At 37.2% G+C, this 70,012-nt stretch overlaps 6 protein-coding genes across 7 annotated transcripts; 2 read left to right on the top strand and 4 right to left on the bottom strand.

Moving 5' to 3' along the window:
- Window positions 1-356: 356 nt before the first annotated feature.
- LOC110687911 (E3 ubiquitin-protein ligase RLIM-like) lies at window positions 357-9,576 on the bottom strand. Its single transcript, XM_021864553.1, has 10 exons — window positions 9,314-9,576; window positions 6,037-7,021; window positions 5,025-5,508; window positions 4,778-4,864; window positions 3,678-3,848; window positions 3,199-3,290; window positions 2,124-2,223; window positions 1,936-2,031; window positions 1,695-1,832; window positions 357-791 (listed from the first exon to the last, which is right to left on the bottom strand). Exons 1-9 carry the CDS (start codon window positions 9,345-9,347, stop codon window positions 1,773-1,775), a joined length of 2,109 nt encoding a protein of 702 aa, XP_021720245.1. The 5' UTR covers window positions 9,348-9,576; the 3' UTR covers window positions 357-791; window positions 1,695-1,772.
- Window positions 9,577-10,941: 1,365 nt separating this feature from the next.
- Window positions 10,942-18,086, bottom strand: LOC110687912 (3-ketoacyl-CoA thiolase 2, peroxisomal). The gene is made up of 14 exons (XM_021864554.1): window positions 17,863-18,086; window positions 16,319-16,395; window positions 16,143-16,227; window positions 15,651-15,777; window positions 15,205-15,303; window positions 14,779-14,846; window positions 14,528-14,635; window positions 14,365-14,442; window positions 14,137-14,269; window positions 13,951-14,047; window positions 12,435-12,558; window positions 12,213-12,321; window positions 11,547-11,630; window positions 10,942-11,436 (listed from the first exon to the last, which is right to left on the bottom strand). The coding sequence occupies exons 1-14, from the start codon at window positions 17,950-17,952 to the stop codon at window positions 11,327-11,329; spliced, it is 1,389 nt and encodes a 462-aa protein (XP_021720246.1). The 5' UTR covers window positions 17,953-18,086; the 3' UTR covers window positions 10,942-11,326.
- A 2,659-nt stretch (window positions 18,087-20,745) lies between these two features.
- LOC110687914 (ankyrin repeat domain-containing protein 13C-B-like) lies at window positions 20,746-27,592 on the bottom strand. The gene is made up of 2 exons (XM_021864555.1): window positions 25,110-27,592; window positions 20,746-21,527 (listed from the first exon to the last, which is right to left on the bottom strand). The coding sequence occupies exons 1-2, from the start codon at window positions 26,730-26,732 to the stop codon at window positions 21,168-21,170; spliced, it is 1,983 nt and encodes a 660-aa protein (XP_021720247.1). The 5' UTR covers window positions 26,733-27,592; the 3' UTR covers window positions 20,746-21,167.
- Window positions 27,593-30,234: 2,642 nt separating this feature from the next.
- LOC110687915 (ubiquinone biosynthesis monooxygenase COQ6, mitochondrial-like) lies at window positions 30,235-37,617 on the top strand. Of its 2 annotated transcripts, none has more exons than XM_021864556.1 (10): window positions 30,235-30,502; window positions 30,844-30,990; window positions 31,646-31,733; window positions 31,968-32,111; window positions 32,389-32,447; window positions 33,114-33,181; window positions 33,289-33,340; window positions 33,764-33,904; window positions 36,207-36,800; window positions 37,070-37,617. In XM_021864556.1, exons 2-10 carry the CDS (start codon window positions 30,868-30,870, stop codon window positions 37,289-37,291), a joined length of 1,491 nt encoding a protein of 496 aa, XP_021720248.1. In that variant the 5' UTR covers window positions 30,235-30,502; window positions 30,844-30,867; the 3' UTR covers window positions 37,292-37,617. The 2 variants fall into 2 exon arrangements, with proteins under 2 accessions (XP_021720248.1, XP_021720249.1); XM_021864557.1 differs by having other exon boundaries at window positions 30,235-30,437.
- Window positions 37,618-39,047: 1,430 nt separating this feature from the next.
- Window positions 39,048-53,839, top strand: LOC110687916 (histone acetyltransferase HAC1-like). The gene is made up of 17 exons (XM_021864558.1): window positions 39,048-39,654; window positions 40,588-40,895; window positions 42,987-43,098; window positions 43,358-43,682; window positions 43,764-44,222; window positions 44,314-46,070; window positions 46,843-47,139; window positions 47,260-47,538; window positions 49,003-49,131; window positions 49,284-49,484; window positions 49,572-49,714; window positions 49,804-50,116; window positions 50,453-50,592; window positions 51,029-51,107; window positions 51,559-51,951; window positions 52,818-53,035; window positions 53,157-53,839. The coding sequence occupies exons 2-17, from the start codon at window positions 40,702-40,704 to the stop codon at window positions 53,266-53,268; spliced, it is 5,151 nt and encodes a 1,716-aa protein (XP_021720250.1). The 5' UTR covers window positions 39,048-39,654; window positions 40,588-40,701; the 3' UTR covers window positions 53,269-53,839.
- A 2,044-nt stretch (window positions 53,840-55,883) lies between these two features.
- Window positions 55,884-59,197, bottom strand: LOC110687917 (CDT1-like protein a, chloroplastic). Its single transcript, XM_021864560.1, has 7 exons — window positions 58,768-59,197; window positions 57,896-58,015; window positions 57,519-57,753; window positions 56,761-57,414; window positions 56,461-56,662; window positions 56,279-56,369; window positions 55,884-56,166 (listed from the first exon to the last, which is right to left on the bottom strand). The coding sequence occupies exons 1-7, from the start codon at window positions 58,998-59,000 to the stop codon at window positions 56,109-56,111; spliced, it is 1,593 nt and encodes a 530-aa protein (XP_021720252.1). The 5' UTR covers window positions 59,001-59,197; the 3' UTR covers window positions 55,884-56,108.
- Between the last annotated feature and the right edge of the window lie 10,815 nt (window positions 59,198-70,012).

The following is a 70,012-nucleotide window of genomic DNA, read 5'->3' on the forward strand; positions in this document are numbered from 1 at the left end:
TAAGCTTCCTAAAAAAAATGTTAAAAAATAAGCGGTGTGAAAAATTGGATAGAGTAAGAGTTGTAAAAAAAAATGTAGATAGTGTGAAATAAGAGGAGTAAAATAGTTTTTTTTTTTTTATTTTTTTTTGGAGGAAGAGTAAAATGTATTAAAAAACACGAAGTATATTGAAATTCATTTTACTAATTCACTATATATCTCATGGTGTTACTGATTTATTAGCAAAAAAAATTCTGATAAAATCTTATCTGACACAATATTTTTTAAAGATAAGATACAGGGGAACTTATGAAACACTAGAACTTCTTATTGGCTACTCTAGAGCTTCTTATACCACAGATTTTGGCTATCAAATCTGAAAATTAATTGACCAATAGGTCCAACTTTTGAATAGATCTGAACAGGAAGAAGTGATGGCTGAACCGCGAAAAGCTTGAAATACCACTCTCGGCTTCTTAAAAGCTGTACAAAGAAGCTGTGGCAGTATAAAAAAAAATCCCAATAAATTACAGACCTCCAAAACTAATATAATTTGGACGAACTTTTCTAACATTTTGAAGCTCTTATCAGCTTTCATATCGATTAAGGAACTTTGCTACAAGCACAAAAACTAACAAAAAATTACAGCACAATACTATCTCTAAGCGATTCATGAGTAGAGCCTTACAGCAGCTTCAGCCTTTCTTTTCAGTGAACTTTGCTATACTCGATCACAAGAACTCGAAGAAGTAAAAGATGGGATCTTGTATCCGCCTCAAAGGCTCAAAACACCAAGCTTCTACAATTAAGACCTGTGAATATGAGTTTACAGTAAACAAAAGCAAAGATCAATCACCCATAGTTGTTGCAATTAAAGAAATACCAAGGAATTAGTGCAGGAAGCCTGTTTATAAAAGCCTTTTTATAAACATACTACTCCTAACACTAATAAGAGTAATAACCGTTCATTCACAGAAACAGACCAAATTAGGCCTTGATGAGATGCTATGCTAATCTTTCCATTTTTGTCATAGCAATACCATCAGTCTGGCAATAAAACCACAGCATAGCTGACCAACATAGGGCAGATCAGCTCAATTCATAGTGATTTTAAACCAAACCTCTTCTGTTAGGAAAATTGATACTAACAGTTCCCAACTATACCCCGTCTTTAAACAACCCCAATAATTGATTGACTAGCTATAGTCCCAACTTTAAGGAGTGTCTTCCAAACTTGGCCCTACGTGACTAGAGCTTATTAAAAAGGTAAATTGTTATTCTTTTCCTATTTTTTCATAACGTGATCTTCTCTCTTTTTTTGGCAACACCATTTACCTCTTCCCCTGCTGCCCCACCCAAGCACTGCCACCTCTATAAACAAACCCCATCGACCTTCTTCTATTCCCAACACTGGTCCATCACAAAACTCTCTCAATCTCCTATCGTCTTCCTATATTTCAAGCTTTATTTTTTTTTTTTCAAAAAAAAAAAAGCAATTTCAAGCTGAAATTGTCATCAAAGCTCAAGAATACAATTTACAGTTAGTCCACTTGGATTGCTCAAGTTCCCCAACCTTCTGCCTCCATCCCCTTTTCCAATCAATAATACCTAGTCAAGGACTCTATAATATATAGACAAAATATTCGGCACAAAATACTATGGACTTCTCCAGTTTTAACATAATAAAAACATGGAGACTTAGACATTCACTTTACCTTCATGGTCATGATGAGATTGCCTGCAGGATGGCGATGCAAAAAAGATGGACCAATCAAACAGAATTATAAGATAAATCATATATCTGACTTGCAAACTGGACATGATCTTCTTCTACTCAGCCATGGATCGATACACTGCCAAAGGACCAAGAAAACAATCAGGAATTCAAAATGACAGTCCGAATCAACCAACTTTATAAAATGAGATGCAAGTAGCCATCAATAGGGCAAATCTTACATCTTTGTGAAATTTGTGCAAGCAAGGCAGATGGCGCATGGCGTCGCCAATAACCGGGGTCTCGAGACAAATTGAACATACTTCGCAATCATCATTCTGTACATAAACAAGAACATTTAGTGCCTACAGTTGCAGGTAGATGTCTAAAGTTTCTTCATATTATTAAGTCCACCATCACATATACTCACATGTACAATGGACTCTGGAAGGTTCCCTATTTGAGCAACTGAAGCGCCAAGATGTGCATAATTGTTCTCATCAAGAGCCAATAACATTTCATAATCATTTCTGCACAGAATATGCAGGATCAAAACACTTGATGTATAACCACTTAGCCCCATTTCCCAGTACATGGGAAAAACAAGAGATAATACACTTAAATGCATAATACAAGACAGTTCTCTATTCTGTTTTTAGGTTATGCACATGTTTGACATGAAGGTACAAGGAACCCGTTCATCAAAATCATGCAGTAATTCGAAAGTAAAGAATATAATCTATGCTTTTAATTTTATAAGTGTATGATGGAAAGTCTTCATATATTTTAGAAATGTAAGATAACACTTACCTTTACCCACAAGAAAATGAAGAAAGCTTCAAAAAAAAAAAAAAAAAAAACTCCTGAAAATAAATGTAAATACATTAAAATTGCCAAAAAAAGAAAACATGACAACATGTGCCTTAGCATGACAAACTCTTTCTGAAGAACTTCAAAGGAGGAAGATGTATTTAAGCAAGAAAACATTGGGAGCCAGGCTGAACTCGGATTATTGCCCAGAAACTATACGAAGAAAGTTGAACAGTAAGCCCCAAACATGTCCTTCCTCCGTTCCATTTTAGTTGACACGATTTGACTTTCGCCACTATTCATATAGGTTACATTGAATTCATTTTGTGATTTAAATCAAACATAGTCTAGTGAGGTCTTGTTTGATTCGTCTTAACATCTATTCTCAAAAATACCAATTTTTTATAATTTTTAGTTGGACATATTTAAAGATATTATTGTTTAAAGTTAAGCATTGGCAAACATGCCTAATGAAACAACAGAGGAAGTATGAGAATATAAATGAAAAAGAAAAAAGAGAGAATATACGGTAGTAAAAATATAATTGAAAAAAGCATTCTACATATTGAAAAAGTTCAGCACACATGATGCATTGCCAACTTCAATACAAGTAAAGAAGTTTAAATTTATTTATTGAAAAAAAACTGCAAGACATATCTTCTTATAAACAGAAAAGTATGGGACGCGGGACTTACTCTCCAAATTCACGATCAGGATCAAGGAGTTGATTGACCATTCTGATATCATCATTGACCACAGCTTCCAATCTTTCTAGTAAATCAATTCTCTACATAGCATATAAAGGCTTTTGTTAAAAAATAATAATTTCTAAAAAAGGAGTTTATCAATATTAGAAATACAAGCATGCTTGACACCAACTCAGAATATGTACCAAGCTACTTAGGACTTTGTAGTTCTGCAGTATGATGGAGCACATTACCCCGCAACAGATTTACACAGAGTATTTAGAAGAAAAAAAAAAAAAAAAACAATATTGGAGGAGAGACCTCTATAGCAAGGATTGTAAGAAGCCACAGCCATTATTTTTAATCTTTCAGGAAATCCCTTCCAAAGAAAGAACACAAGCAAAGACTTGTTGCTTATTTTAGTCTAAAAGATACCAAAATAAATAGCAGACAACAAAGACACATTCTAAGTGAAATCAGTACAATACCATGTCGACATCCATATCTGAAGGGAATATTCTTCCCCTAGGATGGCGATACACATGACTCCTTAGCCTTGGTGGCCTGGGTACCCGTGCTTGAGCTCCTCGACGGAACAAACGATTGCGCAAAGACTGAGATTGAGAAGCTTGATGTCGAATTGATGGTGGAGCAGCTACCTACAAAAAAATACAGGTAAATCATTTAATCACAATGTAATGGACCACGCATCCGGACATAAAACACCATTGCAGGTCTTCACCCAGAAGAAGAGAGGAAAAGTGGCTCATGTCCAAGACGGGGGGAAACAAGCAGCAACAGGCAAGGGAGGCAGGGGACATCAAGGCACTAGTGGACAAGAATGATTATTGATCCACTAAGGAATGGAGCAACATGAATTATGCAGCCTTGTCACCTTGATACTCGGATTTAGTAGAGACAAACTTCATTAATGCTAGGTTACCTTTTGTATCATGTGGAATGCTTGAGTAAAATAGGAAGTAGTTATGCAGTAGGATGATAAGTGATTTGTGAGTTACATTTTGTTATTGAGAGTAGTAGCCTCAAGCTACCTTTGACAGAAATAGCCTAAAGCTATCTTCCTTGTAACCGTTTGCCATTGTTAATCGAAGACTCAAGCTCGTCCTTTACATTTCTTCTTGTTCGTTAAATATTTACATTAAGAATTTCTAGTACATTACACACAATTAAGTGCAATGTTTAACAGAAAAAGAACAGGCACACACACAGTGGATTTCCCATAGCCTAACAACTAAAAGACATGACAACCATGCATCTTTAGTAACAAAACCAACAAGCTCTAAAAATAATATGCTGTGAGCAACTACCTCTCACTAAAAGCTAATAGAATTCAGAAAGTTTTTACAGGAGAAAAAAAAGATTGTCAACTATTTTCAGAAAACAAAGAACAGAATGGATCTCAAGATAGATGTAGGAAAACACCACTAAGGGCATAGTTTAGATACACGTTTGGGGGGTGGTGGAAGTGAAGGGAGGATATATCTTATAAAATGATATCTCCAGAACAAAAGAAAATGGCACTAAAACAAGAAACATCAAGTCATAAATGATACGCAGTATAACTTACAGAAGCATGAGCACGACGACTTCCTCTTGAAGAAGCAGGCTGCACACGATCTTCTTGAGGCATTACCCAGCCTACTGATGAAAATCTCTGTAGCAAATATGTCCATAGCATAAATTCAAATTCCAAGAAAACAAACCCCATTCCCAGGCCAAAAACTAAATAAAATAAAAAGAATATTTACAGAGCTCAACCGGTACAGCAAAATGTACAGAAAGAGTAAAAGACTCATGGAGAAAAGGAGAGAAACCTCGTCACTAGTAGGTTCAGATATCTCATTATATAATTGTTCCTGTAGCTCACGAGCCAACATCTCATCTACTTGAAGTTGTACTGCCCTAGCTTCAGAGTCATTATCAGTTTGTGACACATTTTCTCTCACTTCTGGAGAAAGTCCATTAAAAGCTAACAGAGAACCTGATTTACTCTGAGGAAAACCACCATGATCCCTAACTGACTTTCTGGTTGATGATTCCCCACCTGAACTCAAACAAATTACCTCATCATTCTTTTCTGGTCTTCCTAAACTCAAGTCATGCTTCTTTTGTCTTTTAATTACTGAGCTTGGCGTGTGCAGCTGACCCTCACTAAGTACAGGCTTTTGCTCAGACGATTTTGAAGGACAAGATGAAGTGTTTTTGCCCAAAACCAATTTGTTTGGGTTGCCACTTGTGTGTTGAACAATAATGCAGTCCTTCTCAGAAAATTTCCTTTTGCACCATCCATCACTTCTCCTGTAAAAATAGTGACCATAATCAGTCCACTTATTACACGTATATAGCAGGGAAAAAAATGTATTTTCATACATTCTGTCTAGCTTTTTATGACCCATACATAATAATACAAACAATAAAGTGAATGCCCCTCACATATTCAATCTGAAGAGGGGATTGTGTGTTCTATTTGGATTGGCCATAACCTAGCCAATTGCCTTCACATTTCATGCAACCTTTGGAATATAAATGTCAATACTTCAGAAGATTTTAATGTGGAAGAAAGCAACTGGAATACAGTGTACTAACTGTAAAATACTAAGACTGTAGATCTCTAAAATATATTTCTCAAGGCTTTTTTTTTTTTTTTTTTTATACTTGCACAAACCCAAAATTATTCTCTGGGGAAAAAACAAACAAACATATAGAGGGTAATCATTGAAAAAAATTCCTTTCCAGGCGCAAACAGAATTCTCTAAATATTTTTTTCCCTTTCCCCCAGGGTAATATAGCCTTACACATGAACTAGTTACGCATGTAAAATAGTACCTGCCAGCATGGCCTTTTGGAGAAGAATCGAGAATCAACAGCCCTTTTCCTTTCGCTTGACTTGCAGCATTTTGTTTGGAAGGTACTTCATTAACATCAATTACAGGACGAGAACCACCAGGTTCTGCAGCACACTCAGCATTTTCAGATCCATTGCCAGAAGTTTCTGCTAACCTTTTGGTTTTTTCTATATTATGTGGAGATATATACCCATTACGTACAAACCTTTTCTGCCTGGTTGTACTAGGTACTCTGGAAGAGTGAGGTGGCACAGAGAGACCCTCCCCAGTATCATGATCTGAAGTAACAAGGCAAATAGTATTGTCCCCTTTCACTGACCAAGCATCGGTATGGATAGGGTTATCATGACCAACCTTCACCTTTCCCTTATTGTCACTTCTAGTAGACTTAGAAGAAGCTGCAGCAGTTTGTAAAGAAACATCGTTGTTGGGAAGCATATAGCTTCCGTTCATCTTTTGAGCTCCTAAATCATTTCTTGAGGACTTAGAGGAAAACTTTAGAATATCACCATGTTCGACCAAAATAGGGTCCTGACTTCTTTTGCAATGGTGAGATGATATTCCTTGAAGACTAGAATGTGAAACTCTGTCATCCTCCATGAGCTGATGGTTACAATTATGTCTGTCATTGTGCTTAGAAGTCTTGCTGGCAACTGTACTGGACAATGGAGCATTCCTGAGACTAGAAGAAGGAATAGAAGAGCCGTTTGCACCCTGACTTCGAGCAACATCACCAAAATTACCCCCAGAATGAGAATACTTTCCAGAAGCATGGTAAGTATCACCCAAACGTCGATTCCTTCTATCAATATTCCCCCTACTTGTCAATCCAGAATTTCTTGAGCTGGCCTCCATAGGTTTAAGAATCTTAGAAACATTTTTAGTTTGTTTAAACACCCTATCAGGAGTGTCAGGAACAACCAAGACCTGATCAATATCCTTAAGATCTGAATCTGAATGAGCCCCTGTAGACAAAGGCGATCACATAGATCAACACTAAGCATGTATAACAATCTAATATGCAAATAACTTATCTGCTAGAGCCTAAAGGCTTCAAAATCAAAATGAATTCAACTAAAAGGTAAAGGTAAACCATCCCACAAAAGGAAACAAAAAGGAAGCTCCAAACGGCCACACCTGCCTGGCTGCCTTAGCATCCCCAACCCCATAAATTAAAAAGTAAAAACATTCCAATTTGCACTTCTTCTAAATTAATCACATTCTTATACAAACAAGCTTTAGAATCAGAGAGTGGAAGACAAACAAGAGGAAAAAAAAATGTATGCTTTACTCAATATTAAAGCAAAAGGAAAGAGAAACTAGGAAACTTCTCCAGTAAAATAGATTATCATAGAGAGGACCACGTGAAATGGTGCAAGTGGACATGGAGATACGCAACCTTACAGAAGAATCACACCCAAGATTAAAAATGAAACAGCATGAACTATCTGAAAAAAGAAAAATCCTTCTAGCATCCAAATACCTTTACTGGCCATCAGCTAGTACTTTTACTTACATCAGTTCTAGTTTCTAACCTATGTTCCAAAAGCCCTCTAATTGATTGCAAATTATTAACTGGGGCCTAATACTGGTAATTAGAACAACTCAAAAACATTAAGACACTCACCAACATGTCAAGCAATCAATTTGCATCCCCTTGAAGTTTTCTATGTATAGTAATTACATACTCAACTCAAGAGAGCAAAACAAAGACATGTAATAAAAAAAACAAACCTTCTCTCAATCCAGTGGTCACTTCAGGAAACCCCTTCATTCACATAGTCGGACATTTGAGACGCAATGAGATATGAATCTTATGCATATCACAATTGCTCAATAGACAGAATAAAGAAAGATAACAATTCTCAGGCAATATCAGTAGTCATGGAAAAACTAATTTCAATCATCAGAAACTCAAACCATACAAATTATCAAGAGCTTGGAAGTCTCTTAAACTGTGCCACTCAAATTTCTAAGGTGAAAATCATCCAACTAACTCGAGAATAAATTACAGTAGCATATAGAAGCAAAGAAATTTCTACATATATTCCTCACGGGCAAAGAAAAAAATACAGATGGACTAAGTTTTATACAGCAGAAGCAAGTGACCAGACTAGTTTCAATGTATAGACTAGATGCATTCTACATATTATATTACCACTCGTGAAAAAAGCTTGTGAGACATTCTACATATTATAATCAATTCTGCTTGATTCTGCAACTGTTGCATCAACTGTGACCAGACTAGCTTCAATGTAAGGACTAGATGCATACAATATAAATTTTGTAAGCTTACAGAATGATCGGAAAGGTAAGACAATGCTCCTGTGAATTCAAAGTAGTTATAATTGGCAATATTTTATACAAGAAAGACCTAAAGAAGCCATCTAAGGAACAACTATCCTGAACAACAGGGATAGACATGGTTGTCAACAAAGCACTTCCACTAATACAAAATATAGGTCATCTAAATCAATTTCAAAGACACTAAGAATTCAGTTAAATTCATTTAGAATTGCATTAGTATTGCAAAGTAACATTCAACCTTGTTTCATAATTGTATGCCATAGAAATGACTAACAATTTAATATTGATATCATAAAGCAACATCTAGTGTAGCAATTAAAATTATAATGACTTAAATTATAATTATGAACTCAAATTCATGCATACATTCATTCATAATTCCATACTAAATCTAAATCAATCACATGACCCGTCACTCGAGAGTCGATATTAGCACCTAAGCAATTATTCTTCTTCCTGAACCCTAAAAAAGCCCAGCAGTTCAAAATCCAATAAGATTCTCCGTCAATCATAAACAATGTTCAAACCTTCAAAAAACCATCATCATATAAAATAAGAGCAAAAATAAATCATATAAACTTACCTTAGAACATTCAAAAACATAATCTTGGCAACATCTACATCAATAAAATGCAAGGAATAAAAAAAATTCAGAATCAACCCACTAAATTTCAAAGCTTAAGCTACATGCCTACATCAAATTGGGTAAAAACAATAATAACAAAAAAATCGCATGAAATTTCTGATAAAAGCATGAAAATTCCTAAATTCAGGATCAACCCAAAATCCCAGATCAAGAGAAAAAAAAAAACGCAACACGAAAATTGATTACATAATGTAAAACAACAATTAATCAACATTCAAATATTAAAAAAAAAAAAAAAAAAAAAAAAACCCAAATTTGAGTCATTGAGATATCGAAAATAAATTCAGGGAAGAAGTCGGTTTACCGGAACTCGAGGGTTGGTGGTGGTGGTCCGCCATAACAAGGCGATAGATGGAAGAGAGAGCGGTGAAAAAACAAGAAGATGAAATTGGAGATGGTTGTGTTTGTACAGTGATAGAGAATTTTGCTGTAGATGTGGTGCACTTTGTATACGTACATGTATTCTTGCGTTTCTGTTTGTTCAAAACTTCCACTGGTTCCCTCAAAAAAATAAAAATATATAAAACTACTTCCACTTCGGCTCTCGTCTAATGACTCTAATCTAGTTCGAGGTTAGTCTGGTTCGTTCGGTACGGTTTATTTTTCTTGTAAAGATTTCAAACATCTCACAATAAATGTGCGAGTTATGGGAAGTTATTTTGTTTTAATTCTAGATTGCAATTTATAAAGTAATTGATTATATGGAGTGTTGTAAACAAATGTGAATCTTTTATTTAGGTATAAGACTAAATTATACTTCGTACGTATTAGTTGGAAAAGAATTGCAAAGTTTATCCAATGTACTAAAATACGGTCCAAATCGGTCTGATTTTGGTCCAATTCTAGCATTATTAGTCCGACATACTAATCTTGAATTTCAAATTTTCTACCCTTAGTCCAGTCCAAGCTTGGAACAATAAATTGCCTCCTTTATGTGGGACTCAATTCAATAGCATAATATCTTTTACTGATTAAATTCATGTAAATTTATTTACAGTGATAATTCATGCTAATAACTTAATAAGTATACTTTTGTCTATAAAAATACAGAATACCAAATGCCAGAGCAAAAGTATACTTTTGTCTACTATGAAATTATAGGATAATAGTTATAGACTTCCTCGTAGCTCTAGCACATCAAATGCCAGAGCATATAGATTTCAATTGTCATTACCATGTAGCTTGGCCACTAACGAATTCATTCTCATTATTTAAGTGTGATACTGATACACAGATTACACCTTACGTCTTTACATAAACCATTTATAAAGTAAAGTTTTAGGCCCTCTCAAAATGTTAAAAGGGATATCTCATTCCTTAATTTCTCTTAACCGATATTAACACTTTGTTAATTTGTTTGGATAAAAGGAAATGGAAGGAAAAGAAGGGAAGAGAAAGGGAGGGGCACAAACTCTCTTGTTTGGGTAAAAGATTGAGGGAAGGAAGGGAAATGAGAGGGAGGGATCCATTTTCCTTCTCTCTTTAATAAGCATAATCCCTCGAAATTTGGAGAGAATTGGAGGGAAAATGGAGTTCACCTCCCCCTCCTTTCTTTCCCCTTCCCTTCCTCCTATTTCCCTCCCCTTCCTTTCCTTCCTCACTTACTATCCAAACAAAGCGTTAGGTCAAAAGTTGATGACTTGAAAAGTAATGTTAAAATTGTCCCTCTCTTGCAATTTCTATTGTACGAGATATGCCTAAAAGATGGTACAACTAACACGTGCATGAAACACATAACTTGTAAAATAAGTAGGACTGTTGAAGAAAACACACCCTAAAGTTAAAATTATTTTAGGATAATCGAAAATTAGGATTACTCAAAGAAATCGACCAAAGTTAGGATATTAAAACCAATTTTTTCAAATAATTATAGTGTAATTTCAACTTAATATGTGATAACTATATCTACACGAACGTAACATATGCCAGAGATTTCAAAATTAATAGCACTCTGTATACATTTACAGTCAGTACGAGAGTATGAACAGAAGCAGTAGAAATATAACACTACAGGGCTTTTGATGGGTGAGCTGCCTAGACATAAACAACGGATTTCAAAAGCCCTCGCACATACGAGTAAAATTTATTGCACATTTTATTGTTATGAAGATTATAATATTTGAAAGATTAATACTGGAGTTTCTGCAATACATTCAATACCAGAACAGAAAGTATCAGATACTAGGCTTTCTCTATTCTATGATATAGTAGTTGGTGACAAGAGTACGCCTAATGGTAGTTGTACACTTTGAAAATATTCATAATGTAAACTTTGTTCTCCAAACCCTTTTCACCACTTGCTTGCTGTTCTAAAAGATCATTTAGCATCCTTGGATAGGAAACCATGGCTTTCAACCTTACGAGCATTGCATAGCTCATCGACAGCATCTCCCCTCTCAAAAACAGCTGCAGCACCCATACCAGTTCCTGAAGTTGCCAAAAAAAGGGGGGGGGGGGTTAAATAATATACATACATCCACAAGTTTGTTCACAATCAGTATGATTTCAGCAAACATGGAAATAAGCAGAGCCCATACCTATGCACATTGATATAACTCCAAATCGGCAGTCTTTACCACGACGCTTCATCTCATGCAGCAAGGTGGCAACACAACGAGCACCTATAACAGACCAGAAGCCACAAGAAACCTGATTACAAAAGTACTACTACATCTAACACGTAACATATATATAACTCTCCAAATAGCTAGCACTCCCTCTCTGTCCCTAATACTAGACACTCGTGAAAGATATACATCTCTACTGACTATCTTATGTCATCTTTCTTTGGATTTTTAAGTTCAGCATATTATTAAAGGTAATATGGGGATGTTCAACTTTTAGCTTAGTAAATCCAGAATGTCAGGCCTATTATATCGAGAAGATAATATCATAATTTTGGCCAAGTATTTAACAATGTATGGAGTGCTATACATTGGCAATTTGGCATATTGATCATCCAACAAGAACACTCTTCTCAACCATCTACTATTCAAATTCTGAACCCACCACCATATTATGTCATGAAAATTTAACTAGGTTGTGAGATATAGACAAGATAGAACCAGGAACTCCCAAGATACATGTCAAGCTCAGAACAAATAGACTCGTATCTCGTTTAATTTAACATCATCAACTCATATTAAACTAGAAAGTAGGCACCAGAAAAAAGAAAAAAAAAATTACAAATAAAATCTCAGTACCTGTTGCACCCAAAGGATGCCCTATTGCCATAGCCCCTCCATTTACATTGATTTTCTCTGGATCAAGTTCCAACTTCTTACGGCAGTACACAAACTGAGAAGCGAATGCCTGTAAAATCAAGATGACATTGAAACAAGTTACATGTCAAGTAAAAGAAAAATATCGATGATATGATCCAAAGTCCATGTATTTGCTTCAGAAATTCCCAATTCAATTGTCACCTCATTTATTTCAAAGAGATCAATATCATCAAGTTCTAAGCCAGCAGCCTTCACAGCAGCTGGGATTGCGACAGCTGGGCCAATTCCCATGATAGCAGGGTCAACTCCAACAGCAGCAAAAGTCCTGCACAACAAGTTTCACATTATAAAATGCAAGTTCATAAAATGCCCCTTTTATTAGGAAAAATTAACAAAAATAATCCAAACTATTGGCTTCCTTCTCATTTTAATCTCAACTATGATTTAAAGCAGAATAATCCCAACTATGAGGGCTTCTCAAATTAGTTTCAGACTTTTTATTAACCTATTAATCAGGTAAAATGAGCAACATGTCAACATATTATTGGTTAGATTATTTACATTATTATTAAAATAAAAAAAATTAATAAAAAAAAACCCATCTACTTTCAACCCCAAACTCCCACCACCACCATCCTCTCACACTTACCCAGCAAACTCCATCCACTAAAACCACCTTTACATCCACCCTCAGCAACCAAAATAATCTTTCCAGCCAAGCCCATCCACCGAAACCACCCTTTTCTGCCACCCCAGCCATCAACCACCATCACCACCAACAACAATGAGTCAATGACCATCAACCTTAATTTTCGCCCCCACAAAAACCACACCGACCAATGACCGCGGAACGGGGATGCGAATGGGGATGTATGTGGGGTCAGGGGGTGGAGGAAATGTGTAGCAATGAAACATGCCCAATTAATAAGCGGATTGAGCCGATTGACGGAGGACTATTTTTCTTTTGTGGGGAATATTTCTAAAATTAGTAAAATGTCAAACCTGAACAAATTAATTTAATTAAAATTAGTGGGGGTACCACAATTTGGAGGGGAGAGGGGTGGGTTGATGACCGGTGGTGGTGTGGCAGTGAGGAAGGAGGTGGTGCCATGGTGGTGGTGTGGCGGTGAGGAGGTGGTGGGTCTATGGTGGTTTGAAGGAAGAGAGAGATAGGGGGTAATGGTGGTTGTGGCTATGGAAGTGGCTGAGGTTGTAGGTTAAATTAAATAAATAAAAAGTTAATAATGGGTGATAATAATTAAATTAAATAAATAAAAAGTTAATTGTCTCAAAAAAAAAAAAAAAAAAAAAAAAACTTCAACTGGTATCACAGGTAGTAGGTAAGAGGGACTAATTTGAGAAGGACCCCTAATAGTTAGGATTATTCTGATTTAAAACTTAGTTGGGATTAAAATGGGAAGGGAGACGATAGTTTGGATTATTCTTGTTAATTTTTCCCTTTTATTATTGTGGATGAATGGGTTTAATGATAGTGGCCAAAGGTTCCAACTCTTAACTGCCACCACATCTATTAAATACCTGAAATGACTCATCTTTAAATCATATCTAACATGTTTCTATCAGTCACAGAAAATAAAAGACAAAATAAGCAGTAATCTGCAACCAGCGCAACCAGTAATCAACAGACCCCACCAAACCAAAGGAGAAAGAAGACAAATGGATGGAGATGTGGAGGATAAAAGAAGAGATTATATACCTAAAGACACCAAGAATAGGTAGCCCTTTATGCATGGCAAGACTTCTCTTCATTAGCAGAACAGCTCCGGCACCATCAGTCACCTGGCTAGAATTTCCTACAAGAGAGGAAAAGAGGAAAAAAAGTAAGATAGGAAACTGCTACACAAGTACAAGAACTTAAAATCACTTCTGAAATGCCTTATACCGGCAGTAGTTGTCCCACTCTTCTTGAATACAGGCTTTAACTTGGCCAGATCTGCAACACTTGCATTCGGCCGGATACCATCATCGACATTGACAGTAATAGGCTTCTCATCTCCAGTTTTTGGATCAACAATCTAAAAAGGTGGAAGGGAAAAGCATGAGAAGTCACTAAGAGCATGAATTGACAAATGAGACACAAAAAATCACAATAGTTTAATATGAGGATTACCTTTGTGTGTACGGGTATTATTTCATCTTTAAATCTACCAGCAGCAGTTGCAGCAGCAGCCTTCCTGTGAGACTCTACCTAACAGGTCCAAGCTCAAAGAAATCATTATTTAACTCTGTGTAAGCACCTAAGAAAACCACATCTGAAAAGTCATGTAACTCACCGCTGCTTGGTCCTGTTCTTCCCTTGTCACACCAAAACGGTGTGCCACATTTTCTGAAGTTATACCCATAGGAAGAAGACAATCTTGGGCTTGAACAAAATCCTTTACCTACCACAAGAGGAAAACATATCAAGAGCTACACAGTCTCATAAGATATAACAGAAAAATTCTCTATATTACATGTATACAGAGGCACGTCAATATAACCTTGATTGTGAGATAACTCAGACAAGGGATCATCAAGAACTTACTCTGGGATTCACAGATCCATCAAAAGCCATAGCATTTGTTGTCATAGACTCTAATCCCGCACCAATTCCTGCAATGTGAAAATTTGGAATGTGACCTATACATACTATATAGTACAAAGAAGAAACAAACTTAATTGGTCCCCTTCCCATTTCTTGTCCGAGGTTACACCAACTCTTCATTTCACCTCAACCACCCATGTTGGACATTCAAACTTTAGGGCAGGGTATGTAAGACACTTGGACACTTCATAGTGGACCAAAATTATGCAGAGTTTTCATAAATGAACGTATATTGACACTTGGACACACATCTTTGTGACTGTGTCTTGACTCTTCAAGCCAAGTCTAAGTAAAATAATTACTTTTTCCGGAGGGGATCAAATTTTGCTCATTACTTTCAACAATACACTAAGCAAAGGTCCTTACCAATATCATAAAATCCAGCCTTGATGGCTGCTGCTACATCAGCAACTGCCTGTAGCCCAGAAGAACATTGCCTATTCACAGTCCTTACAGGAACAGTTTCTGTTCACAAACAACAAGCCAAGTTAATAAAAATTTATTACTTGCATATTTCACATTCATGTCTCTCCCAATATCCAGTTGGCTCAGTGAAAACCTTAAACCCAAAAATAGGGAGATTTTGAAAACTACATCAAGTTTCCAAATGATAAAGTACCAAAATTTCATATTAAATAAAACTATCTGATTACAAAGTAGCACGTCTAGTCATCTAGATTTAAATGAAGAAAATACAAATGCAAGCTATTTCACATTGGTTGCTAAGAAGGTAATTGGATACTTTGAACTAATGATCAAACTAATCATTGGTTAAAAAAAAAAAAAAAAGAGGTACTCCATAAGAGATATACCTGGGAAACCAGCATAAAATGCTGCCATTCTACACTCACTGGCTCTCTGAGAACCTGGGGCCAAAACAGTTCCCACAACAATGTCCCCAACTTCAGCAGGGTTCACATTTGTTTTCTCTATTACTGCCTAAATATACAAGAAGAGATCAATGTAAAGATAGATATCTTGAGAAACAGGGGTACATATGATTGCAGTTTTGAGCATGACTAACATAAGAGGAAGGAGAGGAATTCCAATGAAAATTGATAGGGTAAGAGAAAAACATGCATTCAGATTAACAGCATGTTAATATTAAAAATCAGTTTCTCTGCCACGGTAGCAAGTTACGGGAAAAGGAAAACTCATAGATTACTTCAATTTTAGCAAGGTTAATAACTCTAATTATAGATGTGTGTTTACATAGGTAACAACTTCTCAATCTCTTTTGTGTCAATGATTTATACAAGCCCCCTTTTGAAAGGGAAATCATTAAAGGCATAATCCATGTGGACCTTCAAAACTGGTGCAAGAAGATCATCAGGAAATGTGTCCTTGAATAGACCTCGTTTTGCCTTGCAAAGTGGAGTGCGGTGTGCTCTGTAAAAAAATAAGATGCAGTATGACTAAGCAGTTATTATATCCTAGTAACTAAAAGTGGGTATAGTATAACCACACAGTGACAACTTACGCTACTATGACAACATCATCACCAAAAGCACTAGTCCTGTGATAAGCAGCAGAATCCCCCGCCATGCAATTAGTTGCCTGCAATAACCACCACAACCAACATAAATGAGATAGAATGAGTTGAGAAGAGATCCTTATACTGTATGTATCAAACGACACATTGAATATCTTAGTTAAATCAGAATAATGTGTAATGGACCAAAGGATCAAGTATATTCTGAATGTTATGACTACTAAAAGTCTGTATGTCGTTTGAACTCTTGAGAAATACAGAAATCTTGTTAGAACTTACAAGTATCTGACAGGGATATGAGTTTTCCTTCAGTGCTATTCTGACCTGCTACCAAGTTCCATGGGCTTTTCTCAAACTATATGCAATTAACCAACTAGTCTAGTATGTGTCCGATAATAGAGCATCGGTAACTTAGAAAACTACGGTAATGGAGTCCCAGTCCCAAAATCTCCCATCCTACCTTTATTCTCAAAATTTTGAGATCGCAATGTAGCCAAGGACTAAAAGAAGTCAAAAATCACAATTAGAAGACTGTAAACAAGAACTCCAACCCCTTGTCAATTAATCGCACTTGGAAATAATTTAATACAATTAAATTCAGGAGGTGCCCAAGTGTAGTTGTCTACTAACTCCTGGATAAATTAAATCAAACATTATAACCAAAGTCCACCACTCAACGTGGAATGACATTCCCCACCCCTCTCTCTCTCCCTCCTACTGTCCTACAGCTTCGACGAGAAAAGGAAGGCCTAAGAGTCAGTTAAGTGTTTATGACAGCCATCAAGTATAAGACACAATACGATGACTAATATAAGAGGCAACGGCGGTGAATAAATAAGTACCAACCAACAAGATAGATGATTCCTAGTAGTCAATTACGTAACAATCTAATACACCAACATGACAGCAATCGGAATACAAAATTACGGGCTGAACCAATGAAATCAAGCCCTTAAACCTTTCATGATCCCCCACGCAATAATCACACCTAACACCAACAATTAGCTATCACAGGCCAATTATTTGCCAGAAACATAGCACCGCGCTCGAATCTAAAACCCGCGAAATTCTCATTAGCTAATAAGCTCTATATATAACCAACATAATTCAGCTAAAAGTGTAAGATCACAATTTAAGTTTCTCAAAATAGATTTCAATTTCACCACAAACATGCAAGTACTAACTACAAAGATCCGCAAACCATTCATAACAGACCCAACAACCAAGAATCGGATCCATCCAATTCAATCATACAAAAACTAACAATCCAATTCAATCATACAAAATCCGACAATCCAATTTCAGCTTCAAATTCATTTTTTGGATCATTATACAATAATTCATTGAATAAAATAACAAGTAGCTAATACTAACAACAGGCAGCCCACATCATACATTCAGAATTCTTATAAAGTTATAATTATAACCTATGATTCTTGAATTGAAATCTTATTATATCGAACACATCGTGCAATCAAAATCAGACAATCTGAATAAAAAAATTACTACAACAAAGATGAATTGTTACATACAGAGAGAACAGCTTCATAATTGTGATCGGAGGAAGAAGGAGGACGAAGATGATCGAGAAGAATTTTTTGCCTGTTAATTGCTCTATCCATTTTTGCAGAAATCAGAGAAAATCAACTAAAAAATTTAGGGTTCCAAATCTGAAAAAATGAGATGAATTTATTATCCCCAAAGTCGGTAGTAGTCAAGATAAACAGGCGAAGGCTTAAATGATGATGATGATTGAAATGACGACTTTATTATATTTTTAGCAATTCAAGACAAGATAACACTATTTTTAAAAAGGTTTATTAATTTTGGAAAATTAGTGAATGCTTTTTTTTTATTATTATTAGTTTCATTTGATTTTTGTTTTTTTGTTAAGTAAGTATGTCTAAATATTTTGTCCAATTTGGTGTCCATGCCGCCTTTAACTCTTTAAGGTCATAATTATCATGTTTTTTTTAAAGAATTTAGTTCAACCAATTTTAGTCATGAATCACAACATATAAGTTAGATTCAAGATTTAGTTAAAAAAAGTTAGATTCAAGATTTAGTTAAAAAAATAAAAAAAGTTAGATTCAAGATCAATAATCGATGATAAATTATAATGCATGATTTTATGAGTAAAAAGTATTTAGAGAAGCGAATGTAATCTACATACATTTAAATAACTTTCATTTTGCGTTCAAAAAAAAATTAATAAAATAAATTTTTAGCATTAATAAGTTTAAATAAGTTATATTCAAGATGTATATCATAACTAGTTTTAAAGCTCATGTGAATGGGCGATGATTTAAGCTTAAGTATAAACTATCTTAAATTCTATGTTAAGCGCGGTAATGTAAAATTTTGTAATAAAATATGTTAATTCAATCAAACGGAGTAATAACTTATCAAAGAAAAAACATATTTTTAAATGAACTAAATAACTAGAAATTTAATTTGTACCCATCCATGCAAAAGAAGTTAAAGTTATTAGTTCAATCATATGGAGTGATAATAACTTGCCAATCAAATAAAAATATTTTTAAATGAAATAATATATTTTTTTTTTGAATAAGAAATAATATAACTTGAAATTTATTTGTACGCATACCAAAAAAAAAGGAAAGAAATAAGGGTTTATGAGATTTTATATATATATGTATATATATAATAAGAATTTTAGGTTAGTGCCCGTGCGATATACTCAATACCCTTTGTCCCTTTTTTGTTGACACACTTTGATCCATAAAACATTTTATACAAATTAATTTGATTTTATTTTACTATGTGATTATCAATTTCTTTTAAGCGATAGTTCACCTCTCAATAAAAAAAAAAGTGATAGTTCGTCAGTAATATAGTATGAAATTTTTTTGCTTGATACAATAACAATTGTTTTTTTTTTTATAGATTATTACAAACATTATATTAAAGTAGGGAAGGAAAAACCAAAAAAAAAATAAAGTAGGAAAAATATAATTGTATTCCAGATAATTTTATTTTATACTCCGTATTAAGTAGGGAATGGTATTAAATTTATTGCCAAATAACAAAACTGCATGAAAAAAAAAATGATTATATTATAGTAAATCTTGGATAAAATATTAATAATATAGTGCCCTATATATGTTAGTATTTTCTTAAATATTACCTACAATAGGGTATATATTAAAATATGTAAAACTATTCTAGTAGGTTGTATATGGATTAAATTATAATATGATTGCCAAAATTTAAAACAAAAAAATTAGTTATAGATAGATAGATTTAAGATCTGAAGGTATAAAATATGATGTAATGTTATTTCAAAGATATGGAAAATAAGAAGTAATAGACATAGAAAATATTTTATACCAAGTATAAAAATTGGAAAAATATATGAATCAAAATTATCATAACTATTTTATTTTTTTTTTTGAATAAAAAAATTATCACAACTATATGATTTGAGGGATATGTTGGGTATATTTAACAATAGGTAGTTGACGGCATTGGCTAAAAACAAACAAAAAAAAAAAAACAAAGGAAGTAAGATATATTTGTCTTTTTAGTATTATACGTAGATGGGTGATGGGATATTATGTCGATTAGCTGTGAATTATGTCTTGTGGATGGTCTCATGTCAACTGGGATGACAATTATGTAGCCAGGTTTGGTATTACGACCTTGCTAAGCTATTGTCGTTTGGTATTGAAAAGGTTTAGGTAAATCATTGTCCAAAGAGATTAACCCTATATTCTATTGGACACTTTGTCCGTTGATTAATGCATTAGCTGGCTTTCTCTTAAAAAAAAAAAGGAGGCTATAAGATTAGATATTCTTATTCTATAAAAAAAGAAGAATATGAAGATCTTCACTGCAGGTCGCGGTGGATTATGGTGGGCTAATAAAGGGCAATATTGAGAGGAGAGGATTTGGGTTTTACTCTCCTCTTATTAACCCTATTCTTTGAAATAATTATATAGATACTAAGTACGAAGTACTAACTAATTAATTACTTTTTTTTTTGGAAGCTAAAAGCCAATAAAATACTTGATTGAAAATCACTTACCAATTACTTTCTTTTGATGGTGGGATTATATTTTCTTTTGATGCAAAAGAGGGGGAAAACCCCATACAAACAAAGCAAATAAAACAACTAGGCAAGGCCACTCCTATGATATCCGTGGGATTATATAGTATGGATGTATATTTTTAATAACTACGGAATACCACAAGTACCTTAAACTTAAGAGAAGAAATTATCATCACATCATCACGTATAAAAGTTATTCTAGTAAAATGGCAAAGATGGATTGTGTCAATTAGCAACTATTTCCAAACAAAGGCACGCGATTGTGTAAAATGTGAGGTTGATTAGTGATACGGAGTAATATGAAACAAAGGCATGCTCCAAAGATTGATTTCTAGTAAGCTTATTGAGCCAAGAACAGCAAAAAAGCATATTCATTTCCAAAGCAGATATTGGATTCAGCAGAAAATTGCAAACAACAGTGCTCCTTTCTCCAATACAAAAGCAGCGTGATTATTTGATTGATAAATATACCAATCGAAAAGAATGCAATGAGAAATCAACTTAGTTCCCTTCGTTATAAATCAACCGCATGCAAACTTTGCGTAAACTACAACTGCAGCAAAGTTGCAACTCTAGTAGTATATAGTTAAACACCCACATCTGCAGTATACTATGAATTCTTTTTCAACAGAGCAGAAAAGTTCTCTCCCAACTTTGTCAGCACTCCTACTATCTACATGGTAAATGAATATGCTGTTCTGCCCTTCGAGAATTCCCGTTTTGTCAGTTGTTTCACAAGCTATTATGTATACCGTACCACTCCAATTAATGAGCCAGACTTGGTTGCTCTTTGTTTTTCCCTTTCTTAGCTCGGTTCTTCTCTTCCATCTTTTTTTTCTTTGCTTCAGCAGTAATCCAAACATAGTCTGAAGGGATAGCAAATGGGTCTTGACTATTCTCTGTCTTGTTGCCGGAAGTACTATCACTTGATGAGGTCGAGCGTTGGTAAGGAGCTTTTGCCCATCGGAACCAGGAGGAACTTGAAGCACTGGTTACTGCTGGACTCTCATCAGAAGCAGCGGTGGGACTGGAAGGAGGTGTCGAGAATTCCTCAGTTGGTTGTATTTCCTCGAACTTTGTGAAAGTAACTAATACTCTAATTGTAGGAACCACTGGTATAGCAACCTGGGTAAATAACAATGATGAAATTAGCAAAACATGGCTAAATGAATTTAAAGGGAAATGTAAAGGGATTGTAGTTCAAAAATGTAAATCTTGCTACAACAGCTGAGTTTTGACCAACATTCATTGCCTAGTTTTTCTTCATTTAGTGCGAGAAATGAGAATAATCAGAAAAGTCACAACTAATTTGAATGAATTGATACCAAGAAAGAACAAAGGAAACAGCAATCAATGTACAAGTATAATGTATGCCACATGAGTGCCTATACTATTAGAGACATGCAAAAACAACCAAAAACACGTCCAAGGATCCAGCATCCAATTGCTCAGTGGTCATTCAGTTGGATACAAGAATCAAACTTCTCGGGAAACTATTGAATTCCATTTCAAAGAAGTGACCTGAACTGCTTGGCTGGCTGCAGAGAGCAGAACATTCAATAGATTCTTTCCCATTAAACAAATGCAAAGAATAAAGTCTACATTCAAATAATGAAATGTCATCGAACTTTCATATCTGCCATCTGCTAATGAAATTCTCTCGCTTCTGTTTAGAATGCTCTCCTTTCCCATTAAACAAAATGCAAGGAATAAAGGAAGCACTGAGAAAATTCCATAATAAGCAAGTTTTATTTTCACCAAATATTTCCGATGCTTTAAACAACTTTCTCATCAGCCTTCAGTCAACACTAAGTTAAGCAAGAAGACCAAGATTTGTCTCCCACTAACATGGTTGATCAGTAGCAATTAACACAACACCAAGAGGTCCACCACAGATTCAGGCCCACCACAGATTCAGGCAGCAGGAACAACCATGGCTCAGATAACTAATCTTCTAAGTGTTCTAACTTTCACCTACCCAAAGTATCTTACTAGTTTGATGTCCAAGTAATTTTCTGAAGGAAATGCAAGTTCTTCCACCAATATAAATAGTACACCAAGTTTAAGGAGTCTTAAAGAAGGCTATCCGTTCAAGTTAATCATGGATCATATAATAATAGAAAGGGTGACCATGACATTCAGGCCCAACTCAATTTGTATTGTACTAATCACCAAATCATGTCCAATATTACATAGTTTCATGTCATTTATAATTACCATTGTTCTTGCAAATTTAAACCATAAAAATCTGTGAAGACTTAAGAATCTTCCAAGTTCCATTTAGATTCAATTTCTGCAAGAATATGATGACACAACACATACAATTACAGAACAGCACAAAGAGAAATAGGAGTAGAACTGTAGAAGTATGCAAGAAATCAGACATACAATAGGAGTCTGGAAGGGCAAAATGGGCAGTCCAGAAAGCAGTTTATGAAGAAAAAAGATTTTCCTTGAGGGTGGTCAATAGTGTTAGGTGGAGATAGAGAGAGGATAGTAGAAGGATAATACTAAGTATCAGACAACTTGATCATAACATTAGTAGTTGAAGCAACAGAGCTATTTGTAATTATAATGGTAAATAATTAACCAAATTCATCCATAAAGATACCCACAAAGACCAAAGTTTAAACATGAATAGAAGCCGATCTAATACAGCCTATACAGGTTATGAAAACTGACTGCAGGACCATTTTTGTAATCTAAAATAACCTAGAGGATCCTCCAAGTTTAAAAGATACCCCATAATATCAGCAAGGTTCTCCTTGTCATAGCAGAGAAAAAATAACCACTTTTCATAATGAAACCACTTTGCAGCACATGTCCGGTCTGAAGTCTGAACACTGTCTTGTTCCTATAGATCTTCTCTCACTACTCTCTTTAGTTTTGCCTCTTAAACACAAATCATTTACTTTTTGTATATTCAAAATTTCCAAAATATGATCCATGTTCAGCTAACATATAACGATGGCTAGTCATTCTGAGATTCTAAATTTCAAAGATATAATCTAGCCTACAACAGCAACACTTCAATCATGTATTTAAAAATGCATAAAACACAAACTGATTTCATAAAAACTCAAAATTTTGGAAAACATTTCAAAATTGGCGTTTTGTCAGGTTGTCACAGCTTATGTTGCTGGGTTTACCATAATACTATGGAGCAATATTCAGTATGACTGGTTTAAGAGTAATTTCAATTTAGAGGAACAGATTGATTTGGGTCTTTGTATCCTATACTCAGTTATATAACCTAGGGGCAATATTTACATCATCTAACAATAATCCTTCTTGTAAAGCAAAATGAAGTTCAACACCTCCCTATTCCCAGTATCCCACTTATCCTCAGATTCATTCTAACAAAAACAGATGAGGGATTAAGGAAGTAGAAGATTAAATACACAAAGAGTCGGCAAAAGAAGACCTGTTGGACGAAATTAAACAAATACAGTACTACTAATTCATTAGTTTGGACACTGATTTCATTGAGCACGGAGATTGTGAAGTATGGGTAAAACGGGAGGTTTTGGCAGACACTAAAAATCAGATCTAGAAGAACTTGTATTAAACACAGTAATAACACATTCTTCTCAAAAGTTACAATTCACTACTTTCACGCCAAGGCACAAAGTATGAATAAAAATTTGCATAACTTTTCATAAATAATTCAGGAATCAAAATATAATCTCATGTCTGCCAGACTGCCAGCTTACGAAAACATTTTGTGACGCTATTATAGCAAACAACATTGTAGGCTAGGCAAAGAGTGTCTAAAAGAGGTACCACCTCCATCAACCAACAACTTTTAACCACTACTAATAAGCATGACTGCCAGAACGATAATAGTAGGAGTGAGCTTTCTTTGTGTTATCTGTAATGTACCCATATGAAATCATAGCAATAGAAACCAACAATACATAGTAGTGCTAGTAGTAACTTCGATGAGTCCGAGCTCACGCTGAAGAATAAGGCTAAAGTGTATCTGCGCACTATTTACATAATGAATCTAGAAAGAAAAAATGAAATAAGACTACCAAGAATCATGCCAGCAAATTCATGGTACCTCCTACTGATGAGTTAAATCTCTTGGATGCAAAGGCAAACATAGTAAAAAAGCAAGGTGCACAGTTGCATCCTAGAACAATAAGAATGCACCACTCATCACTAAATTAAATGCCCCAACTGTCCTACCATTACCATTGGGCCAGCCCATATAAAAAACATTACAAATTAATTGGGACAATTTGAGCACCCACAGCTTCAGCTACAGTGATTACACCAAAAACTTTAACCAATCAACCAGTATGCTAATTTATATTTCCATCACTTATTTTTTCTTGTACTTATAGCAGTTATTAATCTATGTAATTGAAGAATTTGCCTAATCACAACTCTAGAAAATAAGAATTAAGTTGAAATAGATGCCATCTGGATTCACTAGCAGCGGAAAGGATTCAATTTCATTTTTCACCTGTGTATCATATGAATAATAGATGAAATGTACTGTAATGATCCTACTCTACGTAGATAAAGACAGCTGGTACAAATACCAATGTGTCAAACCATAAACAAACACAACTAACAAAAAAGGAAATTTCCAAAGGGGTAACTATTCATTGTTTTGAAGCAGAAATCAACAATATGAAAATCACAACCAATTATTCTAAAGCAGCCTTAAAGATAGATATAGGAGGTAGGAACACATACCTTGACAGGAAATGTTCCCATGGGAAGTTTTGTAGTCAACAGTTCTCTTAGACGCCGAATTGCCTTCACTTTGTTGGCTAGGATGTCAAGCAAAGGTAAAAGTTCTTCTGTACGTAGTGGGAAGGTAGAGGATAGCCAAAGAATAGGCCTAAGTCCTTTTTTGTATTCATTCTCCTGACTTCCGTCCTTGTGACGATTGCCACTCTCAACTATCCCTGATGAAGATGATTTTTTGTCCCTCCCTCTTTGTGACTCATCCCCCCTTACAACATCCACGGAATGCCTTCCAGGTTTAATTGCATTTCTAGAAGGAGAATTGTTGCCAACATCACTCCTTTTATCATCAACAGAAAGAGAGCTTCTGGGAGGAGCAAGTTTCCTTTGTCCTTCATACTTCTGGTCCCGCTTCCTCCAGCTGCCAAACCATCCTTTTTTCTCATGTTTGCTGTCCACATGGTTATATCCATTTACGTCCTCAATAGGAATCTCCCTGGATTCATAACAACTATGGCGAGGCCCAATAATCCCTTCATCACCACCCTCATTGGCTCCTTCATATGAATCTGACTTAAGTGCAAGTTCAAGTTGCTTTCTTTCCTCCTCCGACAAAATCTCGTTGAGTTCTTCAGTGTCTGTCTCATTATCATTGCACGAAGAGAAAAACTCGTCATCAGTCATAGCCCCAGGGACTTTCCTTGATTTAATGCTGACAACCACATTGTGCATATCGTAGACCTTGGCTTTCCATTGACCAACTGATTCTGTTTTCTCTTGGCGTCTCCAAGTGAGCTGGGGCAAAAGAACAGCCTCAGTCACATCAATTCCAGGTCTGAATATGTTGGTCTGCGACATGGAAGCCACTTCTTGCTTTACCTCTGCTTCAGAAGCTTGAGCACCAGCACCATCAAGTGCATTCATTATCTCTTTATCCTTGTGATTGAGTATACATAACGATCCAGGAGGGAACCTTCCATCCTCAGATCCATCTCCAAGGAAAAGAACACTTTGGTCAGAACGTTGAATCCGAAAACCATCAAAACCTGCCAAAGTCATGTCCGCCCTCAAATTGGCACCCGTCTTCCAAATCTTATAGGTGTCAGAAGGGGCAATCCTAGAAATGAAAGGAATCACTGAGCTCTCAAAATGAAATGTAATCTCCATATAAAAGTCCCTCATCCTCCTCATAGTTGCAACTAACCTAGGCAACCTTCTACACCATTTTGCCCAAGCCAACGGCTGGTAATGCCGAACTATAATCTTGGCAACCGCTTCCTGCCTATTGCAGATAGCTTCCTGCAGCGCGCTCCACCCCTGCTCATTCTGCAAACTCCAATCTGCACCAGCCATCATAAGCATCTCCGTAGCAGTCTCATCACTGAGTTTCACTGCAAGGTGCAGGGGCGTGTCTCGATTAGTCACATTATCACGCCTATCGATCACAGCCGAAATTGCATCAGCCTTCTCTTCCTCGGCCAAGGAGGCTGCCTCAGACCGAATATCAGCAGGATCAGAAAGACGCGGTAGGTCGGACAGTATTTTCCGGAGGGCGGCATGGTCTCTTGTTACAATCGCCTTATGAACAGGAAAGTGAGCATACTTGGATACATCTACACCCCCCGCCATTTATACACACCAATTACCAGGTAGTCAAATCAAGTGCCAAAACAACCCCACCAAATTATATAATCAAAACAACCAATCAAAAAATAATTCTCCAATCTTCTTTGTTACACCAATTAAATGATATAGACAACCAAACCAAATCCCATTAAAAAAAAAAAGCTACAATTTCACATACCCATTACAGCAATCCATCAAATAATATAACCAATTCAATTAACCCTTAATAAACGCAACTTCTCCCTCTTTTAAAGAAAATTGACATTGATTTTACTCCAAATTATGCCACGATTCCTTAAAAGGGGACAAAACCCAATCCAAGCAAATTAAGCAATCATATAAGGTAAAGAAAAGAATTCTGAAACTGGGCCCAGAAAAATTAAAAAGATTCGAAAAATTAAAAAGGGGTTTTCCAGCAAAAGATCTCACCTTTTTCTTGATTGTGAACCCACCCTTCAAGATTCAAAAAGTTCCACAAAACCCCACCTTTCTTTTTCTCAAGAAAGTGCAGAATTACTGAAGCAGGAGAAATTTGTGCGAGGAAATGATGTTAGATCAGACAAAACACAGGAAAAAAAAGGGGAAGAATCAAAGCAAGGAATACAGGGGAAAGCTCAAAGGTAATGGAAACCCCACCATTGAAGTAAATGCGACAAGGTGTGTGTTTTTTGGGTGTATAATATTGGGAATCTGAAAGGGAATATTGCAAATTTAGGGGACATGGAGAAAGCAACTGGAATAGTTCATATGCGATTTTGCGTGTGGTAAGAGTGTAAGACTATGGACAGTAATTTACTGAAGTATGGAGATAGAAACTTTTGGTAATAATAAGTTAAAATATAGGATAGGAGAAGTTTTGGACGTTTTTTCATTTTGAGTCAATTTGGCAAATTATATATCAAAATGGATGCGCGGCAAAAGTATTTACCAAAATAAGCTTCCAAGGTAAAACGCTGCCTCGGGCAGCGTTTTACTCCCTATTTTTTTTAAAAAAAAAATCTGCTTGAAAGACGCTGCCTGGGGCAGCGTTTTTCAAGTTTGACTTTTTTTTTATTTTCGTAATTTCTGATTTATTAAAAAAAAAAAGCACTATAAACGCTGCCCGAGACAACGTTTATTAAAATTTTTATTTTTTTTTTTATTTTTTTTTTTATTGTACATAAAACGCTGCCCGAGGCAGCGTTTTATGTATAAAAAAAAATGTACATAAAACGCTGCCCCAGGTAGCGTTTATGTACACTTACATTTTTTTCCAACTTCAAAAATAATTTGTACATAAAACGCTGCCTGAGGCAGCGTTTTATGCTATTTTTTTTAAAAAAAAAATTTTTAAAAGTTTACGAAAAAAAAAAAAGTCAACCGCTGCCCGAGGCAGCGTTTTACCCTGGAAGCTTATTTTGGTAAATACTTTTGCCACGCATCCACTTTGGTAAATACTTTGCCAAAGAAGCTTAGAATGGAAAGACGTCCAGAAGTTTTTGATTGGAAAGTGTATATCGAACTTATAGATTGGGTAATAGGTACAGAATATGGTTGAATTAATCTAAAAGATGATAATTTTTTAAATCTTGTATGTCGTGATTGATGATAGATTTAAAGTTGATCAAATAATAATTAGATGTATCTTTGATTTTTGGTATAGAGCATTGGATACAAATAATTAAATAAATGTACACATAATAGTTGATTACAAAATAAAATAAATGTTGTTTCTAAGGGGGAGCCCTAGTTGATCTTTTACATAAACATGCTTATGTTTATCTAATGGCACTTTAATAAATATAAAATTGGGTATATTGTGAGTCGTTAGCTAACTCTATATCTTTGGAGTGCTAATTTATGACATTGTTTGAAGTTTTCAGCTCCGTTGAAGCTTCCTCCTTCGTGGAAATGGAACAATTGAATCTTCATCCTCCATGTAAGTGTTCTCCCCATGAACCACCATTTCTACCACCATGTTTCCGATGGTTTCACCCACCACTGAATTAAACAAAACCCTGAAAAAAAATAGAGAAATAAAGGGCGTAGTGAACCTAAGATGGTACGACTTTTGTCCTCATTGATGTTGTTCGTGAGCTCGATTTTTGGTGTGGTATCTCCATTGAAGCTCGACCATCGTCCAACCTCCATTAACGTTGTTAAGTTGACAATGTTAACCTTTTTTTGCTTGAAATTACAAAGTTGCCCATAATTAAATGCAAATATTGAGGATATTACCCTTAGATAAACATATTTTGTTTATCACCAACATTAACTTGTATTTTCTCTTGTTGTTAACAACCTCACATGTCAAAATTGATGAAAGCTACACGTATGAAATTATTACACAACATTAGTCTTCTTAAATCTACACAATTATTCAATTAATGTTAGGTTTTACTAAGGTGGTGTTGAATTGTGCGACATTACACAATACGATATTGTTAAGGTAATAAATTATGGAGTACAATTTATGGGAAGTACTCTTTGCATTAATGATAATTGCGGGTTTTAAAAGTTTTTTTCCCCCCATATTTCTCTTGTTAAGAGAATAAGTAATATCGTTGTTCATCTAGTAGTTAGGTGGGATAGTATGGGTTGTCATTGGTATTAATAATCTTCTCATGCTCCATTTTAAAATGGCAGCGGGTCTTGTATAGACCCGATCTACAATAAATTATTGTAGCCCCAATATTTGACACTTTCAAATAATATAGTCACATTCTGAATGATACAATCACTTTTTTAGATGATATAATTATCTTGTTGTGAGTCATATTTTGAATGATATAGTTGTATTTTAAACAATTTAGTCAGATAATGTAATTATCTTTTGGATGATATAATTGCTGTTTGATACGTTTTTTAATGATAAAATTCACTTTTTGAATGATACATTTACATAATCAGTTTCTCGATAATATAATCATTTTTCAAATTATATAATCATATTTCGTATGATATAACCACATTTCAAATGATATATTAAATTGTCGGTTACATAATAAGTTATTGTGCACCGACCTACACATTGTATTAAAAAAGTCTACAATTAATCATCAAGTTACTCAAAATAACTTTTTTTTTTAATTTATTTTATTTTATACTTAACTCATGTGAAACATGCCTGTACATTAATTCTTTCTTCTCACTCTCACCAATCTCCCTCTCAAAGACTCAAACCATTCTATCTACTACTAAATTCCTTAATATGTGTGCGGTATGCCAAAATACCAACACCTAACAAAAAAAATTTCATGAAAAAGGGAGTACATAAGAATGTAAAAACACTAGGCAATGGATGTATTGAGAATTTGAGATTGGGGAGAAGAATTTATTTAGATAAAGATTATTTTGTGACATTTTTTATTCTTTGTGTTTTTAGATGCATTATTACATTATACAATCCAATTTTACTTAACCTTAACCAACCTAACTAGATAAATAACAGATTTAATTATAATTAATTAATCATTACAAAGCTTAAACTATGATTCGACATAAATAATTACCACCCAAACACGAGCTAATTCAAATTACCCCCAACTTAAATCCGGTCACACTAGCCCGATTGCCACATCTATCACACATTCAACAATTTCATACTTATATTAAACCACCTTTCTCTAGGACATGGAAAGGATTCTAGGCAAGTCTAACTTTTCCGACGAACTCGATCGGAAAATCGTCAAAATTCCCGTTAATTAAATTTAGTACACTCACTCGTAGGTATTTTCTCTCTCCTCCATTGTCGCAGTGTAGCTTACTCTGAGTTCTCCATTGTAGTTTATAAGGTAAGATGATTTTTTTAATCATCAGATATCAATTTCACAATCTAGGGTTTATCATTAATTCAAACCTCATCATAATCAAATTAGGGTTCTTCTAAGCTGGACTATTGAATTATTAATAAGATTTTAATGTGTTTTTTTTTAACATATTTTGATAATTGAGTCAAATTTGGTTGCTAATTTGTTGTAAGCTTTTGTTTAAAACCCTTTAATTTTAGAATTGAACTATGAAGATGGACCTTTGCTCCTTGAGGCCAGGTCGGCTGTCCCTAATGCCGTGGCTCGGGGACGGTCCCGGTTGGAAGTGGGGTTGTGGATTGATGTGTTTTGTGTGCCTCTAACAGGGATTTTCTTGCTCAAATTGGAAAATGTATAGAGTTATTGGTGGGAAGATCAATTTCGATGTTTCTCGACTGCAAGGTCTAAAGAGGTTCTATTGCAATGTAGGTGGCCCGGAAGTTTCTGCCTCAAACAGCTATATACATAGCAATGTGAGTAGGGAAATTTAATGAATTCATTGATATTTGAATGGAGTCAGCATGTATAGCTGTAGTTGTGGGATTCGTGTGGTTGTGTTTTGTTGCTGAGGTTTCAAAAATTTGGCTATATTGTAGTTGTGGTTTGGTTGTTACTTGTTAGTCCATGCCCGACTCTAGTGGTTGGTCTCGATGTTTTAATGGCACAAGATTTTAGTATAATAGTCGTTAGACTCGATATTCTCAGCATATCCTATTGATGATGTTGTTGTAGCATATAGGCACCTTATAAAATGGTTTTAAGCTCCAAACTCAGCTTCCTTATGCATCATTGACTGGAAAAAAAAATATATAGATTCTTTTCAGCTGATTATCCTCCATTGGTTGCTGGGCTTTGTAGAAGACGCTATGGTGATCAGGAATTGCTGCATTGTGACATGTCTTGATTTTATTCCAAGTCATAATAAAAATTTGTCTTATGCTTGCGGTCTTATGAAATCAGCATTGTCTTGGATTAATTTGAATTCTATTCTGTGGGTGATGGAAATGAGGGAATATGCCTTCTTCTATGAAGAGTTGCTTTTCATTTTTAGTTTTTATTGTCCCCATTCCACCCCTTTCATTTCTTCCCTTCTTTATCCTCCGAGTGTAAGTTTTATTTTTGTAACAGGGAAACAAGGGAGAAAATGAAATTCAGCAATATGATGTTGCTATTGTTGGTGGCGGCATGGTTGGCATGGCTCTTGCATGTTCATTGGGTTAGTATGGATTTACTATTTGTGAAGAGGGTTTAACACTTATTATGTCTTATTATTGCTTCTTTCACCATTCCTACTTTCCATCTTTGATATCCTGTATCTTCTAAGCAGCTGTAAGTGATTACCCTGGTCTTGTGATACATTAGTAACTATTCTAAATTATAGCCACTTTCTTGCAGCAGGAAGGAGTAAATTTGCCAGTTTGGATTTTAACATGCTTTGTATTCCATGCAGCAAGCTCTGCTTTAACTAGAAAGTTGAGCGTTGCCATCATTGATGACAACCCTGCATTGACATCTGGTGGTTGGATAAATAAAGAGGAGCCTCCTGATCCAAGAGTCAGTACAATAACACCAGCTTCTATCTCCTTTCTTGAAAGTATGTTATCTTTGTTTATATTACGCTGCAGTATATTTTGCGTATCAGTTTTCAGAATACAAGCCTTGATTCATAAATCTCTACACATATTATAGCTTGTGAATAACAAATCTTTTTTTTTTTAAATATCTGGTACTTGGTTTTCTTTATCAATAGAGCCATTTGTCTCAGTTCGTGTCCTACAGAACATCAAGAGGCTAGGGCAGGACAATTTTCTAACCTATGACCCTTTTGTTTCCTAATTTGATTTTCCGTAACAAAGAGGTATTTTTTGCAGGTATTGGAGCTTGGAAGTATGTTGAGCAGCAACGTCATGCGTATTTTGACAAGATGCAGGTGATAATGCGTATTTCTTCAGTTTCATGTTCGAAGTTCTAGTGCTGTATGATAGTGTGATTTATGGCTTTATTTATGGTTCAAAATGCAGCATCTGGAATAAATTGTTTAGTTTTTAAGATTCAGTAAATTAGTCTTAGTCTAGCTGTACTGTATGCTTGCATGATGTAACAAAGTGCTTAAAGTCCTATGTGTTGCTGAACTTCAAGTCTTGCAGCTGTTTCTGAAATCAAGGGAGACTAAAGATGACTTGGTATGAGGCCTTGAGGGAGTATAAAATGACATGGAAAAATAGATAGCATGTGCCCTAAATAGAACATAGAAGCAAATGGTGGAAAAGGATCTTTTTGGATGATCACATGAGATAGACTCTTGGTTCATGCAGCTGACGTCATCTTTGTTGGGAATATGGCTTTCGTATATCTAGTTTAGTATATTCTTTCATTTTTTACTGACTAAATTTTATGTTAGCAATGTAAGAACAAGAGAGAATGTAGTATATGTAGGGTCCTATAAAAACAGACGGAGCCAAAAAGATGGTTCTTATTTTTATCTTATTGTATATAATCATTATTGCCAAAGCGCCATTATGCTTTCCTTTTGATATGCCTGTTTCTGTTTGTACTTGGTGCCTATATACGATGTATAACTTAATTTTCCTTGTAGGTATGGGATTATACCGGTCTAGGGTATACCAGGTACAATGCTAGAGATGTTAATAAGGAGGTGCTCGGGTGAGCTTACACTATAAAAGAAAACCATTCTAAACTTTGAAGTCAATTCTAATTGCAGATGCATAATATTATTCAAGAGGTATAACATAATATTTTTTCATTTCTAGGTGTGTTGTTGAGAATAAGGTGCTTCAGAGCTCCCTATCACTGTGTATACAGGTGCATTTCAATTTCTCAGTACTAATTAATTCGTTTACAATCAATGCCTTTTTTGCCAGAAATTTGGGGAAAGCATTGATCTATCACATTCCCTCTGTTTCATGAGTGGGCTGTCTTGGATAGACTTACCAAAGATAAATGTTCTGATACTCTAGCAATCTAAATTTAGTCCACCTTCTTTAGAATATTGTGTAGGCTTCTATGTGTGCTCTAAGGATTGACATAAAAATAATGCTCTTAAAGTAAATATAAATAGTGGAAAGACTGAATTGTGACTTAGCCAAGTTACTGATTTTTTGAAGGTTTATAATATGTCTTTACATGACTATGAATCCACCCAGTTGTATGAACTATGAAGTAACTAATTGCGACTTCTTGTAGTCTGTTTCTTCTCTTAATTGTTGGATTGGGGAACTTGTACAGGAGAAGAACTTCCATAAAACAGTACTTCCCTCTAGATTGGCTTCAATGGTTTTACAGTCAAGTATGTCATCCACCAAGATGGACAGTCAATTAGCAAAGTTGGAGCTGGCTGATGGAAGCAATGTAGTTGCAAAATTGGTGGTAAGTATTTTGAATTACATATCAAAGTAAACTTTGCAATGACAGAAATATAACTGAACTTTAACTGCATGCCATTCTATTTCAAATTAAACTCCCTTTTATCTGAAACCTAAAACTCGTGAATTCTCCCTCCTGTTTTTTTGGTGCATATTTTTCAATTGTCACTTTATGGCGATTATGTGGTGTACTGGTGTGTTTGGCTGGAATGGAACTCCCGTGCCTTTTCAAGAGCTACCTTATCATGTCAGTTGTTGTGGGATAAAGTAGCTCTTTTAGCATCATTGGCTGCTGCAGTTGTCTGAAAAATTGTTCTATTGGGGAGCTTGAGAGAGAAGCCATTTTGAGCTTCTTTCAAAGAAATTGAGTAAAAAAATAAATTATTATTTTTTCAAGTAAATAATCTTTTGCAGCTGTTATATAATCTCTTGTAGCCTTCTTGGATCTTTTGTTGCCTTCTGGAAGAAATAAAAATTCTCTATTCTCTCTATTTGAATTGGAAATACATTGGTCACCCTAGATGGAAGTGGACTTAATGAGGTTTGGTTTTAGATCAGGGTGCTAGATGATGACTTGTTGGAGACTTTTGTAGCGAAATATCGTCTTGATGATTTGGTGTTGTGCTTGCATAGATAAATAAAGCAATTTACTTTTGGTTGTATGATAAATCATGGTATAATATGCTATAAGACCTGCGAATAGCTGTTTAGTTGACAATTTTAATATTAATATATTAATTTTGTCGTGGTTATGATCCTGTCCTAAAATTTAGCCATGTACTATAATTTTTTTTAGCTATCTATGAAAGCGGTTATTTCTAGAATTAAGGGTGAAAGTCATGCTTCCTAAACCAGAACAACAAGCACTTTGCTATTTCAGCTCTGTAAAAAAATTGTCAACTCTCATGTCATATAATTATATAATACTCTGGTCATTTTTTAGTCAACTCTTCCTTATTTCTCATCTCACTGCATGGGTTTCTTTATAAGCACGTCACATTTTTATGCTAACATGAAATAAGATAGAGGGAGTGGTTTTTGTGATAGGATCTCTCAAGATGCCCCAACTTGGATTGAACAGGGGTGGTCCAAACTATCCCACTACTATAAATGGTCTTTTAGCAAAATCACGTCATATCCTTAATAACAAGGGGTTGGGTTAAATTACACTATCATTTTTGGACCTTATGGAGTAATAATTTTATTTGTCCTAATCGTCCAAAAGAAAAAGATTTTTCTTTCCAATAATTTTTTTACTAGCTTCAGTTTTGGATCCTTTGGTGTTTGTCTTTGATTTGAAAGGACCTCAGCTACTTGCGATTGTCAAACAAATTGCTAGGGCTTTGGCTCCCTGATTTGGAAAAAGATCAACTCATCAGCCCCTTTAGATAAAAGATGAGTGCTTGATCTTTAGCCTTCATATTGTTTATTACAGTATGTCATATTTATCATGTGCACAAATAATAGTAGATATCAGACACCCTTTTTTTTTTCCCTTAAATTCTTACGAACTGCAAAAAAATTTGAAGGATATGAACCATAAGTAATAATTGGAAGAACTTGTATGGTTCCCTGGTGGCTTATTTCTTGATGCCTTCTCGATAGTTTGGACACTAAGTGGAAGCCAGAGAAAATACTAGAAAAAATGTGAGTATGAGAAAACAATAGTCTGTCTATTTTCCTTTATTGGATGTCCTAAAACTATTATTATGTTTTTAATAATTAAAAGCAAAAGCATCTAATGTGTCACTAAACTAACTATGGAGTATTGGTTAATACTTAATAGTTAAGGATGTTCGCCCTATTTATTTATTTTTGAATTTCATCATCCATTTTCACGTATGACAACTTTTGCAGTATGGAGGATATCTCCTGCTTTTTTGGGGACATTCTAAGTGGAAACTGGAAAGGCTTTAGCTGCTAGTAGGGTTTCCCCCTGACCCCTTCCCCTCACTTACCCCAAAAAGAATACTAACATTGAAGCTTTTTTTGTCTCCACCATCCTTAGCTCCATAGAAATCCTATGAGTTCATGGACCTCATGGCACTTTGTGTAAACACCAACATGCTGAAAAAAATTGATAGGGGAAAGGTTGTTCTTTAACAGCTAATTCTTCCCCAAAAACATAACCAATTTTTGTGTCTTGGCAGTTCAAATAATTTGGTGAATTGAACTTCAAATCGTGAAGGTCATGACAGTGACCCCTGTTTTTTCATTGATGATATAATTTTCAATTCACCTTAAGCTGTAACTTGTTAGCATCTAGTTGTACTTCGCCATGTAATGCCCAAGAGTTCTTATTGCAGGTTGGAGCTGATGGAGGCAGATCACGTGTTAGGGAGTTGGCAGGGTTCAAATCCTCTGGCCGGAAGTATCCTCAAAATGCAGTTATCTGCACAGTTGAGCATTCATTGCCCAACTATTGTGCTTGGCAGAGGTTTCTTCCTGCAGGACCAATAGCACTTTTGCCTATAGGGGAAAATTTTAGCAATATTGTCTGGACGATGAGCCCTAAAGAGGCTTCAGACTGCAAAGCCATGACTGAAGATGATTTTGTGAAGGCTGTGAATCATGCATTGGATTATGGATTTGGTCCTCATCCACAGTCAACTTCAAGTATTGACAAAATTTTCTCAAGCTTTAAGTTGGATTCAGTCTCATCTAACGAATCTTTTGAAGTTCCACCAAAGGCTATCAAGTTGGCAACAGAAAGAATGGTGTTTCCCTTGTCTCTAGTACACACTGATACCTATGCTAAAACCCGTGTTGCTCTCATTGGTGATGCTGCCCACACCGTTCATCCTCTGGCTGGTCAAGGAGTTAACCTTGGTTTTGGAGATGCATCTGTTCTTTCAAAAGTTATCTCTGAGGGTACTGCTGTTGGCATTGACATAGGGCAGGTACCATCTCCTGGAATTTTTTTATTTCTTATGTGGCATTGTATGGAATTACATTTTTTATTGCTTAACATTATCTGATTATAAGATGTCAAATTGTGAAAAAGAATTGTGGAAAACTAAAGTCTAACTGATCAAAACAGAATGCCAAGCATTTAAGTCAGGTCATGGGGTTAATAATGTTGTAACATGAGGAAAGGTTAAAGGATTGTTTTATCTGTATGATCAATATCATATCGAACATAGCTTATGCAATTGATGTCATGTCACAGTTATCCCTGTTACAAAAGTATGAAGCAGAACGGAAACCAACAAATTTTATGATGGCTACTATCCTTGATGGTGTCCAGAAGGCATATTCATTTGATTTGGGACCGTTGAATGCATTAAGAGCTGTTGCATTCCATGGAGCACAGTACATATCACCTTTAAAGAAGAATATAATATTATATGCTTCTGGTGAACAAAAGCTTCCGTTTTTCTCTTGGAGTTAGGTACGATGGTAGCGGGAGCTTATGCTGTCTTCAAGTTTTTCTCAAGATCTTGTTTACTGCTGAGGTTTCATTACTAAAGAATGCTCTGTGTATTTCACTTCAAAGAAAACTCTAGATTAGCCTCTTGAGCAACAACAGAATAAAAGACGCTAGTTTATTAGTTTGTACTTGTACGCTGTTATGATACTTAGGATAATAGTGTGTATTTCAAGGACCAACTTTAGGACTTGGCAATTAATCAAACTTTGTTACTTGAGTAATTGCATGTAAGATGTAAATATTGAAAATATATTTAATCATTGATAGGGTTCATATTAGTTTGGACACATTGCATATGAATCTTGAAGGATTACCACAAATGTTAGTATGTTACTATGTGACTGCTCACATCAGTATGTTGAATTTAGAGGGGATCAACTACAGCTTGGGCAAAAAACAGGATGGAACCTTATATTTTGTCTAACAAGCTTAATGACAAATTAAGCCCTTTTATGCGGGCTTTTGTCCTAATTAACAGGTCGGGCTAGCTTATGGACTAATATGACTACAATATCTTTAATTTTTCACTACTATTTCTTTTTAATATTTTTAAAATTTTAAAATATTTCTGTTTAAGTCTAAAAAATCTCCGATCACAAACAACAATAAAAATTTGTTATTATGAAATATGTTAGTGAATAATATGAGAGATGTCAATTATCAAGTTTCAAATGATTTGCCCAACTATTCAAATTTTAAAGTTGTCCAAACCGGCCTTTTTAGCTTGCTTAGCACATGAACACCTCTGCTTAAATCCATCCTATATTCCTACGAACTTCTTGTGGTTGACATAGTAGCGCAAAGAGGCCAAAGACTACAAACTAATTTCAACTCCTCACCCCCCTGAATATTAATTACAAATTTAATAGATAATTACCCCTACAAACATAGAAAAAGGGCTTGGTAGGTAGATAATCACTACTTATGTAAATCATTTATAGTGGCTCCGGCATTGAATAATATGGCTAACAACAATTCAGGTAGTTATAAGAATTAGTTGGAATTGAAAGAACTAGAACATCTTTAGGATAATAATACACTAAAAACGGAAACAACATTATCCAACTTTGATAATGGCAAAAATCATTCATTATGATGTTATCATCTATTGATACATATTCAAAATTTGAGAATTAAATATATTATATAAGTAATACGAACTAATGAAAGCATAGAGACCGAAAGCGAGGGTCGACTCTGATGTTGAAAATCCGATCTGCCGATATAGTAAAAGGATGCAAAAGACTCAAGGCATAAGACGATTATTCCTTAGTGTTAGTGTTTGAGGAATAACATCGAGAAGGAGTGTAGACATTTCGTCTCGCTGACTTTGACGTTGAAAATCCGATGTGCCGATGTAGCAAAGGGATGCAAAAGACTCAAGGCATAAGGTGATTATTCCTTAGTGTCAGTATTTGAGGAATAACATCGAGAAAGAGTATAGTCATTTCGTTTGTCCTTTCCTTAGCTTAAGATGTGTTCAAACTCCACATTAAAAGAATTGAATATAACAGCACAAAAAACTTATCAAATAATCGAAATAACGAATTTATGGAGTCAACCTTTTATACTTGATCAGATTAGCACGCTTTCGGGTCAAACTCGCGTTACCAAACTAAGCTTAAAAAACACCATGTGTTATGTTTGGATTTTGGAACAAGACTTCAAATCTCATTTAAGATCTACACAAGTAGATGCTTTAAATCTTTAATCTTTAAGTGTTTATTTGAGTTAAAAATAAAAGAAAATAGAATAGACAAAACATAAAAGGGAGTAAATTACGGTCAATGATCATCTGAATAAAAAAATTAAAAAAACAAAAAAACCCAAAAAAGGAAAAAATAATATCGAGGCTTAAAACTTGAGTCCGAAACTCAGCAAAGAAACGTCGAACGAAGAAATTAGGAGAGAGAAACACGAAAGTTAGAGAGAGACTCAAAGATTAAGATTTTACAATCAAATTTGGGAAAAAAAAATTCAATCAATTTGCAATCGAATTCAACCCCAGAAACCCTAATCTTATCATCTTACGTTTTCAATCCTCAATTTTGACCCCCTTTTTTTTTTCTTGAAAGTTAGGGTTTTGTCGCGAGAACCCTAATCGGTGCAACTCAATTTGAAATTGAACAGATTGGGTCGGTATAAATTGGGGCTTTTGCTACTATCGGAATTTCGACCACGTATATAGGAGGATCTGGTTCAATAAGTTCACGATCATCGTTAATAGGTCTGTTAATTGTTGCACCGAGCAACCGAAGCACCGTCATTGTGGTTAATTTAACTCAAGTTGTTGGGGTTTCTCTCTGTTTTCGATTGAATTTAAGGTATGAAGTTGTGTACTTGGTTGTTGTTTAATCGCGCAATGTGAATTGAGTTGTGATTGATTGTTCTTGAATGGTGCAGTAATCTCAGTGTGAAAAGAAATAATTTTTATCAATTTGGGTAAAGTATTGGATTTATAAATAGTTTAGAAACTGATAAATTAATATTAGGGTGTAATTGTTTGAAAGGAATTTACCCGCCAACTTTAATGTTGCTGTATATCATATGTTAGAGTTGGTAAAGATGATATTTTTACTGAAGTTGATATATTTGCTCAATCTGTACTTTTTTTATTTAGTGAGTATAGACTGATAGCTGCGTTTCTCGGGTCTTTTTCCGTTTATTTGTGATCGGTGCTACACGATACTATATTCAGTGCCCGCATTTGAAATTCAAGGTCTTTTAGAGTAGTAGGCAATGGGATGCAATTTATGTGTATTGGATGCTAGTGAGAAGTGAGAACTAAAGTTGGTATTGGACATTATGTTGCTGTAAATTGCAACTGTATGGATATGCCGGGGCTTGTCTTTAGTCCAGCGTTATCTACATTTGGATGTATGAATTAGTTTGCTGTTTCTGCATAGTGTCTCTTTTTCACAAATATTGTTTTTATTAGAACTAAAATTTGCTTCTCTCTGGTTCACTTTCTATTTATAAGTATGACATTAGAATATTAGATAAATGCCTCAGTCAAAGAGACAAGGTACTATGCAGCTTTACTTATAGATTGTTTTCCTTTTCATAACAATCTGTACAAACATAGGTTTCACTCTGTGGCTTTATCCTTGTAAATATGCTTTTTACCTCGTTATTGCTCACTTTATCATTGTAGGAGTGAATTTGTATATTCTGTCTATTCAATGTTCAACAGAGGAAGTGTCTAAGTTTGAGCTTTATAAATTTGGAAGTTGCTTTCTTTTTCTGTGTCCTTGCAGGTGAAGTGTTGTCCTTGCAGTGTAATCAATAATGTGCTGGAGATGAATTTTGAATTGACCTTCTTATGGTGAAGCTGATGCACTTTCAGGCTTTTGGCATATTAAGAGTTGAAAATGAATGTCCAGGCACACATGTCAGGTCAGATCTCTGGGCAGGTACCTAACCAGGCTAGTAATCAGTTGCCTGGACTGCCTCAGCAGAATGGAAATACATTCCACACGCAGGCGCAAAATCTTGGTGGTCAAAGTAATCAAGCAATGGTGGACGCTGAACTTACTAAAATTCGACTGTTTATGAGAGAGAAGATGTAAGATCTTGTTTTAAATTATTTTATCCATCGTGTTTATAATTGGCTGTATTTGTTGCCTCTGGCACCTCCTTTCTTGGAAGGTGTAAAAAGAAATTATCTATCACGAATTAAGTATATTTCTGTAGCCCGGTTTATCATCTCCAAAAGACGAAAAGTGAAAACCTTCGTGAGATTCTAAATATAAATCAGTTAAGGGGCTTTATAATTTCTTCTGATGGATTTGACGGACCCAATGCTTAGATTTTGTGTTTCCTTAAATAGTATACCTTTATGCTTATATGTATCTTAAAAGCCTTTGGTTCTAATGTTTGCTACTCTAGGACGATTTTAGTTCTTTGGTGCATTATGGGTTGTTTGTGATTATGCATGTGGCACGCATTGATACATTTTCGGCAGTAGTGGATCTTTAGGTCAGTAGGTGAGGTTTGATGTTAGTTTTCCGGCATGCGCATCTGTTTTTGTTTTTGAATCTTTGTTTTTAGCTATTGAATGGAGCTGTTATGATTGGGTTATTTTGTCTATAATATGTGGGTACCTTGTTTACAAATGGTATGATTATGTCTGCGTAATGTCGAACTTTAAATTACTTGATGCATTTAGTTACAACCTACAACGCACAAAAATATGGATATCAAATCTTTTTTTTATCTTTATTGTCTTGATTTGTCCTATATTTCAACATGCGGTTCATTTATCGCATCAAATCATTATCCCTGTGCGCATGTGTGCAGTCTTGTATCTGCTAAAGAGGCCTCAAATTGAAAGCTGGCTGATCTTTTTGTTATGGTATGAAGAGATTAGATGAAAATGACAAATAGTTATGCTGGTTATGTAATTAGTCTTATTGCGATCCAATGCTGAAAAATTATCCAAGCATGATTATTTTAACTTTTAAATATGATTTTATAGGACAAAGGGGGTAATACCACTAGATGGTTAGTCATGAGGATTTGGTATTTCTTTCTATTTCCCTCTTGTCCTTGGGTATATGTCTTATTAAAATAGACTTGTAGTATTATGAATAGTTGTTAAGTACAGCACTAAAACTAGGTGAAGGTCCTCCTTGTTGATTCTTTCATTGGATTAGACTGTTTCTTCTATCTATGTGCTTTAGTCTGTCTTGTTTCTTTGTCACTTGGACATGCTATAATTGCTGCTGTACTTGATATCAATGATATGACTGGCCACGTATTGTGCAGTTTGAGGGTCGATATGATCCGACACAGATACAACCTGATACTATGTACTTGCCACAGTACGGGTGTTGTTACAAACACTAAGGGCATTTAAAACTTAATTAAAAATATAAAAAGTATATTTTTTTCAAAAAAATGCAAATTGTCAAATGCCATATCTTGTCCATGTATCTAAAATTAGGACTGCCCCTGCATCCAACTTTTTATGTTTACTGTAACAAACATTCTCATATTCAACACCTTAAATCTAGTCCAGGTAACATAGTGTATTATGCAGTTTACATTTTAAAATATGCACAATTGTAGGCATTTTGTTCCACTCTCAGCACATGTGTATGTTTTTATATTTTTTTTATTAATTTTGTTTTTTTTACAGCTTTGAAGTGAATTAGTAATGTATGCAGATCATTTGTTGTTTAATTTTTTTAATATATTTCATGGGATTTTACTCAAGTTGATATTAATGATCTCATTGAGGCATCTTTGCAGTGTGCTCTCCCTCTCCTGATATTTGAGCTACTATCTATTGGTCTTGTACAGTCAAGCAAGGATTTATGTGCTGCATATGGGATTGCTTGCTGTTAGGGGTTTTGTTGAATGAAAATTGCATCATTGGCTGCTCTATTTTTTTTTTTTCAAATTTTATCTTTAGACGAGTCTGTAGTTTATATCCTATCAGTTTTTAATCTCTTGGCATACCTGATATTATTTGGTCAAGTTCCATGATCTGGTAAGTGGTAAATGGTTATCCTGGCATTTTTGGCTGTTGATAGTTCTTCGTGTATGTTATTAGTATCTCTGTATGTGTAGAAAATTCTATTGAATAGTTACTTTCTTAGATTATCCTGCAATGCTGGTTTAGTGATTAACATATAATTTACTTTGTTTCCAGCTATGAGACTCTAATGCTGAGGCAACCGAACCGGAATGATGTTGTTTCAAAAAAATTGCATGAACTTTCAAGGCGCTTGGAAGAGGGGCTGTTTAAAACAGCTTCGTCAAAGGTAGTCCTTGGCCCTTTCTCTTTTTGCTCCTTGGATATCTAATGTTTGTTTTCCTGGTTACAGTCCATGTAGTTCATTTTATCTTTTTCCTTTCCTTATTCTTTTTCTTCTCTGTTTTGGTGTATGGTTTGGTTGAGTATGGATCAATGAATTTTTTTTTGTAATTTAGTTACATCTTTCCTTAAGTTATCAACTGTTTTTCTGGGTTTTCAATAAACTTTCTTGTTGCCTTTTTGTTCTTAATTAAATTCTGTGACAGGAGGAATACATGAATATGGAAAGTCTCGAGTTCCGTTTGCAGGGATTTATTAGGCGAACACCACAGACCAATCATGTTCCTCAACCGACACAATTTATGAATACTCCTACTCCTGTTGGTACAATGATACCAACACCTGGTATGCAACAGCAAAACAATGTAAATTCAAATGTGATGGTATCATCTGCAATGGATCATTCTAATATGACCACCGCAAGTGCTTGTGGCGGTATCTCATCCTCAACTCAAGGCATGGGAGGCTTGATGCCCAATTCTAATGGGTCATTTTCCAGTATTCGTGGTGGTTCTTTCCATGGAGCTGATGGTGAGTAAATTCATCACTCAACTAAGTGATGTTATAAGGTTTTGTACTTTGGCCTTTTGTCTGATAGAATATGCTTTGCAGGGTCTCTGTCAAATGGTTACCAGCAGGCCCCCTCTAGTTTTTCCATGAATTCTGGCAGTAATAATGTAATGGCTGGGCAGAGAGTTGTGAGCCAAATGATTCCCACTCCTGGATTCAGTGGCAATAATAATCAGGCATATATGAATGCGGATAACACTAGCAGTGGTGGTGTGTTATCTGGCGTTGATTCTTCAGGTGTGTCACAACAAGTGCCGCAAAAACATGTTGGTCAAAACAGCCGCATGTTACAGAACCTTGGTAGTGCAATGAGCAGTGGAATGAGGTCTTTAATGCAGCAGAGAGTCCAGAGTGGGCCTGTGAACAGTGGATTTGGTAACAATCTTCAAATGGTAAATGGTTCTGGCTCATCAGATAGCTATATGACCACATCATCTTACGGCGCCTCTCCTAGACCTCTGCAGCAGCCCCATGATCAACATCAGCGCTCTTCTGTGCAAGGTTCTGCCTTTTCATTCTCCCTTTTAGTCTACTTGTGAGTTTTGATTTATGCTTGATCAATGTTAGCTGATGTATCAAGTTTGTTTGGTAGGTGATGGATACAGGATGAGTGCTGCTGATTCCTCTGGAAATGGAAATTACTACAATGGAGCTCAGGTTGGATCCTTGATAAATAATCAGAATGTAAATCAAATGAGACCTCAGGCAATAAGCAGACCTAACTCGCTAATGATCCAAAATAGCACGCAAAGTGTGCAATCAGCTTCATACGCAAGGCCTCAATTAGCGGAACAAGTGGAAAAGTTAAATTTCCAATCATCACCTAGAGAAAATCATTCGCAGTCTTATGCTAAACAGTACCAACAGCAGCCTCATTTGATGCCGCCGCAGCAGCAGTTTGCTTCAAGCCGTCAACAGAAGCAGTCTAGTGAGCACCAACAATCTTTCGGGAGAAATGATCAATTTGTTCACTCCCAGTTAACATCTGACGTTGGCAGTCGTGTGAAATCTGAAACAGGAATGGAGCATCATAGTGAGGGTCTTCAGACACAAGTTTCTTCTGGGCAGCTCCAGCTTCCAGAATCACATCAACTTCACCATGATTCGAATGGAAATCTTATTAGAAGTTCTCATTCATCTTTTGCTCCATCAAGGCCTCAAGATATGCACTCTACGCTCTTGCAAAATCCTCAGCATATGATGACTGATGAGGCTACAAATGAATACAATAATATGTCTTTTGGAGTACAGCCAGAAGCACAACTAAATGGTCAATGGCATACTGAATCTAATAGATCGTCACTGGCTGGAAATTTGTCTCATGAACAGCATCTACAGGAGGAGTTACGCCAGAGAATGGTGGGGCATGATGAAGCTCAGTGCAATAATTTGGCTTCCGAAGGGTCTACCATTGGCCAGAATGTTGCTCCTAGAAGTGCTATGGATCAATCCAGAGTAGTTACTACACCCTGTAACTCCGGGAATACCATCCGTGAGCGTCAATTTAAGAATCAACAGAGGTGGCTTTTGTTCTTGCGTCATGCACGTGGATGTAGAGCGCCAACAGGAAAATGTCCAGAGCGCTATTGCCTTGAGGTGCAAAAGCTATTGAAGCATATAGATAGCTGCGATTCTTCTTCTTGCAACAAATCTCGCTGTCATGCAACCAGAACACTTATTAATCATCATAAACATTGCGCGACTGCCAACTGCCCTGTTTGTGTACCTGTCAGAAATTTTATACGTTCACATGGAAAGGGATATGTTCGTAAGGATTCTGATTCTGGATTGCAACATTCAATTGCTGTAAATTGCAGACCATCTGAGTCCGGAGAAGCTAAAGTTAAAGACAATCTAAAGCCTTCTGAAATAGTTGTTCAACCTCCAGAAAGTCAACCTGCTGTCAAACGCCTAAAGCCAGAGCCTCCTCAATCTGCTACTCCTGAGAGTGGAAGCATGTTTGTGCCAGTTAATGCCAACAATGCATCTCATGTTTCTCACAGTGTACAACCAAAAGCATATGAGAAAAATGAAAACACTTCACAGGTTAAGTCTGAATTCTCTGATGTGAAGATGGAGACTTTGGCTGTTTCAACTTCTAATGTTACTGAGGTGAAGAACATCATAGTTGACACTTCTAATCAGTCGGATGGTGCGTCGTCCTTGGCTAAGGAAGAGAGTGTCAAAAACGAAGAAGATAATGGTCAAGTGAAGCCAGAAGAAGTGGAGTCTCCTGAACCTTTGACAAAGTCCGGAAAGCCTAAGATTAAAGGAGTGTCCTTAACTGAACTGTTTACACCGGAGCAGATAAAGGAGCACATTTCTGGTCTTAGGCAGTGGGTTGGGCAGGTCTGTCTCAGTTTCCACCTTCTTGTTTTTACTGATAGTAGTTCTAATCTTTTGCTAAACTAAAATTGATAGCCCTTTAGTTATTGGAGATTAGAAATTTAATTTTCTTTGCCTAAGTATGCCAGTTTGTCCTCATGTTTTCTCTTACATCCTTTGATTACTGATTTTTTTCCTTTAATTTTTCGTAATATGGAAATGAATGATAAGCTGTATGTTATGCAGTCCATTTAACTTTGTGCTGCAGATATGCTTCTTGCGAGATGTGTTTTAGTTTACTGCCTGTTATTTATTACCAAGGAAAAAGAAGGGGATCCAGATACACTATCCTTATGATTCTACTGAAATTAAATTTCATTGTTGGCCTAAACTTTGGTTTGCTATAGCCAAAGAAAATGAAAAGTTCTTGATCGGGTCCATCGCAGCAAGGATATTTGGTGATTGGACATTGAAAGGCTGAAGAATTCTGTCCTTATTCTACTAATTTCTGCAATGCCACTAGATTATCATCATATTATTGGCTGTTGTGTTTTGAGGTGTTTCTTTTACTGACCACCTCTTTTGAGTATTTGAGTTTCTTATTGTTGTGGATCCATGAGGCAGGTCAGCTACATGTTTGAATATAATGTCTTTGCAATCTGCTTACAATTTTGTGCTGTGTTATGCCTTTGTAACTGCATGACTCTGGTCAATGTTCAATATGAAGTACTTTAATTTTGGGTGCTTTACAGTAAAATTTACTTTTTATTTCTAATCTCTCTTTTATTGATTGCAGAGCAAAGCAAAGGCAGAGAAAAATCAAGCGATGGAACACTCGATGAGTGAAAACTCCTGTCAGCTTTGTGCTGTTGAGAAGCTCACATTTGAACCACCACCTATTTATTGTACTCCATGCGGTGCTCGAATAAAGAGAAATGCAATGTATTACACTGTGGGAGCTGGTGATACACGGCACTATTTCTGTATTCCATGCTATAATGAAGCTCGTGGTGACACAATTTCTATAGATGGAACTTCAGTTCCTAAGTCAAGGCTGGAGAGAAAGAAAAATGATGAGGAAACTGAAGAATGGGTGTGTTTTTCAGTAGCTTATTTTATGTCTTTGCAGCCATAGGTTCTGCATAGGTTAATTGTAAATCTGCAAATGCTTTTTTTTTTTTTTTTTTAATCATAATTTTTGCTTTTTTTGCAGTGGGTTCAATGTGATAAATGTGAAGCTTGGCAGCATCAGATCTGTGCCTTGTTTAATGGAAGACGGAATGATGGTGGTCAAGCTGAATACACATGTCCTTTTTGCTATATGCAAGAGATTGAAGAGGGGGAGCGCAAGCCATTGCCACAGAGTGCTGTTCTTGGGGCAAAAGATCTGCCAAAAACAATTCTAAGTGACCACATTGAGAACCGGCTATTTAAACGATTGAAACAAGAAAGACTAGAAAGGGCAAGAGTCCAGGGAAAAAGTTATGATGAGGTAGTCTTCTATTTGCATTTTGGTGATGTGTAGGCAATTTGTTGAATTTGTCAAGCTTGCATAATATGAATTTCATTCAAGGTGAGTAATACCCTAGATCTGTCGATTGAAGGCAAGATCATTCAGAACAGAAAATTGGTTAAGCCTATTATTCGTGGGGTTCAAGTGATCCAGCTGGATGTCTCTGGAGATAGCAACTATTTTCATTGTTGAAAATCCCGCTCCCTTGTGGTTGCTGTTCTTTTTCTTTTTTATTTTCTCTATGTGGCTGGCTGTTCACCCCCCCCACCCCCCCTCTCTTTTTTTCCCTCTTTTGTGCTTCTGCTGATTTTAAAAGTATGTGACGTGTTTTGTTATATGTGTTGTGTTTCCATGTTCATGTCCAATTTTGAGGATAGTTACCCCTTAGTTTACAATTTTAGAATTATTGTACCAGATTCTCAGATCCGTACTCTTATCTGATTAGTAACTAGAGTCTAGGTGCAGTAGAAATACTTAATAGAAAGTAGGCTATTAGATTTACTGCAAAAATTTATTATAAGTCTCCTTCAAACACTTCTAAGGACCTTCAGATGTATGCAGCTGTATTTCAATGTAGTCCGATGCAGGGAATAAATACATCTCGTCAAATCAAATGGAGGCAATAATTTATAGATGGTCATATATTGCACAGTTTGTGGGAATTGTGGCTGTTTAGCATATAGCACTTACTTCAAAGTAGATGTTGGAAAAGGTGTAGATTGGACTGCATATAGTGAACCGTCTATTTATGGTATTTGGTAAATAGTAGATCAGTTCAATCTCACATTGGATAGTATATATTACAAATTATATTTTTCCTTTGTCTTTTAAATTCACATTTACTTTTCCGTTACATTGCCCACCTCCCACCTCCCACCCCCTTTTTTAGGCAACGACAACTTATCTCCTAAAATATTGTGCACTTATAGATTAGTGGTTCTGCGACGGAGGGAGTATTCTCTTTGACTTGTGTTATGTTTCGTTTGGTTGTTTGTGCTTTAGATTTATTCTTATGTTATAAATATTGAACTTCACTTACATCAGCATCAGTGAATCACTGTAGGGTGTCATACAGTCATAGTGAATTGGATTTACTTTGTTATATGGTAACTAATGCTACTTTGCTAGGGTATTAATCCTCAGAAATTTGTGCTTCAAGCCATTTTTTTGTTTATAACCTTTTGGTTCTGAATTTGATTTTCTAAATATATATAAAACTATTCTAAAATTTGTATATATTGTGATGAAAACTATTCTAAACTATGTATATATTGTGATGAAAACTATTCTAAAATTTGTATTTGATTAATAAGTGGTGTAAACTTTTCTAAAATTTGTATAATGCATTAAATTATCTGAAAATGCAGAGTGTCATTGAGATTAATATATATGTGGCTGTGTCAGCTCCATAACAACTGGATGGTAATCTTTGGTATCTGTCAGGTTCCTGGAGCAGATGGAATTGTTGTTAGAGTTGTGTCATCTGTTGACAAGAAGTTGGAAGTGAAGCCAAGGTTTCTTGAGATTTTCCGTGATGAGAACTATCCTACTGAATTCGCTTATAAATCTAAGGTCTGATGTTGTTTTGATTTTGGCACATATTATATAACTTGTCAATTTGGCTACCTAGGCTAGAGGAATGTTGGAAATTTGCTTATTAGAATCTAATTTTTCTTATTTTTCTCTACTAATTCATTGTATAATTGATCAACTTCTTTCTGCAGGTAGTTTTGCTTTTTCAGAAGATTGAAGGAGTAGAAGTGTGTTTATTTGGAATGTATGTTCAAGAGTTTGGCTCAGAATGCCTGCCTCCAAATCAGCGCCGTGTTTATCTTTCATACCTTGATTCAGTGAAGTATTTTAGGCCTGATGTAAAAGCAGTGTCTGGCGAAGCTCTCCGTACATTTGTTTATCATGAAATTTTGGTATGTTTTGGTGGGAATTTTTTTTGTGGGTGTTATTAACGATTGATTAGTATTTTTCATCTGAAAAAATCATGTGCCTCTTTGCAGATTGGTTACCTTGAATACTGTAAGAAGCGGGGTTTTGCAAGTTGTTATATATGGGCATGTCCACCTTTGAAGGGTGAAGATTATATTTTGTATTGCCATCCTGAAATACAGAAGACACCAAAATCTGACAAATTGAGGGAGTGGTAAGATAAATTGATTTTTCCTGTAATGATTATATTTTAATCCCTCTTTGTTTTTGATTAATGACGAGACATTGGTTTTTATGCTTCAGGTATTTGGCAATGCTAAGAAAAGCTACGAAGGAAAATATTGTGGTTGACCTTACTAACTTGTTTGATCATTTCTTTGTACAAACTGGCGAATGCAAGGCCAAGGTCACCGCAGCTAGGCTCCCGTATTTTGATGGTGACTATTGGCCCGGTGCTGCAGAGGATATGATATATCAAATTAATCAGGAAGAGGAAGGTAGGAAACTCAACAAGAAGGGAACAACAAAAAAGATGATCTCAAAGAGGGCTCTTAAAGCATCTGGGCAATCAGATCTTTCTAGCAATGCGTCAAAGGATCTTCTTTTAATGCATAAAGTAATCTTCGTATCTGTCACTAACTCCTCTTTTTCAGTTGCTGCTGCTGCTACTTGTATTTGCTTTTTGGTTAGCCTTTTGTCTTTTGGGTCTAGTGTCTGTGTGCAATCAAATAGAATAACATTCTTTTCTAAAGCGTTAATAAATGATTATAAATACAAAAAATAAATATATGGAGAGGCCAAGCACTACCATGGGGACTTTCTTACAATTTATTTGTAGTGATGATGATCTCACAGTGATCAATATATAGTTGCACTTTTATCATCTCGTAGCCTATGCTGTAATTACCCCTAATATTGTGGCTTTCTAATTGAATTTTGATTTTTTCTGCAGCTTGGTGAAACGATTTCTCCAATGAAGGAAGATTTTATTATGGTTCATTTGCAGCATGCATGTACCCACTGCTGTTTGTTAATGGTTTCCGGGAACCGCTGGGTTTGCAATCAGTGTAAAAATTTTCAGCTCTGTGACAAGTAAGATCCTAGCTGTACAATTATGATCATGGTGCTTCATATAAGTTGGTTTTTTTTTTTTTCCTCTTTTTTTTTTTTTTTTTTTTTTTAAACTTTAGTTGGACGTACAATATTTCTTATATCTGCTGAGCAGCTACAATCTTGTTATGAATTAGCTTTAAATAGTGCTATTTCAGATTTTTGAATTTTTGAGCAAATTTTATTCTGGTCTTTTGCAAATAATCGTATCTTTTGTTTTCTTTGACTATTGGTATAGAATATATTTAAAAAAATCTATGTTTTTTTTTTCAAATATAAATTGCTGGATGAAGTTGTTACATGTACATTGTAAAGGGAATTAGGGAATAATATCAATGAACTCCCTGACTTGAAAAGTAGGGAGTTGGATTTATTTATGTATAATTGTATAGTTAAACTTGAGTTATGTTTATTGCAGGTGCTATGAAGCAGAACAAAAGCGTGATGATAGAGAAAGACATCCTATCAACCAGAAGGACAAGCATGCACTTTATCTGGTAAGCTGTTTGTGCCTGTTGGAGAAGCTTCTTTGGATGAGTAATATAATGATTAGACTCTCCCTCTGTTTCTTTTTGACTGTCTCATTTGGAATCTTGCTCAGTTTCCTATGCAATATTGTAATAAATTAATGATAATGTATTTAGGTACGTTTTACGTGGAAACTTAAAATTGAGACGAACCTAACAAGTTCACACGACTACGTTTTGAAGTGTGTGTATATATATATATATATATATATATATATATATATATATATATATATATATATATATATATATATATATATATATCACACACACACACACACACACACACATATATATATATGCTTAAAGTATTAGGTTCCATTTGCACTGGAATCCAAGTAGGTCATTAGTAAAGAAACGGAGGAAGTATGATTATCTCGCATTCCTTGTTGATTTGAATTCTTATGTCATAATGATATAGGTTGAGATTGCTGATGTGCCAGAAGATACCAAGGATAAAGATGAGATTCTTGAGAGTGAATTTTTTGATACCCGACAGGCATTTTTGAGTCTTTGCCAGGGGAATCACTATCAGTATGATACTCTGCGCCGTGCTAAACATTCTTCCATGATGGTGCTTTACCATCTTCATAATCCAACTGCCCCAGCATTTGTGATAACATGCAACATATGTCATCTTGATATTGAGACTGGTCAAGGTTGGCGTTGTGAAACTTGTCCAGATTATGATATTTGCAATTCTTGTTACCAAAAGGATGGAGGTAGGGATCATCCTCATAAGTTGACGAATCATCCTTCCGTGGCTGATCGTGATGCTCAAAACAAGGAAGCAAGACAACAACGTGTTGTACAGGTACCACTATTTGCATTCGCGTCTAACCCCACCCCCCCCCCCCCTTCCTGGCAGATTATCTATTATACACCTGCCAAATATCCACAAATCTTTTGTGGATTTTTTAACCTATATATTTTGTCCCGTGCGATGCGCGGGATTTATATATAATTGTTATCCATAACTGCTATCCATTTTTATTTACTGCATATTTATCCAGGGAAAACAGGATACCTAAGCTTATTATTGCTTTATAAATATGTTGCCATGGTTTATGGAGGATAATGGTTGGGCTAGAAGTAGATGGTGGCAAGTTGGATATTCAATTGCGGAGGTTTGATAGCATTATAAGTTACCATGTTGGTTATGGATATGAGGGGAGATATGAGAAAACGTTGCAGTACTAGAATAGCACTAGAATATGACACTATTCTTTTTCCTTGTAGTTACATTGTGCACTTATTAATAGCTTATCACTTGATTTATGATTATTGTCATGTTCGGAGTCCTCTGGAAGAGTGTCATATATATGCAAGTATATATGATGTGGGGCCCTTCACTAACTGTTTCTTTTTTTTAAAAAAAAAAAATTCTTACTTCTCCTGTCCATTAAATAACCCTACACTACCCTACTACTTACTGCTTACTCTAATTATGCGTATCCAAACTTCAGAGGACACATATATGAGAACTGAGGGAGCATATATTATCTTTAAAAACATGTTTTTCCTCCCAACTTAGCTGTTTCTGAAGATAAGTGGTCATTTAGCCACTGCGAACAACTAGATCCATTAGATATATACTCATGTATTATCGTGTCACACTTCCTTCTTTTCCCGCTCATGAACTCTTTCTCTCTCTCTAATATTATATGCTATATGGTCCAGCTCCGAAAGATGCTTGATCTGCTGGTGCATGCATCACAGTGCCGTTCACCACATTGCCAGTACCCCAATTGTCGGAAGGTTAAAGGTCTATTCCGTCATGGAATACAGTGTAGAATTCGTGCATCTGGGGGTTGTGTTCTTTGCAAGAAGATGTGGTATCTTCTTCAACTTCATGCTAGAGCTTGTAAAGAATCTGAATGTCATGTACCTCGATGCAGGTTTGTGGCTCAAGCTCTTAGTTACTGCAAGAAAATTTGTTTCCTCATTACCCTATTATTGATCAGATAACTGGAGTGTATTTCTCAAGCTTTCTATGTTTTATTTTTTACCTTTCTCCAGAGATTTGAAAGAACATCTAAGGCGGTTGCAACAGCAATCTGATTCTCGTAGACGAGCAGCTGTGATGGAGATGATGAGACAGCGAGCTGCAGAAGTAGCTGGCCATGCTTAATTTGTGTACATATATCTGGACATTTGGAAAGAGTTTTCCAAAGACTTGATACATGGTTAGTGTTCTGAAGAATACTCATGCCGTAGCAGTAAGAGAAGGAAGTCTTCTACGGGAGAAGCAATGTGGATTTAAACCTCTGTACAGATTCAATATGCAGAAGTCATTAATATGGTAACATATATATCCTGGTCCTGAACATTTCCTTCCGAAGACGCTGGGTGGAATTCTTTTGCAATTTGGAGGGAAGAAAGATAGTATTTTATTTCCAGGGCACTCATCCTCAATGCTTACTGGCATCTCATAAATGGAGCACCGGCGCTAGTGTTCATCTTTGTGGTGGTGGAAGAGTTGGTGATTCTTTAATTCTATCCTTTGTGTATTTTCTACAACGCCTCATCTATGGTGGCAAGTGTACTATAGTATGTCTTTATATGTACGAGAAACGTTACTTTTTGTGCAATGGAGCGTAGGGGATGTTTGCAATTCTTTGCTATCTACCTCCTATATGTTGTTCCCTTTTTTGTAGAATATTTATTTCATTTTGGAAAGGAAAAAGAAGTTACATCTCAAAGTTCTCGTGCTAAATGCCATTTATGATTATCGTCCAATAGTTCCAAACGCTAAGAAAGTACTGCTTCTTAGATCTTGTGTATATTTTAACTTGATAATTCTATAATTGAAGAAATAGAGATGTATCTTCTACCAATTCCCAAAAAAGCAGCTAAACAAATACGTTCTCTGTTACATTTTTTTGATTGTGATGTGTACCTCTTTGAAGTTCAAAACAATAGTGACATCTCTAATTTTACACTTTTAACATCCAAAATGATTTTCACCCTGGACTTGTATAGTTGTATGGATCAAAATCAGAGGTAAACATGGAAGCTCAAAAGTATATATGAAAGTAGAACAGCTGAAAGAACGAAGTAGGACTCTCTCATGATAATTACTCAATCCCGTTTTGTTTGTCCCCTCGAGTAAAGTCACATTTTTTAATTTTTGGTTCGGAGAAATTGATGGGAGAGAGAACTAGAGAAGTGGTGCGACAAAGTGTAGTTGGTACGAGGATAAAATTATAATGTTCTACAGTAATATGGGACAATCTTAAAGGGACAAAGCTAAAAAGAAAATTAGAGCAAACAATAGGGGACAAAAGGAGTAAGAAACAATGTACTTGGAAAATTTCCACTAACCTACTTTATTCACAAGTATAATAAATTAATAAGCTATAAAAAAAAAAGTCAAAGTGTTTGAATGCGTGAATGTCAAAATCTTGTAATGTTACAGAAAATAGAAGTAATTTCCCTTCCAAAAAGAAAAATGAAGATTAGAGAAAAACAATCCAAATGATTGACTATATGTTGAAAATGATCAAAATCATCTCGTTATTTTGTTTCACTACATTCAATTTACGTCTATTCCATAGTGGTATTCCTTCAGTTAACTCCTTAAGTAATGTTGTATGTTGCTAATTTGCTATAGTAATCATCCAATTTCAGTCACTCACGTAGCCTCTTTGGGAGAAAGATTAGTTCAACAACCACCACGGCCTTCCTTGTTTAGCTTTCAGACTCATTTTATGAAGCTGCCCTGCCATACCCTTTCATCTCTATCTCTATAACATGAAGTGGTATCTGGGTTGCAGCTTCGAAAAAGTACTGGATGTGCTAGTGCATGTAATACATTGCCCATAACCACGTTGACAGTATCTCAAGTGCCGGAGAATTATTGATATTTTTTGTCATGATTGAAAGAGATTAAGAATTCTCACTATTTTTTAGATTCATGGACCAAATTTCAGATGGGGGGCGGTGTTCTTTGCAATAAGATGTTGTGTCTTCTTCAATTTCATACTCGAGAGGGTAAGGAATTTGATTGTCAGGCCTTGATGAAGATTTGTGATCTTAAACTCTTAAACAACCTTTTTGTTACTTCTTTTTATATCTTTGATTCAATATCAGGATTCAGGAGCATGTTTCTCAGATTAGTTTGTTTTCTGCATCTACAGAGATCTAACAGAACCTGATACATCATTTCAGCTGTCTGATTCTCGTAGCTGAGCAGCTGTGCAGGAGAAATGATGAAACTAGGAACTGCAGAAGTTGCTGACAATGCTAGTTTGTTGTATGAACTAATTGAATCTGGGTTCATAGACAGCAAGGATAATATCAAGGTGCACACGCAAGGTCGAGTTGAGTTGAGATTGATACTCCCCGTTTTCTCTTCATTGCGGATGAAATTATAAGCCTGTATCTTCATTATTTTTGTGGTTTAATGGAAATTCTCTTTTACAGACCGCATAATCCTTACGAATACAAGCATCTACACCCATAGTACTTAAAATGAAGGACAGATTTGAGCAAAATGAATCAGTATATGGAGAAGATATCCTAAGAGAAGACCCCACCCCACCCCCCCCCCCCCCCCGCCCCTCTTCTCTTCAGTGGATGAAATTGTAAACCTTTTATCTTCATCGTTTTTGGGATTTAATGGAAATTCTCTTTTTATGGATTGCATAATCCTTATGAATACAATCATTAATCACCCATGGTACTTAAATGAAGAGCAGATTGAGCAAAATGAATCTGTATATAAGGAAGATATGTAAGTGGAAATAAACATTTGATGGACAATGAAATCAGAAACCTGATTTTTATAAATAGGGTCAATTAGCCAATTAGGCATGCACTAAGCATATACAACCTGCAATATGGCTGAAGGGTTACATCTTACATACATGATTCATCCATATCACCTTAAATAGCAAAATAGGAAATGAAAAAAATTAAAAAATCCTATTTATTTTTTCTCATATAGTCAGATTCAGAAGCCTTGAAGTCTCATATTGCTTCTAACAGCTTGGCACGTATTGATTCCGGACATGAAGCTTTGTTGAGGCTGCAATTGTCATAAAACACGAACATCAGACCATCACTAGTAAAACGTATAAAATATTGAGGTACTCTTGTTGAGAGTCAATTGATTGAAAAAGGAATTCAAGAGAACCTACCGAAGGAGAGTATCTCCGCTGAGAGACTGTTGTTCAGAAACGTATTCTGGGGCAACTTCTCTTAGCAACTGAAACTGCGCTTCAACCTCATCTGCAAACAAAGATCACGATTATTCTAGTCAGAACAGCAACAAATGTTCCAAGTTAGTTTCAAAACTCAAGAGGATGAAGCAAACCCTTACATTTATCAACTATGTCTAAATGGCCAGTAATTAGTTTGTAAATAAGTTCCTCTTTTGTGACAATGGGACGCCTGATAGACTGGAACAAAAGAAGAATCATGTCAAAGAGTTTAGGTACTCCAGCCATCAGTTGTTGCCGCCTTTTTTCTTGTGAGACTGCCAAGCCCTGGTCTTCTAAGATCTTCTGTTCTTTTTCTATCAACTGTAGTAGAATTATTGATTTAGATTCTTCTCATACAATGTTTACCAAACATAACTTATGCAGCACAATCAGATACCAGGAAACATAAGCTAACTTACCGACTGTAAAAGGTCATCTGGAAGCACGTTCAGGACATCCTTGGAAGCATTAGAGCCTTGAGCTGGGTAGCAGATTTTTTCCTCCCCAACTTGACTGGGTTGATCCTCAATATCATTGCTGCTCTGTTCAAAGTTAAGGGCCCTACGCTTAGCTGACTTATTGGGTACATCACTACAACAATCATGATCTGGGGTCATCAGAGGGCGTTTTGGTGGCAGCAATACAGGTGTGGCTGCCATCAGCCTTGCTGGTGTTGAGGCGAGTTTGACAGGCGTTGAAGCGAATTTGACAGGTGTTGAAGCGAGTTTGGCAGGCGTTAAAGCAAGTTTAGCAGGCGTTGAAACAAGTTTCGCAGGTGTTGAAACAAGCTTGGCAGGCTCTGCATTAAATTCGACTAAGCTAATAGAAGATTCATCTTTAGCATCAACGACAGTTGCCTCCTTTATGTGAGTATCCAACAAGCAAGATGATGGCTTTGCTGGAGAGGACTCAGAGACTGAAGCACCCAGAGCCCTTGATGAGAAACGCCTCTTAAAAGATGGAGCAATGTGTAACACTGCTGGTGGAGCAGGGGTCCTGCACAAGCTTGGTTCAGGTTCCTGCTTTGGCTGATAGAACAAATGCGGTAATTTTCCCTCGGGAACATTATCATCCTGATTAAAAACAAAAATCACTCAATAAATCCATAAAATCATAGTCCAACACTAACCTAATGCTAAAAAATGTATCAAAAGTTGATTTAGGAGAAAATTAATACCTCATCATGGGTTCTGAAATAATGCGTGAGTCGTGACTGGAAGATCCCTTTCAAATGAGAAAATCCACCACCGCCTTTCACATTATCATCAGTTGCCACTGCATCTACCTCGAGAGACACAAGAAGGTCCTCCTTCATACAGTTTGTTTCTCTGTCTTGAACACGGATTTTCTTTACCACAATCACCTCTGGCATGATGTGCTTCAATTGAGCCAAGTGATGTAATGTGAACCTCCTGTAGTATTTTTAAGAGAAATTCAACAAGGATTTAGCTAAGATAAACTGAAATATAACAATTACTATGCAGGAAAAAAAGAAAATTGATATTGAAAAGTAATACTGATTGCTGAACGCTGAGTTGTGTATTACGGTGTTACCTTTCCGTCAATGACTCAATACTACGAGAAAGCCGAGTAAGTGTTGATGGCAATTTTTTTAGTCGGAGTAGCCGAATTGAACTTATCATTGCATTGAAGAACACACATAACATCTCATACCTGTTAATTAAGTCACTGAAGGATAAGTATTTTGTTCAACTTTTGACAAGAGGCATAAAATCATATCACCTCATTAGCCAGACATCATTTTTCAAACAAAAATTAAGCAATTACTCCAATATCAGTTGAAATGCACAATTGGCATCAGATTCACAAGGTGCGAGGATCTGACCCGGAATCGGAACTAAAATTCATAGCATTCCTCACTAATCAAGGTTTAACAATTACTCCGCAATTTGTCACAGATTCATAAGTTTTGCTTACAAAATCACAATTGAAGTAGAATCAAAACACTGGAAACCTAAACCTAAAAGATTATTTCAATTGTTATCGATCGTTTATTAGGGAATAAAAAACCCTAACTTCATCGGATTCAAATATTTGATCGAGTTAGTTCTTTAAAAAACCAAATTAGTCAAATGGAATGCAGATTAAACTCAAATAACATGTAATTGTTGAATAGAAAGAACAACAAACTAGTACCGAATATTAAAATCCTAATTTCCGACAAATGTTAAACACCCAAAATCCCAAATTTACACTCATCCTCACAAATTTAAATAAATTCTGAAATCAACCTCGAAAAATTAATCACATTAACATCAATTAACAATTTAATACCCATCACAATGTATAGCCCAAAAAAAAAATTAATCTCCTGAAAAATAGCTCATTCATAAAATGTGAACTAATTGAATAAAAATCACACATAAAATGAAAGAAATAATGATAGCAAGTAGAATCAAACATACTTTTGGGGCAATAATCCATTGGGCATCCCAGAAACTCCACAACTGATCTTGGCCTTCTTGGGACAATCCGACCCGGAATCGAAAGCAGCGCGATTGGATTTAACAATGCGGATCTGACGGGGCTCAGGAGTAGCAACCATGGGAGTATTAAGAGAAGATGAGGAGAGAGAATGAGGGTGGTTGTTATTGTTGGGAGTTGTTACTACTGGAACTGATGATTCCCAAGACTCCATTTTTGGTTGAAAATGTTTGTGAGAAGAAAGTAAAAATTTTCTGGGTTTTTGATGAAAATGGATTACAGTAGAGAGGGAAAGAAGAGAGAGAAAATGGAGGTTGAAGAAATAAAGGACGGAAAAATGGAGTATATAAATGGAGAAGAGAGGCTGGAAAAAGAAGCGAGTGAATTAGGGTTTTTTGGCGGGAAATGATTTTTGCGCCAACATTTTCCCGGTAGATTTTGTGGGCTTGGCTATCCACCCATACTATTAAACATTCGGCCCGAATTTGTAACTTTCCGTCTAGATTTCATTTGTTCCTCTCACTTAAAACCGTGGAGTAAATTAATAGGGGAAATTGTTCTGTGTACCTTTGAAGTATTAAAAAATATACCATGTCAAAGATCGAGTGCATGTTGAGAAGAAGAAAAAGATCAAGAGAATTTTTAGATTTGAAGAGATGTGGCTCAAAGAAGATTCATTTTGAGAAGTGCTTGTTGCTCATTTTGAGGATCTGTTTGGTTCATCATGTCAGGTTGATACGGACCCAATTCATTGGATCTAATTTAATTGATTTTAACCATTGGATTTAAGTTGTGGTTTTCACCCCTCTTTCACCTATAAATACCCCTTTCATACCCATCATTTAAAGGGGGACAATTAAAGAGGACACAAGGACAATTTAAAGAGACTTTATACACATTCAATCACACAAAATAGCCTTAGACAACTCCTCAAAGGGCTGCCCGTAAAACCGCAGCCTAAAGCCCCCTAACCGCTGCCCTTTTCTGCCCAGCGAACAACACACTCAACAGCCCAGCAGCCAGAACCGCCACCCAACGCCAGAACCGCAGCCTTTTCTGCCCAGCGAACAGTCACTGCAGCAGCCCAGAACCGCCACCTAAAGTCCAGAACCGCCACCTATCCTTGCTGTCACCATTGCCCCTCGTTCAAGCACATCAAGTACTTCAAGCTCATTAAAGTTTAAGCGACAAAGGTTTTAACTTTGAGGGTTCCAACAATTTAACTCTTTACTTTGATTTATTTAATTTAATTATTTTATTTGTTTAAATCTTAAAGTCAGTGCTAACGGTTTCTTTTGCGGTTTTGTGCTTAAGTAGTAAGAAGACGCTTTCAAGGTTGGTCTTCTAACATCCTCTTTTCATTATGTAGTAGCATATTTTAATATTTCTTGTACATAGTAGCATGTTTAGGTTTCTTTTTAATACTTAGTATCATGTTAGGATTGGAACAAACCTAGTATCATGTTTAGGACGATTTATGCTTGGTTTCGATTGTTGATGATGCGCATGCTTGGATGATTTTATGCTTACCTAGTATCATGCTTAGGCTTTAATTAATTATTATTCTTTTATGAGCATGTTTACATAGTATCATGCTAGGTTGAACAATCTTGTTTGTTTTGGCTTGGTTTATGCGTGTGACAACATAGGAAGCATGTTAGATTTTGGCTTGAACTATGCATGATTTTGGATTTGGTTTATGCATGATTTATTTCTTACCATGCGTGGCTTTTGAATTGATTTTATGCATGATCTTATTCTTGTTGTGCGTGGCATTGGCGTGGCTTTTGCTTGGTTGTTGCGTGACTTTGCTCTAGGCGAGTCATGTATAATTGCTTGGCTTGTTTTCTTTTCTTAGTTTCATTATACCTAAGGCATAATTTATGCTTGGGATATATATGATTAGGTTCACTTAGCATGAAAAAGCATAACACGTTGTAATTTACAACGATATATGCGCATAAGGACTTAAGGGAAAAACGTATGTGCAATCACTTTAAATCACTTAATTAATAATCTTGAATAGTCTAATCTTGATCTAATCCAAGTGATCACTCGCAATTTCTAGAGTTTTGTGTGCATTTAGGTAGTCCTTAATTTCACCTAGACTTATTAGTAATAAGTTAGGATTAAAACGTTGCAATGAATCGACTATAATGTATTGCCATATACGCAAGAGTTGAGTAGAGGCCAATTTGGGCGAATAAGGCTTACGAAGCCTATAATTCGTACCTTCAATCCCCGAATCCTATTTCTTTGGTTACGAACCAGTTTATATGGAGCGATCCGGCCTAATAGTCACCGCGATCAGGGGTGTAACTAGGTCGCATGACCGGTTATGAGTTATCCTAAACTCATTGGCGACTCCGTCTAGCATTTCAATCATTCACAGTGACTAGCCAAACTGTCACCTTAACAAGTGACACCCAACAGTAGGGCGAAAGCGCGCAAAAGTTGCGCCGAAATTCCTTACAGCCTTCTGCTTTATATGTTGTTCTACTTATTTTTGCTTTGTTTTTTGCAAAATTTCACTAAGTATAGAACTTCAAATGCAATCTTGAGGTGATGCTGATGATACCTGAGGTGGCTATCCATTTGTAATCTTTCTTCAGATTATCACCTTCTTGCCCCCCTTCAGAAGCCGAGGTAATATGCCTTGGGTTCTGAAGAAGTTTGTATGCTGAAGCCTTTTCTCAGCATCGGGCACTTGTTATACTTTGCTTTAACTTCTGCTTTGAGAAGCTTTTCTGCTGAAGGAAAGAATGGTGCTGCAACGCTAATAGGTCTTCCTTCAGTGGCACTTTTGTCCTTTTAATTTTCTGAATATGCCTGGTGCTGCTGCCTTTCTAGGTTGTTCAGCACACCTTCAGATTTTTGAACTTCTTGGGTAGGGTAGGTGCTTCAGCACACCCTTACCATTTCAGATTTTGGGTAAAGTAGGCGTTTCGGTGCACCCTTGCCATTTCAAATCTTCGGCGAGGTAGGTACTTCTGTACACCCTCACTTTTTCGGATTCTAGGCATGGTAGGCGCTTCGGCGCACCTTTACATTTTTTTAAGTGAAGTAGGCGTTTCGGCACACCTTTACCATTTTGAGTTTGGGACGAGGTAGGTACTGCAGTACACCCTCATCTTTTCAAATTCTAGGTAAAGTAGGTGCTTCGGTGCACCTCCACTATTTCGGCTCGTAGGTAAAGTAGGTATTTCGGCGCACCCTTACCAATTCAAATCTTCGGCAAGGTAGGTACTGCAGTACACCCTCGCGTTTTCAGATTCTAGGTAAGGTAGGCACTTCGATACACCTCTACCTTTTTCGGAACCGAAGCAAGGTAGGTGTTTGGGGTAAAAATACCCGGACACGTGGACCTGTAATAAGAGGACATGTGTCACCTTGGTAAAGTGCCACGTGCCCCAATTAAGACGTGACACGCGTCACCGTCTGGTTGGCCAAAATTGACCAACCAGAGGGTGACACGTGGCGCGCAGTGTAAGTGGGTAAAAACAGGCTAAACAGCCTAATTACTCCTAATATCAGCCCAAGCTAAAGGAAGCCCAACACTCTAGGAAAGTCCTAGAGAGGCTCCAATCTCAAAGCCTATAAATACTCCTCATAAATGAGGAGAAAGGGCAGCAGAAAAATAGCTTAAGCATCTGATTACACCCAATTCTCTCTACATTACAACATTTTATTTCTTTATTACGTTCTTCCGTACCCTTGCTAACTTGAGCGTCGGAGGTGAACCCGACCCGGTCGAGAGTTCATTCATTTCAGGTACCCTTCGGTTAGGACGACCAGTTGCAGGACTATTCTCCCGCGGGACCATCCGGAAAACACCAGAACATTTGGCGCCGTCTGTGGGGAGAATACTTCTGAAATGGCAAACCAAGTACTTGAAGACGCCCACGTCCGCGACGCTGACTCGGCGAGTGAGTCGGAGTTAGAATTGGACGCCCAGGGCAATATGACGCGCGGAAGGCACAGAGCAAGAGACGCTCGAGAAAGGGAGCCGGCCCCCAAAACTGCCGGCAATGTGCCTGTCCTGACGGCAGCCGGGAGGGAACCAGTACGTAACCCTGTTCAGACAGACACAGACGCCCATGGTAACCTTACCCGAGATGAAGTAATGCGGATGTTTGGAGACTTTAAGGATCAGCTAGTCAATATGTTCCGGCAGACTAGCTCAGAGGCCCCTCAGCAACAAAAATCAAAGGCTGACCCTAAAGATCAGCCTCAAGATTCTAGGCGCACAAGGGACAGGCGTCCTACCCCTCATCCAGGGGGCGTCCGGTATAAGGAGATTGACCTTTCCAAGGTCGACTGGACTAGGGTTCAGGCTCCGAGAATTGTCACCCAGCGAAAGCCTATCAGGCTTAATCACCAGGACGGGAGTCAGTCTGTATTTGAGGATGCCCGCCACTACTTGAAGCATAAAAAGGTATTAGAAAGCCCCGTGGATTCGGATACCGCCTCCACCCCATCTATGACCGACAGTTCTTTCCATACCTCTCTTAGGCGCTCAGGAAGTGGCCAGAGACAGAGAGGAGGAACAGACTCTGAGGCCGAGAGAAGGAGGCGGGAGATAGCGAAGGGAAAGAAGACATTTGAGAATCAACCCTTGAAAAAGAAAGATCTTGAGCGATTGATTGCATTACAACAACCCCCTACCTCTAAGGGTTCGCCCTTGGTAATTGGCCGGGGTAATAGAGCTCGGGACAATGCTGGATCCCCATACTCGGTCGGCCAAAATGAGGTCGGCCAAGGCCAGGCGGAACCAAAGACGGCCTTTTCTCCAGCTTTAGATTTCTAGATGAGGATCTTGAATCTAGGAGAGCGTCGCTCGGCGTTTTCAAAAGAAATTGAACAGGCCCCCCAGCCTTACAAAATTAAAAATGTGATGGTAGGTGCCTTTGATGGCACCCAAAATCCAGAAGATCATTTAATGGCGTACATCAACCTGATGTACTTGCAAGCCGTTGACGATGCAACTTGGTGCAAGTGCTTCCCGGCCACATTAACCGGGATAGCACAGAGGTGGTTCGCCACTTTAGCACCCGACTTAGTTACAAGCTTCCGTGGACTCGCGCCTTGTTTGTGGACCAGTTCTCCATGGACATTCCCGCCAGAAAGACTAGTATGAATTTAAGCAATATTACTCAAGGTGAAAACGAAGGCCTCCGGTCGTATGTCAGGCGGTTCAACATGGAGAGAATGCAAATTCCCGGTCTCTCCAATGAAGTGGCCTTTACTGATTTCTTTAAAGGATAGCGGCAAGGGTCGGATTTCAAGTTCGAGTTGGTGCGTAAGCAACTGCTTACCCTCCCTGCAGCTCTCGCCGAGGCCGAGCGGGTAATCCAGGCATACGAGTTCACCAAGCCTCAAGAAGACAGAAGTCGGCGTAATACCTGTTTCGGGGTTTTCTGATGTCCTGCGGGAGAGTTACAACACCAAGACTGGAACCGGCCGCCTGTACCTGCAAAATAACGGAGACTCCTGAGAGCTCCGCCTCCAACGGTCAAGTTAGTACTTGTTTGAGGAGTAATAAATGCGGAAATTAAAGGGGGGAGATCTGGTTCCTCTAGGGGAGGAGTGATCAATGTGTTTAGACTTCTCTAGGTGAGAGTCATTCTGTTGAATATGGAGGCTAATGATATGTTTATATAGCCTCGAAGTATGTGCCCAATACTAGGTTTTCTGGGAAAACCTAAGACTGATTGGGCTTGCCTCGGGAATTGGGCCTGCGATGGCCGTTTTCCAGGTTGGCGGATAATGGGCCAACATGATGTGACCTGATTAGTCCATGTTGGACCTATTAGGGTGACAAGTGGCGGACGCTGATTGGCCCACGTGGTGGACACGTGGCAGGTCCGGATTGGTCCATTTGTCATGGGTAATTTTACCCTAAACATTTGCCCCTCGGAAGGAGTAATTTCTCTTTCCAGGAGGGATTGCTCCTTTCGAAAGTTAGACCCTCGAAGCTTTGCTAGGTCGGCATCTTGTCTAGTTCTAATGGGAGATGGATTTGATTAACTTAGAAAATTTTGATACCTTGGGCGGTATGACATTTTCAAAGTTAATCAATCATAATAATGATTGCCGCCGAACTAGACAGATGCCGATTCTTTGCCCTACTATGCAGATAGCCCCTGATCAGGTGGACTGTCAACTATTGCATAAGGGGTAAGCGTTTAGCATTATTCGGGCGTTGGCCTCCTTTGATTCAATATACTAAGTTTGGTACTTAGCTTATTTTGTTGGGGGATGGCTGGTCGTCTGCTTTGGTGACTGCATAGAAGCAGGCGTCAGACAGGACGTCCAACCAAAGTAGCTACGCCTGTTAGGTTACAGACGGCAGCTTTAAATGTAGCCAACCTAGTATGAATAGTGGTCGAGTACCTCTGTTTTCCAAAAAACAGGCGGACTCCTCATACCTTTTAGGCTCCATACTAAGTTTGAGAGAGTGACTATGAGTTAACTTAGGAGTTACTCAGTCTCCGTCACACTCTAGCTTGAGTAGTAGAGGTACCAGGCGGCGGAGGCCGGCTGATCCCCTTGATTCGCCAATGTTTGTTGGCTATTAACTCAAGAGGTACCCCCTGCATTTATCCCAAGTAATACAGGCGGTCATCTGACTCAGATGTCAACTGCTACCACTGGTTTGGTTAGTGATAGAGTTATCCTTGTCTCAAAAACGGCTACGTGGTTGCCCTTTGGGACAGTCGTATAGGTGCCGTGTAATTAGTTTATAGAACAATGTTCCACCCAAAAGGGAGCTGCTCTCTGCGACGAATTTCATCCGAATGGATGCCGCCGGACGCCTGCTATAATGTTGGGACAGGTCGGATTAGTTTTGTAAATTGATCAGGTGGCTTGGCGCCTGGTCTGATCATTCGGCCGGTGGCCTTGGTAAGTTCTTGGTGAACGTAGGTGCTAAGTCAAAGAAGGGTAGCCGCCTGTTAGGCACAGGGTCGGCCAGGCCCTAATCTTTTTAGCTAAGTATTGTGAGTAAAATACTCAATGGAGAGTAGCCGACTGTAAAGGAACAGACGGCATGCCCCTCTGAAGATAGAGTGAAAAAACTCAATGGAGAGTAGCCGACTGTAAAGGAACAGACGGCATGCCCCTCTGAAGATAGAGTGAAAAAACTCAATGGAGAGTAGCCGACCGACTGTAAAGGTACAGACGGCATGCCCCTCTGAATCAGTATCAAGTGGAGGACGGTCTTCAGCATGCTTGATAGATTGTCACACAAATAAGTGGAGGACGGTCTTCAGTAGGGTGCCGCCTAAACAGCCGGTTTTACTAACCTTAGGCTTTTTTTTTTTTTTTTTTTTTTTTTTTTTTTTTTTTTTTTGACTTGCAATCATAATAATGATAATGTGCTTATGGTGACAACTCACACATAAGATGAGACTTCCTGAACAATCATGCGGCAAGTTTTATACGATATGCAAGGCGTCAAGCCCCTCACATGCTTGCAATGAACAAGCAATCGGCTACTCTTTGGGTTTTGAGGCCGGCTGCTTGAGCTACGACGCTTTACATGCCGCCTGCTCAAGCTTCACATCCGGCCAAGCATGGTGTCGGTCTCCTTTGGTGGTTGATCAAAGAGAGCTGGCTCTCTCATAGCACCAAGATACGAGGGGGTGTTTTCAATAATCATTTGGCATGCCGCCTGTCTATTGCCGAGCCACTTGTATATAGCTTGCATATTCACAGGTGGCTTATTATGCCGCTTGTGTTTCTAATTCATCTTCAGTTTTCCACTCAGCAAGGAGTCTATCAAACATACGGCTTTCGCCCCTTGCTTGTGCTACTGTCGGATGCTTTAATCATAGGTGCCCATGCTCCACCTTGTACTTTGTCGATGATTTCAAAGGCCGGCTGGTTCTGCCGTGATGTGCCGGCTGTTTTTTAATTGCCGTATAGCCTGACTTGTGATGGTAGCGAGAGCCGCCTGTATAGATGGCGGGTGGCTGGCTGCTTGTGAGCTTGAATGTTACCGGCTGGTTCTATCAAAATAGCAAAGATCATAAATATGCTCGCATGTCGGGCCGTTATTGTTTCTCTTGCTTTGAACCTGAAGTAAACCGAGCACAATGGAGCTTTGCGTATGGCCGCCTGCTCTCATTAAAGGCAGGAGATGCTTTGTTATTAAGGTCAGCTGCTCAAGCTCGAGCTAGTTGATTTTGCTTGATCCCGCTGGGCATTATTTAGACCAAAGTGATCTGAAAAACATGAAGACCCATGTTATCTCACGCATGGCTTGATGCGTTTGCTGTGGATGCCGCTTGCTTGGCTGCCGTTTGTAGGATTATTGAGTGTCGGTTGAGACCATTGACTTAGCTTGTTTTGTGACCGGCTGCCTTGCTTTTGTCTTGATGGTGTAGTTCAAACAAACTTGGGTTGGTTTGTAATCATGATGGCTTCGTTTGATATGTCGCTTGTTATTACAAGTTTAGCCAATCATGCCACCCATCACAAAGTTGGGCAAGACATGCCGCCTGCTTCTTCAAGTATTTGCCCATTCAAATACTCCTCCATGTGCTAAACTCTCCAAGATAATGTGCCATGCCGTCTGTCTATACTCAGCCTTGCACATTGAATGGATTTAATGACCGGCTGATTAAAGGTGGGCTTTTACGTGCTTGCTGATGTTTGAAACAAGCATGGCCACACCCGGCTGCTCATAATCTTGGCTGATATTCTCCTAGCAGCTCGCAAGAATTGAGACATACACGCGTGTGTAGGCTATATGCTTTTGAAATGAAGTCATTGTATTCAAATTTCGGCATCGAATAGCCGAATATTCATGCGACTGTTGAGACAGCCGCTTGTTTTTAGAGTCAAATTCAAGACTATCACATACATAAGCCGGTGGTTACGGCTGTTTGCTGGGCAGGTGCCGCCTGCTTCATCTTTAAACATGGCCGTCTGTTTATTGCAGCTGCTGCCGCCTCTTTCGGCTTTTTACGAAGCTTTCTTACCTCCAGGCTGTACATGTGATTGCTTGTTTGCCCAATGTACCACCAAATGCTTAGAGTTAGCCGACTGTTCACCTCATCCCAACACAGCCAAGTTTAAGATACCTGACCGGCTGTTTTTAGCATGTTGACGTACTTAGCCAAAATCGTTGTGATGGCCGGCTGTTTAAGTGCGTTGGTGATTTAAGTAGCACCTGACCACTGGCAGCCAGCTTGTAGCATAGAGGAAGCCGCATGTATGCTCATACATTTAATCTCATTCGAAGCTTTGGCGTTGAATGGACGAATGCTCAGGAAGCTAAATGTTTATACAGCCGGTTGTTTCCACATTCCACCATAATAGCCGGTTGCTAGTTTGCTGGATACACAACGAAATGCGTAAAGATGGCCGACTGTATTATTTGCCCAGTGTCTGAGCTATCCACATAGTGCCGGTTGACTTGCTTATTATGCATTGTCTAACAAAATTCGAAGATTGCTTTGTTTTCATGGAGTTGAAACCTTTTCGCCTCGAACTCGGCATTTGGCCGTGTATTTTAGAGTTAGCTTGGCACATAATTGCCGCTTGTTTATGTGGAGTTGGGAGGCTTGTTGGCTATGCTTGTGATACTGCCGGCTACTTTTATGAATTAGCCGGCTGTTTTGCTAATCATGGTTGGTTTTATTGCGGCTGTTATATTTCCTGCTAGCTTGAGGCTCGACATTGGGGTGCCGCATGTTCAAGCTTCTCTCTAATGTACTTGTCTCTTTAATTGTTGTAGTGGGTTGCCCCCTAATGAAAGCAGGCGTCAAATTGCAAATGCCACACTTCCTGACACACCTCTCTAATGTACAAATTTCTCAGCTTTAATTATTGTAGTGGATTGCCACCTAAGGCTCTTAAGTGGAGCTTTGCCATACATATTACCACAAGTTAAGTGGACCAGGCGCCAGATGTGGAACGAGGCGACTGTCAAGCTGACAGTTCTGAGAGAGGGACCAAGGTGTTCCCTTCTCATCTAACCGTGGACATGTCTAATTTACCTTCTGCTCCTTCTAAGGGAGAGGAGGCGGGCCCCTCTAGGAGAGGGGAGGCGTCGTCCTCTTCGGACTCGTCAGGGGACGAGTCCGATTCCAGCTCTTCTGACCATAGTTCTTCTGACCATAGTTCTTCTGACTCAGAAGAAAAACATAACCGCCTACAAGAGGCGAGAAGTTCCCATGCAGTGGAGAAGGGGGATAATTGGGCAGAGCCGTCCGCCTCTTACAGAGAGGAAAACACCCCCTACTACTGCAGGGTGCCCCGGGGCCGGATCGCAACCATGCGAGACAACGTGGCGAGCTTTATTGCTAACCACAAAATGGGCCCGGAGTATTTACTGTTTGTGCCGGATCCAGAAGATACTGTCGTCTGGCCGGCTGGTACCAGCTATGGTGACGGCTGTTTTGGCTGCTATGATAATAATAAATAGCTTACAAGCTTGACCGTCTGACTCTTTGCATTCGGCCGTATGACGCCTGCAGTAGTTGGCCGCCTGGTCGGATGCTCGGAGGTTGGTATATTGCCGGTTGTACCCAGTAGTTTCATGCGAGGCGCATGTAACTTCAACTGGGAGTGGTTTGATCTGGCCGACCGTTCCTTTGGTGGAGCGGTAGCCTTTTTATTGACAAGCTCTTGGATCTTTCCCTTGAAAGTACTCATGAGGGCCATGAGTTCATTCCTGGTTATAGGGGCAGATCCCTCGGCCGCCTGTTGATTTAGCCAGGCAGGCTCCCCGTTCCTTCCTTTCGGGTGCGTCGAGCTCTGAGGGACCCGTCAGGGGCCGTGTGAGTCTCAACTTCATATTCTTCGTCGGTATCATGGTCCGACTGATCTTGAGGGTCGTCTAGGGGACGCCTCTCTTCAAGAGTCGGTACAGACGTGGATGCCATCTCAGAAGTACTCTCCCCACAGACGGCGCCAAATGTTTCGGGGTTTTCTGATGTCCTGCGGGAGAGTTACAACACCAAGACTGGAACCGGCCGCCTGTACCTGCAAAATAACGGAGACTCCTGAGAGCTCCGCCTCCAACGGTCAAGTTAGTACTTGTTTGAGGAGTAATAAATGCGGAAATTAAAGGGGGGAGATCTGGTTCCTCTAGGGGAGGAGTGATCAATGTGTTTAGACTTCTCTAGGTGAGAGTCATTCTGTTGAATATGGAGGCTAATGATATGTTTATATAGCCTCGAAGTATGTGCCCAATACTAGGTTTTCTGGGAAAACCTA

This window comes from Chenopodium quinoa, unplaced genomic scaffold, assembly GCF_001683475.1.
Source record: "Chenopodium quinoa cultivar QQ74 unplaced genomic scaffold, ASM168347v1, whole genome shotgun sequence".
NCBI classification, from domain to species: domain Eukaryota; kingdom Viridiplantae; phylum Streptophyta; class Magnoliopsida; order Caryophyllales; family Amaranthaceae; genus Chenopodium; species Chenopodium quinoa.

What these genes read in the sequence shown, in the direction of transcription:
- LOC110687914 (XM_021864555.1), bottom strand. Translation starts at nt 26,732, where the DNA reads ATGGCGGGGGGTGTAGATGTATCCAAGTATGCTCACTTTCCTGTTCAT. An exon ending in TGGGAACATTTCCTGTCAAG is followed by an intron (nt 21,528 to 25,109) that starts GTATGTGTTCCT and finishes TTATTTACCCAG; the next exon opens with GTTGCTATACCAGTGGTTCC.
- LOC110687911 (XM_021864553.1), bottom strand. Translation starts at nt 9,347, where the DNA reads ATGGCGGACCACCACCACCAACCCTCGAGTTCCG. An exon ending in CCAAAAGGCCATGCTGGCAG is followed by an intron (nt 5,509 to 6,036) that starts GTACTATTTTAC and finishes CTATTTTTACAG; the next exon opens with GAGAAGTGATGGATGGTGCA. An exon ending in TTCCAGAGTCCATTGTACAT is followed by an intron (nt 2,032 to 2,123) that starts GTGAGTATATGT and finishes GTTTATGTACAG; the next exon opens with AATGATGATTGCGAAGTATG.
- LOC110687916 (XM_021864558.1), top strand. Translation starts at nt 40,702, where the DNA reads ATGAATGTCCAGGCACACATGTCAGGTCAGATCTCTGGGCAGGTACCT. An exon ending in ATGAGGAAACTGAAGAATGG is followed by an intron (nt 47,140 to 47,259) that starts GTGTGTTTTTCA and finishes CTTTTTTTGCAG; the next exon opens with TGGGTTCAATGTGATAAATG. An exon ending in TCTGACAAATTGAGGGAGTG is followed by an intron (nt 49,715 to 49,803) that starts GTAAGATAAATT and finishes TTTATGCTTCAG; the next exon opens with GTATTTGGCAATGCTAAGAA.
- LOC110687915 (XM_021864556.1), top strand. Translation starts at nt 30,868, where the DNA reads ATGTATAGAGTTATTGGTGGGAAGATCAATTTCGATGTTTCTCGACTG. An exon ending in TTCTATCTCCTTTCTTGAAA is followed by an intron (nt 32,112 to 32,388) that starts GTATGTTATCTT and finishes TATTTTTTGCAG; the next exon opens with GTATTGGAGCTTGGAAGTAT. An exon ending in CGTATTTTGACAAGATGCAG is followed by an intron (nt 32,448 to 33,113) that starts GTGATAATGCGT and finishes TTTTCCTTGTAG; the next exon opens with GTATGGGATTATACCGGTCT.
- LOC110687917 (XM_021864560.1), bottom strand. Translation starts at nt 59,000, where the DNA reads ATGGAGTCTTGGGAATCATCAGTTCCAGTAGTAACAACTCCCAACAAT. An exon ending in CAGATGACCTTTTACAGTCG is followed by an intron (nt 56,663 to 56,760) that starts GTAAGTTAGCTT and finishes ATTCTACTACAG; the next exon opens with TTGATAGAAAAAGAACAGAA. An exon ending in TTTAGACATAGTTGATAAAT is followed by an intron (nt 56,370 to 56,460) that starts GTAAGGGTTTGC and finishes CTTTGTTTGCAG; the next exon opens with ATGAGGTTGAAGCGCAGTTT.
- LOC110687912 (XM_021864554.1), bottom strand. Translation starts at nt 17,952, where the DNA reads ATGGATAGAGCAATTAACAGGCAAAAAATTCTTCTCGATCATCTTCGT. An exon ending in ATTATGAAGCTGTTCTCTCT is followed by an intron (nt 16,396 to 17,862) that starts GTATGTAACAAT and finishes TGGTTATTGCAG; the next exon opens with GCAACTAATTGCATGGCGGG. An exon ending in ATCTCTTTGAAATAAATGAG is followed by an intron (nt 12,322 to 12,434) that starts GTGACAATTGAA and finishes TTGATTTTACAG; the next exon opens with GCATTCGCTTCTCAGTTTGT.